We start from the raw sequence: 72,089 nt of genomic DNA, 5'->3' as shown, positions 1-72,089 counted from the left end.
TTAAGAATGCATCAGAATCTCTTGCCGATACTGTATTGAAGCCTATCCCAAGGCATTTCAAGTTAAAACATGGGTGTGATGCTAGCCTCCTCCAAATTCGGGGTATTGACCGGATATTAATTGACTGGGGGGGGGGATTGGAGAAAGACCGTTGGTGGATTATGAAAATTGATTGCATATGCCCCAAAGGCCTCAACGAGGTCCTCAGTTTTGTCCCTTTCTTGTAATGTGCTATTGTGTTTGGGTTTTACTTATGTTTTATGCTGTTTATAACTTCTCACTTTTTTATTTACATGCAGGGTATCCAGTATTTTTGTACACTCTACTGTGAGACAGATGCTGGACCACCACTCACTTGGAGGATCTTCTTCTCCCTTCCCTCCCTCCCTTTTTCTGCCCCCCTCGGGGACCGGGTGCCTGATCGTCCTTGCGGGCCAGCGCTCCACGCGTCTCCCTTTTTATGGATATGTACTCACCTTTCAGCAGCATCCCGCCCTGCTGCTCTCTCTTTTTCGGACCTGTCTATTTCCTGTGCGGTGTGCCACTAATTGATTCCATCCGCTATAAGCATTTTTTATAAAACATTTTACTCACTATTGTTATTCATCGGCTTTTACTCTTTGTTTATTGTTGCTTTAAATCTGTGATTTTGGATGCACAAAAAAGGGCACTTTAAGATGCACTTCCTGTGTCACACTGACACGTCAGTATTCCTATCACTTGTATATTTTTTATTTTATTTTTTCGATTCCTCTTGCCCATTGTGGCTTATAATTTTCTGATTTTTTTATTGTACATTTTCCATTACACTGATGTCAGTAGCTATGTTACTATATAACACATGTCTATGCTCACTCGTATGTGAAGGGCACACATACATTTGTATTGTGACATTAACTATCTCTTCATACTATTGTTATTTATTATATTTATTTTACCTGTGATTGGTCTCACTTGTAGTGATGGGCGAGCGTGGTTTGTTAACCCTTTCAGCGAGCATGCTCGGGTGCTCGCCCAGTATCTTCAGCGTGCTGAGGTGTTATGTTTGAGTTATTGTGTGTGCATGATTTGCGACTGACAGCTTTAATACATGTGAGGAAAGCCTAACAAACAGGCATTCCTCACATGTGTTAAAGCTGTCAAACAGTCGCAAATCATGCACACACAGTGACTCAAACATGATATTCAAGTACACTGAAGATGCTCGGAAAACACCCGAGCATGCTCATAAATCTCGAGTAACGAACGTGCTCGCTCATCACTACTCACTAGTGTAACACTTTCACGTAACATATGTGGTTTTTCACGTTGCTGTGATTCTGGTTGCCATTGGATGCATCCGACATCTGCACCACATGGGCTTGGTCACGAAATAATAATAAAAAATATTCACACAATTCGTGCACTCTCTGTTTATTATTGTTTCCATGTTTTCATTCACTTGTCACATCTTCATTTTTTCTTCCTTTTCCCTTTCCCTTCCCTCCCCTCTTTTTTACCACCATTAGTTTTGCACATTTATGCACAATTTATAACTTTGTTCTGTTGATAGTCATGGTATTCCCATATTCTCTGTACCATATTGAGTACATATTATATTATATTGTCTCATGACTCTCTCTATATATACTCCTTTATATTTAATAATGATACTTTGGGTATTACTTGGTGGACATTATACTTTATACACATATGTTGTACATAATTCTCACAATATGATGTCTATTCCTGATTGTGTGTTTTCATATATTATTTTCCCTCTTTTATCTACATCTTTGTATCTTTGTGTATTTATATATATATATATATATATATATATATATATATATATATATATAGTGGTCCAAAAGTAGGTGGACAGAAAATAATAACATTTATTTTGATTTATATATAAAATTATATTTACTAACACAAGCATAACATTGACAATTACATTTTATTCTGAACAATAACACAAAAGCCCTTAAATGTTATCAATGCAGGGGCTCAAACTGTTTTCCATTACAATTTGCACAGCTTTGAAGTCGCCTCTTGCGCTTCAACAAACTTTTTTGCACAAGTCTCTTTGGGTATTAATTTCTTGAAGTGCATCTCTTATGTCATTTTTCAAGTCACTGACACTTTTTGGTTTTCGACTATAAACTTTGTCCTTGAGTACTCCCCAAAAGAAAAAATCCATTGGGGTCAAGTCTGGTGAACGTACCGGCCAATCAAGTGGGCCTCTTCGGCCAATCCATTTATTAGGAAATGTTTCATCAGGATACTCGCGGATTACTCTTGAATAATGTGGAGGGGCCCCAACTTGTTGAAAATAGACTTTTTTTTTCAAAGAGTCTGTGAGGAATGAAAAGTGGAATCTGATAGGTTGCTAAGGGCAACTGAGCCAGTTTTACTTTACACCATGTTTGATAAATCTCCCCCTTCATAACCTTATTACACTTTCTGTCCACCTACTTTCGGACCACCCTGTATATATATATATATATATATATATATATATATATATATATAATATAACCGGGGATGCATCCCTCTGTCTGAAGCCTCGATAGACTGCGCATGCGCGACGCACAGTCTGGCTTCAGACAGAATCATGCATCCAGCCGTTACAGGTAAGAGGAGGTGTATGGCGCCGGAGATCGCGGTATGCGTAGACACTGAACGCATACCGCGTTCTCCGGCGCCATACTTGCATACTTACCTGACCGGGAGGAGCGTTGCCACGGCACCTCTCTTCTGGCCGGAGACCGGGGGCAGGAGTGAGGCGTCGGATCGGCGCGTGCACATAGCGCTATCCTTTGCCATTTTACTGAAGACACATTTACAGTGTGTCTTCAGCAAAATGGCGCCGGACAGCGCAGTGCCCCGGCGCTGCTCTCCTCCCCTGGCCTCCGGCAGAAGAGGACGCAGCAGCGCTGGAGCACAGAGAACAAAGGTGAGTATAACTCTTTATTTTTTTTTGTATGTGTGTACAGTGTGAAATGGATGAGGGGGCCACACATATCAGGATTGTGGGGTGAGGGGACCATGCATATACCAGGATTGTGGGGTGAGGGGTATCACGCATACCAGGATTGGGGATGAGGGGAGCCACGCATACCGGGATTGGGGATGAGGGGTGCCACGCATACCGGGATTGGGGATGAGGGGTGTCACGCATACCGGGATTGGGGATGAGGGGTGCCACGCATACCAGGATTGGGGATGAGGGTTGCCACGCATACCGGGATTGGGAATGAGGGGTGCCACGCATGCCGGGATTGGGGATGAGGGGTGCCACGCATACCGGGATTCGGATGAGGGGCCATGCATACCAGGATAGGGATGAGGAGTGCCATGCATGCCAGGATAGGATGGTGCGGACAGGATGGGGGCAGCACAAATACCAGGAGGGGGGCAGCACATACCACACATACCAGCATGGGAGACCATATACCAATAAAAATGCTCGCCACCTGGGCATAGAACGGCTTCAATAGCTAGTATATATATATACATAGAAAGTCATGATTAACTTACACCAGGTATGGGCCGGTAATGTTCTCCGCAATTTCTTTCTCTCCCTCTAAGTATGTCTGCATCTCTTGGCATCCTGATGATTGTGCACATTCTGCCAGCCGGCAAGAAGCACCTGGTTGCCATGAATACGTGTCCCTATGACGCGGCACTTCGGGCCCTCCTTACTGACGTGTTAGCGGGAGGCGGGCACCTGCTGCGTTGGACACTGACTCCCTGGCTTCCGGCGCTGGCTTCCGCCACTGGAAGCGCCGCTGTACCCCCGCTACACGTGCCAAAATACTTTGGATATATATACCCCCTGCCTGTCACCCATACACAATCGCCCCCTGGAGAAGCAGGACTTGAAACGCGCGACAGGGCTGCTTTCATGCCATCTACAGGTTGTAACTAGGCTGTACTCTCATTTTATGTGGGACCATAACTTTCTATATGTGTCACAGTGTATTACTCTCACTAGAAGATATACTTATGTTGTGACATCTGTGTCATAGGCATGATTCTTCTCCTTATTTGGATATTAGCAACTTGTACTGTATAACTAGTTCCTGCTGTGCACTCGTACTTTATATGCTTTACTTGTGATCTGGACTCTGATACATTCTTTTCCAGTTGCTCTATGTCTTATCCCTAATTTAATGTATCATTAACCTTTGTGCATGGGATGCAGTAAGTATGTTAATGAATCAATTGAACGTATTTATTGATTTTTCTCTGCCTCCCTTGGGACGAATCATGCCTTAATAACACTTGTTGATTATTCCTTCTTTATAGACACTTAACTGTATGTATATATATATATATATATAAAAAGTTATAGATATATATTTTTACATTATGAAATGGTATTCCTACTTATGGAGGGAATTGGATTGTAATGTATTCCCAATTAAACACCTGAGATTGGGAAGGAGGTGGAGACCTGTTGAAGGTTCCTCCTCTGACCTATTAATCTCACTCCATGGATGAACCTAGGAATAGGGAATTCCATGGAAGGGTGTTTGGGTTATGTAATAAATATTATCCCTCAGTTCATTGAGGCTGGGTGCCCACGTAGTGTTTTTCAAGCGTTTATGCTGCGGAATTTCCGCAGCATAAACGCCTGTTAAACGCTAGGTAATCCGCCCCCCATGGTCCCCAAGGGGATTCCGCATGTTCTATGCACATGCTGCGGATTTTTCCGCAGCGTTTATGCTGCGTACAAAAATCTGCAGCATGTCATTTAATTTTGCGGAAGCGCAGCGGAACTCCCGCCATTGACTTGCATTGAAATGCATAGAAACCGCGACTGTACATTTGTACAAGCGGATTCTATGCGTCTCTATGTGCGGATGGTACCCAGTTCTGGAGGAGAGGAGACTCTCCTCCAGACCTGGGTACCATTGTACCTGTAAAAAAAGAATAAAATAACAAATAAAGTTATATTCACCTGTCCGGCGTCTTCTCTCTGAATGCCGGCATCGCTTGAGGACCTGCGGTGACGTCACAGTCATGTGACCGCAGGCCCTTCACCTCTCTGTCTCGCGATATGCTGGCAGCCGGGAACCAGCCAGGAAGCAGCGCTGCAGCCACACCGGGGCCTCGGGGGTGAGTATAGCTTTATTTGTTTTAATTTTTACGGTTCACACTATATAAATCCATGCTGTTTGCATGGATTTATACAGTGTGACCTAGTTGTCAAGCACTTTCCAAGTGATGCTATCGCCTGGAAAGCGCTCGTCAATCTGCATGCGGAAACGCATGTGAATCCACATGTGGATCCGCATGTATTCTGCAGGAAAAACGCATGCACAATCTGCATGTACAATCCGCATGCGTTTTTTCTGCTAGGGAGATGCAGAAATGCTGCAGAAATTTTCTGCTTCATTTCTGCATCGTGGGCACATAGCCTTATGGACACAGGAATCACTATTTGAATACTGTCATTGCAATGCAAATATATTGGGAAACTGCTAACAGAATGTTGTCCCTAATAATGAGAAATAGTGCGCTTTTATTATAAATAGGGGATAAGAGAAATCATTAAAGCACATACGTTGTTTACATTTGAAGAAAAGCTTTTGGTGGGGCTTGCCAATTTAAAAGATGGCGATCGTAGCATTAGAAGTGTAATGCGCATGCCCGGTGACGTCACGAAGCGGGCGGACCAGGTTTGCCCCGATCATGTGACGAGATAATGGGGATTTCCTGGGAGACATGCGCAGATGGGATTTTGAGACGCCGAGGACAGCGTGGAGGAAGTAAGAAACGTGGTCATGCTTGATTGCTGCAGTGTGAGTCGCAACCTCAAATATATTATGATTTATAATGTACACCTGGCACTGATAAATACTAATCAAAGCACTTATCACTTTATGAGAGTTATGGATACTGTAATTGATGATAATAATATATCTGTCTAAAATTTTATCACTATGTATGTAACTGAATAATATTTTGTGATATGCACTACTGCACTTTTCTTATGTAATCATGGTTTTGTATCAATTAATTATAATTATGGAATCACTGTTTGTAACTATATATATTGCACTATATGCACTTGAACTCTGCTTGAGAAAGATTCTGTGAACCGAAACGTTGCCTTTGGGCTCATTAAAGTCCATTTTTCTATAATATTTTTGGAGTGCTGCCTCTTGATATTCTTTCTTTCTATATATATATATATATATATATATATATATATATACTGTATATATATATATATATATATATATATATATATATATACATAAATGTATACACAGGGTGGGCCATTTATATGGATTCACCTAAATTAAATGGGAATGGTTGGTGACATCAACTTCCTGTTTGTGGCACATTAGTATATGGGAGGGGGAAAACGTTTCCAGATGGATGGTGACCATGGTGGCCATTTTGAAGTCGGCCATTTTGAATCTAACTTTATTTTTTTCAATGGGAAGAGGGTCATGTGACACATCAAACTTATTGACAATTTCATAAGAAAAACAATGGTGTGCTTGGTTTTAACGTAACTTTATTCTTTCATGAGTTTTTTACAAGTTTATGACCACTTATAAAATGTGTTCAAAGTGCTGCCCATTGTGTTGGATTGTCAATGCAACCCTCTTCTCCCACTCTTGACACACTGATAGCAACAACGCAGAAGAAATGCTAGCACAGGCTTCCAGTATCCGTTGTTTCAGATGTTGCACATCTCATATCTTCACAGCATAGACAATTGCCTTCAGATGACCCCAAAGATAAAAGTCTAAGGGAGTCAGATCGGGAGACCTTGGTGGCCATTCAACTAGCCCACGACGACCAATCCACTTTCCAGGAAACAGTTCATGTAGGAATGCTCTGATCTGACACCCATAATGTGATCGTGCACCATCTTGTTGGAAAAACTCAGGGAACGTGCCATCTTCAGTGCATAAAGAGGGCAACACATCAACATGTAGCAGTTTCAGATATCCAGTGGCATTGAGGTTTCCATTGATGAAGAATGGCCCCACTATCTTTGTACTCCATATACCACACCATACCATAAAGATACGAGATGTGCAGCAACTGAAACAATGGATACTGGAAGCCTGTGCTAGCATTTCTTCTGCGGCATTGCTGTCAGTGTGTCAAGAGTGGGAGAAAAGGGTTGCATTGACAATCCAACACAATGGGCAGCACTTTGAACACATTTTATAAGTGATCATAAACTTGTAAAAAACTCATGAAAGAATAAAGTTACGTTAAAACCAAGCACACTATTGTTTTTCTTATGAAGTTCTCAATAAGTTTGATGTTTCACATTACCCTCTTCCCATTGAAAAAAATAAAGTTGGACCCAAAATGGCCGACTTCTAAATGGCCGCTATGGTCACCACCCATCTGGAAAAGTTTTCCCCCTCCCATATACTAATGGACCACAAACAGGAAGTTGATATCACTTAGGTGTATCCATATAAATGGCCCACCCTATATATATATATATATATATATATATATATATATATATATATATATATATATATATACAGTGCTGGCCAAAAGTATTGGCACCCCTGCAATTCTGTCAGATAATACTCAGTTTCTTCCTGAAAATGATTGCAATCACAAATTCTTTGGTATTATTCTCTTCATTTAATTTGTCTTCAATGAAAAAAACACAAAAAGAATTGTCCTAAAGCCAAATTGTATATAATTCCACACCAAACCTAAAAAAGGGGGTGGACAAAAGTATTGGCACCCTTTGAAAAATCATGTGATGCTTCTCTAATTCGTGTAATTAACAGCACCTGTAACTTACCTGTGGCACCTAACAGGTGTTGGCAATAACTAAATCACACTTGCAGCCAGTTAACATGGATTAAAGTTGACTCAACCTCTGTCCTGTGTCCTTGTGTGTACCACATTGAGCATGGAGAAAAGAAAGAAGACCAAAGAACTGTCTGAGGACTTGAGAAACCAAATTGTGAGGAAGAATGAGCAATCTCAAGGCTACAAGTCCATCTCCAAAGACCTGAATGTTCCTGTGTCTTCCGTGCATAGTGTCATCAAGAAGTTTAAAACCCATGGCACTGTGGCTAACTTCCCTAGATGTGGACGGAAAAGAAAAATTGACGAGAGATTTCAACGCAAGATTGTGCGGATGGTGGATAAAGAACCTCGACTAACATCCAAACAAGTTCAAGCTGCCCTGCAGTCCGAGGGTGCAACAGTGTCAACCCGTACTATCCGTCGACATCTGAATGAAAAAGGACTGTATGGTAGGATACCCAGGAAGACCCCGCTTCTTACCCCGAGACATAAAAAAGCCAGGCTGGAGTTTGCCAAAACTTACCTGAGAAAGCCTAAAACGTTTTGGAAGAATGTTCTCTGGTCAGATGAGACAAAAGTAGAGCTTTTTGGGAAAAACCATCAACATAGAGTGTACAGGAAAAAAAAAGAGGCATTCAAAGAAAAGAACACTGTCCCTACAGTCAAACATGGCGGAGGTTCCCTGATGTTTTGGGGTCGCTTTGCTGCCTCTGGCACTGGACTGCTTGACCGTGTGCATGGCATTATGAAGTCTGAAGACTACCAACAAATTTTGCAGCATAATGTAGGGCCCAGTGTGAGAAAGCTGGGTCTCCCTCAGAGGTCATGGGTCTTCCAGCAGGACAATGACCCAAAACACACTTCCAAAAGCACTATAAAATGGTTTGAGAGAAAACACTGGAGACTTCTATGGTGGCCAGCAATGAGTCCAGACCTGAATCCCATAGAACACCTGTGGAGAGATCTCAAAATGGCAGTTTGGAGAAGACACCCTTCAAATATTAGGGACCTGGAGCAGTTTGCCAAAGAAGAATGGTCTACAATTCCAGCAGAGCATTGTAAGAAACTCATTGATGGTTACCAGAAGCGGTTGTTCGCAGTTATTTTGGCTAAAGGTTGTGCAACCAAGTATTAGGCTGAGGATGCCAATACTTTTGTCCGGCCCTTTTTTGGAGTTTTGTGTAAAATGATCAATGATTTGATTTTTGCTTCATTCTCTTTTGTGTTTTTCCTTGCAAGCAAATTAAATGAAGAGAATAATACCAAAGAATTTGTGATTGCAATCATTTTCAGGAAGAAACTGAGTATTATCTGACAGAATTGCAGGGGTGCCAATACTTTTGGCCAGCACTGTATATATACATATATATATATATACATATATATACAGTAGATATATTGTCTCTTGCCTTACATTGGTTTATTCCTGTGGTTCCGTGGCACTTTGTTGTCACCTCTTTCCCTTGGATTTTTTATCTCTTTTGATTATGTCTGATTTTACTTACATTTTTGCAATAAAAATGTAATTGTTATTGGATTTGCTCCTGTTTCCATTTTTCTCTTTTTGGGTTATATAGTTATGGAAGAGCATTTATAGGGGCCGACTCTTTTCTTTTTGGATACTCCCTATAGAGAAGGTAGAGAGGATTTATTACCGTCTCTGCCTTTTCAATTACTGTGTACACAGCTCTGAACAAGTGCTGTGTATTCAGTATGGTAAGCGCAGATAGCGCTTCCTGCTCCAGACCCAGAGATCATGTGATGGCCGGGTGTAGAGAAAGAGCAAGAGCTTCTGGGTCCTAGGAGACCCAGTCAACCCTGCTATATAGGCAGTAGGTTGAATGTCCCCTGTAACTAGGATCAATATACCAGCAGATGTGTTTGGGACACAGGTTTATTAACAATTACTATTATATAAGTATGGCAGGTTCTCCTCCTGCACTTGTTAGTTCAGCTTTCCTCACATACTGCACAGCTCTCCAGTCCATACAATGGTCACTGATGGAGGAGCATGTAACCAGACCACTCCATCAGCCTTGTCCTATTGAGAACCTCCCATGAGAAAGATGCTTTTATAGTGAAGTAGACTGACGGACAGGTCTGGTCACTGCTCCTCCACCAGCAGCCATATTATAGACTAGAGAGCTGGGCAGTCTGTAAGGAAAGCTGCAGTAACAAGAGCAGGAGGAGAATCTGACATACCTACAGTATATCATAGTAAATGCCACAAAATCATGTCCCCAACACATCTGTTAAAGTAAAGATAAAATGGTCAACCTCATTAACTAATTCTGCAGCCAGCAATAGACAGCGCAACACAAAGACTATAGGAGGCAAACGACTCAATTTTATTTTAATGAAACCATATTGCAATTTTTTTTATCCATTCAAGCAAGAAAAAAATCAAATGTTTCAAAAGTTAAGACAACACCTGTGTAAAATCATTGAAATAAAGAGCAAAAAAAACAGGAAAAAATAAATAAAAAAACAATGACTATCCAAATTGCATTTACAAGCCCCATCCCTAACAAAAAACCATGTAACTAATATATAAAAATAACACAAGCACAGAAATCCTTTATTTACTACAGATATTACCAGAAAAAAAATAAAATAATATTAAAATATTGTAAAATTTAGACTCGATGTTTCACAAAAAAATATTTAAATATCCAAACATTACAATTTTTTACAGTTTTTTAAACCATATGTATGAAAATAAGAAAAAAATGTGCCTTGGCAAGAATGGGGAAAAATGGCCTGATCATGTAGGGGTTTAACAAAGTACTGAATATATACATATATATAAATGGACTGGGGAACAGTTCTACAACCCTCCAGCTTCAGATCTTGCTCATGTATCACATCCTCCACCTGTCAGATTTAAAAGATGTGTAACTTGTGTAAAGTGACAACATTGCCCTGATCTGTAAGTGTGGGCATGAGAAGCTACATGTCATGGTGCTCCCTGTGGTAAGCTGATGTATAGTATTACCTGTGCCCTTGGTGGTCTTCTGCCCTTCTTCTTCTTTCTTGATTGAAGAGCTTTCATGTGATGAGCCAAAGATTTGTCTTCTCCTCTTGGCTCCACTTCTTCTAGCTAGGACCTCCTGATGACATTCCTGTTCTTCTTTCTGGCCTTGGTGATCAATCTTCTGAGAGACGATCTCCAACTCTGAGCCATTTCTCTTCTCTCCTCTCCTATGGCTCTTCTTGATGGACGGCTTCTCATCATCCGATGAGTCCAAAACATTTCTTCTCCTTTTCTTCCCTCTCATCCTAAAGTCCTCCTCTTTAATCTCCATAATGTCGCTTTGCTGAAGGCAGCTCCTCCTCATCCGCATGCAAGCCAACCGCAACTCTCCAACTGCCAACCGGCAACATTCCAATGTGCTCACTGGTCATGTGATAGGAATTGACCATAAGCAGTCATATATATGAGTTATCAGATATTGGTGTTTTTCTATTTTATTCTCATCATATCACATAGTATTAGGCCAAGCTCACAGATAGAGGTTTATTTTAGCTTTTCTGCTGCCTTTTTTCCTATAGAAAGACTCAAATATCCAGATCTTTTTCACATTTTCAGGTTAAGACTTGAATATACTTTGCAGCAATCTCGATAGTAATATTTACACGTAATGACAACTATAGGTTTCTAAAGAATAATTTCTAGTTATTATAATGGCTTCTTAGAAAACCCACATGTGTGAGTTTGCTGTTTTGCAGAACGCTCTTTGCCACCATTTTCCTTCTGACGCTGTTTTGCAGCATTTAGGGGATGTGCACACGGTTATTATTTGTAGAGGAAAAGAAATACTAGAGTGTTGGCGGGTAAAATGCTGCCTAAAATATGTGCAAAAACGCTTCAAGAATTGACATGCAGAAGATATGAAACTTCTTCAAATCTGCAAGGAAAAAATAAGCAGAATGTACATGAGATTCCATAAATCTCATTGACTTTGCTAGTACATTAAAACACTGCGTTTTTTCATGCAAAGAACGTGCGGAAATAACTTTTGAAAATACGGCAAAAATGCAACATGTGAACATGCCCTTGGCTTCTAGTCCATCAAAAATAGTGTAAGTCTGAACTTGAGATGCCGCTGTGGATACTCATTCTGGGGTTAATACTATAGGAAATGACAAGGCAATGATCGCGCTTTTTATTAGTGTAAATAGGGAAATACAGCCCTCCTAGACCGGACACAAGGATTTTATTTGCCAATAGTAATAATATTGGTGGGTTATATTTTTTACACTATACTACATACTTTTTTCACATATAACTATTTTCCTGTGATAAATTGTATTATCAATATATGGACTGGAGTTATTTGTAATTTAATTCCATATTTGGTGCACACAGATTGTTCTTTCTGCTGAATTCTAGATTAGTCATTGCTAGTGTCTCGGCATATTAGCATGTTTTTGTAATTTTTTGCTAAACCCTAATGAGGATTATTTGCTTATACTTGATATTCGCTTCTCAATAGTATTCGCTTATTCACTATATTCTAGATTATACATTTTGTCTTAGATGTATATTGGAAGTTCTTCATATTTTTTTCTTATGTCACATTATTATTTTTCACAGTGAATGTTTGATAAAGATCATGTTGACGCTTTTGTATTATACATTTTACTTTGACTTAAAAATAATACTTAGTACAATTTTAATGGAAACAATTTGCTTCAATAACACAGACCCTTATTAAATGACCCAGCATGCCACTTCTGGCCTGAGCTTTCAATGTAGAATTACATATTTGCTGTGTAACTAAATAGCTGTAATGCATAGAATAATTGGGCTTACTACAGAAGGGATAGATGCTCTTCTAGTGAAGCTTCATGATGTCCATTGCTCCAGAGTAGACGACCTTCTCTATGAACACTAAATGCCTGTAAGGCACAGTGTGATTATGGGGTGGGAATGCTTTAGGACATTTCTTTAGGATACAATGACATTGGTGGCAGACTGGTATCTGGTGTCACCACTAAAGGACGGCAGAAGTAATTCAGGCACATACTGGTGACAGTTTAGGATAATGTTACTGAAAAGAGGCAACAAGCTTACTGGTCACAGAGTCTCCGAGACGCCAACATGCTTCATAACTACAAATACTCTTAAATAGGGGAACAGCTTCACCACAGATAGATGACTGGCAAAAACATTTACGCTGGGCTTCCACTTTCCAAACTTTACACCACCTGCTGGAAGGCTCCTCCGCAGTATCTCAAGCTGTCTCGGTGTCCGTCCTCTTACAGAACAGCACTCACACGTTCAAGCAGTTATATGACCAGGTTTCACAAAGCAAACTGTAAAAATACTATTAATCAGATCTCGGACCAGATGGGGCTGATGTACGTACTCTGAAAATTCACATCAGGATGGCTGTGCAATCCTGATGTTAAGAGGAGCGTTTTATCCTTATTTTAATGTGATAAAGGAAAAGTTTCACAAAGAATTATACAGCCATCCTTATGCATATGCTGACAAGTACACCAGCCTCATCTGGGCTAACAGATTTGTATAATAATATATAATAATATAAGCAGTATGTATTGTAAAATCAGTGCTTGGATGTGGCATGAGGCATCGGAGGAGCTCAAGGACCCTGAAGGTGGCTGAATCCAGGTATCTAGACAGCTTCTCAGCAGCACTCACAAGCTCCATGGGAAACAACTTGTAAGCGCTGTCCTCTGTAGCGCCGGCGTCCCTGCCCTCTGCTAGGCAGGGACGCTGTTCCCCTCACCTCCCTGCTCCGTGCCCGGCGTCCTCCTCCCGCTCTGCTGGCAGCGCGCGCTCCTTCCCGGCCACTGTGCTTAGGGCGCGCGCGCTCTCCCTCCCTCTTAAAGGGGCCGCGCGCGCCGTCCTAAGGAGTCCCCGGCCAATGGCCGGAGGACTTCACCATATATAAGGCACCTCCTCCAAAATGGAGGTGCCCGAGCAATGTTGTTGCACTGTTCACTACTCTGCTTCAGCCCTCAGGTCCCGTTGCCAGTTACCTGCCAGTTACCTGCCTGATTTCTGCCAGAGTCCTGCCAGTTTGCTGTCTGTTTCCTGCCTGTTGTTCCTGCTACCTGCTTGCTAGCCTGAGGTCCGACGGTCTGCCTTACAACTCCTTTCAGTCTGTCTAAGGACCAGCTTGCCCGCTCACCTGGGAGCGCTTCTCCGCTACCTGCCTGCTTGCCTACCTGGAGGCTCCGCCGTCACGTGCTGTGACCACCAGCTATTCCAGAGACTCTTGCCCGCTCACCTGGGAGCGCTTCTCCGCTACCTGCCTGCTTGCCTGCCCGGAGGCTCCGCTGTCACGTGCTGTGACCACCAGCTATTCCAGAGACTCTTGCACGCTCACCTGGGAGCGCTTCTCCGCTACCTGCCTGCTTGCCTGCCCGGAGGCTCCGCCGTCACGTGCTGTGACCACCAGCTATTCCAGAGACTCTTGCCCGCTCACCTGGGAGAGCTTCTCCGCTACCTGCCCGCTTGCCTACCTGGAGGCTCCGCCGTCACGTGCTGTGACCACCTGCTATTCCAGAGACTCTTGCCCGCTCACCTGGGAGCACACATCCTCCATCTGCCTTGCTAGCCTACCTGGAGGTTCAGCCATCACAGGTCGTACCTACCCTTTACCTAGAGACTGCCCCGGTCACTTGCCGTGACCTCCAGCCCGTTCTTCCAGAGACTGCCCCGGTCACTTGCCGTGACCTCCAGCCCGTTCTTCCAGAGACTGCCCCGGTCACTTGCCGTGACCTCCAGCCCGTTCTTCCAGAGACTGCCCCGATCACTTGCCGTGACCCCCTGCCCGTACACCCAGAGACTGTCCCGGTCACCTGCTGTGACTGCCTGCCTGGTCGCCACCCGCTCCCTTACAAGGACCGCCCCCTTGTATAGTAGCCCAGAGATTCCGCCTCCCAGACCCGTTACAGTTTGCTCGGGCCATGGAACCCGGTGGCACCCAAGCTCCCTCGCTCTTGGACCTCTGTCATGAACTGTCCCGTCAGAGGTCCCAACAGGAGTCCATCCTGGGTCACCTGCGGAATGTCAATTCTCGCCTGGATACTCTGACTGCTCCACCAGCAACCTCCGCCAGTGCCATGACTCGCAACCCGGCAGCTCCGCTGCCCACCAATACCATGGTATCCTACCCCGGACCCCGGCTTTCTGCACCTCCTCGCTTCGGAGGCGACTCCGCCCAGGATCGGGGCTTCATAAATCAGTGCACCCTGCACTTTGAACTGTTGTCCCACCAGTTTAACTCCGACCGGGCCAAAATTGCCTTCATCATGTCCCATCTCACCGGGGAGGCCCTGGCCTGGCTAAATCCTCTATGGGAGAGAGGAGACCCCCTGGTGTCCGACTTGCCTGCCTTCCTCACGGCTTTCCGGAAAGTCTTCGACGAACCCGGACGGAAGACCTCATCCGTATCATCTCTGCCACGCCTCCGTCAGGGAAGTCTCACCATGGGCCAATATGCCATACGGTTCCGTACCCTTGCCTCGGAGCTGGCCTGGGATAACGACGCTCTGGTATCCGTCTTCTGGGAGGGTCTGTCCGGCCGTATTAAAGATGAACTTGCCGGTCGGGACATTTCTACCACTCTCGATGACCTAATAACTCTTGCCACCCGGATTGACCTACGGTTCCAGGAGCGTGCCAAAGAGGTCACCCGTGAGAGGAGGTTTCCACGTCTAGCTCCTTCTTTTCAGAAACCCGTCACTCCCTCTGTCTCTCCCCAGGTACACTCTCCTGAGTCTATGCAGGTCGACCAGACCAAGATGGTCAAAACACGTCAGGACTTACGCCGTGCCGAGGGGAGCTGCTTCTACTGTGGCAGTAAGGAGCACCGGATCCGTGCCTGCCCAGAGAGGTCGGGAAACGCCTGTGTCTAGGTTCGCTCAGAGAGGTTGACCTAGACAAGAATAAATCCTCTCCATCTCTGCTGCTGTCAGTTTCAATCGTCTGCGGGGAGAACCGTTATTTCGAATTAGCCCAACTGGACTCTGGAGCAGCCGGGAATCTTATTTCACAGTCCCTGGTAGAGAAATACCGCATCCCCACCAAACCTCTGGCTGTACCCTTGTCTGTTGCTGCCGTGGATGGGGGTCTCTTACCACGCCCCATCCAACTCATCACCGAATCCATTACTCTACAGGTGGGAATGCTGCATTCTGAGAGTATCTTCTTTCATGTTCTGCCTGGACTCTCTCACGCCCTCCTGCTAGGTCTACCTTGGCTCCAGAGACATGCACCCGTGCTTGACTGGCAGACCGGAGAACTCCTTCGCTGGGGACAGGACTGCCATAAGACCTGTCTGGTTCCCGTCCATCCCGTCCGTCCTTCTCCTACCCCAGCTAATCTACCTGGACTTCCGATTCCTTATTGGTCTTATGCTGATGTCTTTAATAAAAAGGAAGCAGAGACACTACCCCCTCATAGACCATACGACTGCCCTATCGACCTGTTACCCGGTACTACTCCTCCCCGTGGGCGTATTTATCCATTATCCGCTGCTGAGACCCGGTCGATGTCCGAATATATTGAGGAGAATCTGGCCAGGGGATTCATCCGGAAATCTACCTCCCCGGCGGGAGCAGGCTTCTTCTTCGTAAAAAAAGGACGGCTCTCTCCGTCCCTGTATAGACTATAGAGGCCTAAACCAGATCACGGTGAAGAATAAGTACCCCCTTCCGCTCATTCCGGAGTTATTTGATCGTCTGAGAGGGGCTAGAATCTTCACCAAACTGGACCTCCGTGGGGCGTACAACCTGGTTCGTATCCGTCAGGGGGATGAATGGAAGACGGCATTCAACACCCGGGACGGCCACTATGAATATCTGGTAATGCCCTTTGGTCTCTGTAACGCTCCTGCCGTCTTTCAAGAGTTGGTCAATGACATCTTCCGGGACCTTCTCTACTCCTGCGTAGTGGTGTACCTGGACGACATCTTGGTCTTCTCTCCGGATCTCCAGACTCACCGGAGGGACGTTCGTCAGGTCCTGCTCAGGCTCAGGCAGAATCACCTCTTCGCTAAATACGAGAAGTGCCTCTTTGAGCAGACCTCGCTTCCGTTTTTGGGCTACATTATTTCTCAGACCGGCCTACGAATGGATCCAGAGAAACTGTCTGCCATCGAGAAATGGCCTCGACCGGAGGGGTTGAAGGCCATTCAGCGGTTCCTGGGCTTTGCCAACTACTACCGCCTCTTCATACCACACTTCTCTTCCCGGACTGCCCCAATTTCCGCGCTCACCCGTAAGGGTACTAATCCCAAAGAGTGGCCGCCCGAAGCAGAGGAGGCCTTTCTTTCCTTAAAACAGGCCTTCTCTTCCGCCCCGGTGCTGCATCGCCCGGACGGCAACAAGCAGTTCTTCCTGGAAGTTGACGCCTCCTCCTCTGGAGCCGGAGCGGTACTTACTCAAAAATCATCTTCCGGGAGGATGGTAACTTGCGGCTTCTTCTCTAAACTCTTCTCCTCCACAGAGCGCAATTATTCCATAGGAGACCGAGAGTTATTGGCCATCAAACTGGCATTGGAGGAGTGGCGTTACCTGCTCGAGGGGGCTCTTCACCCGGTAATAATTTACACTGACCACAAGAACTTGGCTTACCTCCAGCATGCCCAGAGACTTAACCCGCGCCAAGCCCGGTGGTCCTTGTTTTTTGCTCGCTTTGATTTTGTTCTTCATTTTCGCCCGGCTGACAAAAACGTCAAGGCAGACGCCTTGTCTCGATCCTTTCTGGTGTCTGATCTCGAGGAAGATCCGAAACACATCATCGATCCCGCCAGAGTAATGCAGGTGGCTCCCGTGAGTCTAAATCGTCTCCCTCCCGGAAAGACGTTCGTATCAGTACCTGATCGGGAGAAGATCCTTCACTGGGGTCACTCGTCTAAACTGGCTGGCCATGCCGGTCAGAAAAAGACCCTCCAGCTTATTACCCGGCACTACTGGTGGCCTACCCTGCACAAGGACGTAATAGACTTTGTTTCTGCCTGTGTGTCCTGCGCCCGCAACAAGGTTCCGAGACATCTGCCAGCCGGTCGCCTCCTTCCGCTCCCAGTACCTGCTGCCCCCTGGCAGCATATAGCAATGGACTTTATAACAGACCTCCCAGTCTCTGCCGGTTGTACGGTCATTTGGGTGGTCGCTGACCGCTTCTCCAAGATGGCTCATTTCGTTCCCCTGCCAGGCCTCCCGTCTGCACCCGAGCTAGCTAAAGACTTTATTCGTCACATCTTCCGTCTTCATGGCCTGCCCCTCCACATCGTGTCGGATCGTGGGGTACAGTTCACCTCACGCTTCTGGAGAGCCACTTGTAAACTGCTAGACGTCACCCTGGACTTCTCTTCCGCTTACCACCCACAGTCCAATGGTCAAGTGGAGCGGATCAATCAGAACCTGACCAGTTACCTCCGGCACTTCGTTAATGCCCATCATTCAGACTGGGTGGATCTCCTACCATGGGCCGAGTTCTCTTATAACAATCACGAGAGTGAATCCTCCTCCAAATCCCCGTTTTTTGTAGTCTTCGGTCAGCATCCTCGGATTCTTTTTCCTGTCTCCACCTCTGTGGACAACCCGGCTGCGGAATCTCTCGTTAGCAAATTTTCCTCCATTTGGGAGAGTACCCGATCCGCACTCCTTCAGTCGTCCGAACGGATGAAAAGACACGCTGACAAAAAACGCCTGGATCCTCCACAATTTCGTCCCGGAGATAAAGTCTGGCTCTCATCTAAATATGTCCGACTCAAGATACCTTCTTACAAGTTAGGGCCTCGGTTCATCGGCCCCCTGGAGGTCATCAGTCAGATCAACCCGGTGGCCTATAAATTGAAACTCCCGGCCAACTTACGGATCCCTAACTCCTTCCATGTATCTCTCCTCAAACCTGTGGTACTTAACTCTTTTTCCAAGTCTACAGGTACGCCTCCTGCTCCGGTTTCTGCTGAGGACGAGTTTGAGGTAGAGAACATTCTTGCCACCAAAAGGGTAAGAGGAAAGACCTTTTTTCTAGTAGATTGGAAGGGGTTTGGTCCTGAGGAGAGAACGTGGGAGCCCCGGGAGAACATCCATGCCCCTCTTATCCTTGCTAAATTTCTGTCTGGCCTAAAAAAGGGGGGGCCTAAAGGGGGGGGTACTGTAGCGCCGGCGTCCCTGCCCTCTGCTAGGCAGGGACGCTGTTCCCCTCACCTCCCTGCTCCGTGCCCGGCGTCCTCCTCCCGCTCTGCTGGCAGCGCGCGCTCCTTCCCGGCCACTGTGCTTAGGGCGCGCGCGCTCTCCCTCCCTCTTAAAGGGGCCGCGCGCGCCGTCCTAAGGAGTCCCCGGCCAATGGCCGGAGGACTTCACCATATATAAGGCACCTCCTCCAAAATGGAGGTGCCCGAGCAATGTTGTTGCACTGTTCACTACTCTTCTTCAGCCCTCAGGTCCCGTTGCCAGTTACCTGCCAGTTACCTGCCTGATTTCTGCCAGAGTCCTGCCAGTTTGCTGTCTGTTTCCTGCCTGTTGTTCCTGCTGCCTGCTTGCTAGCCTGAGGTCCGACGGTCTGCCTTACAACTCCTGTCAGTCTGTCTAAGGACCAGCTTGCCCGCTCACCTGGGAGCGCTTCTCCGCTACCTGCCTGCTTGCCTACCTGGAGGCTCCGCCGTCACGTGCTGTGACCACCAGCTATTCCAGAGACTCTTGCCCGCTCACCTGGGAGCGCTTCTCCGCTACCTGCCTGCTTGCCTGCCCGGAGGCTCCGCTGTCACGTGCTGTGACCACCAGCTATTCCAGAGACTCTTGCCCGCTCACCTGGGAGCGCTTCTCCGCTACCTGCCTGCTTGCCTGCCCGGAGGCTCCGCCGTCACGTGCTGTGACCACCAGCTATTCCAGAGACTCTTGCCCGCTCACCTGGGAGCACTTCTCCGCTACCTGCCCGCTTGCCTACCTGGAGGCTCCGCCGTCACGTGCTGTGACCACCTGCTATTCCAGAGACTCTCGCTTGCTCACCTGGGAGCACACATCCTCCATCTGCCTTGCTAGCCTACCTGGAGGTTCAGCCATCACAGGTCGTACCTACCCTTTACCTAGAGACTGCCCCGGTCACTTGCCGTGACCTCCAGCCCGTTCTTCCAGAGACTGCCCCGGTCACTTGCCGTGACCTCCAGCCCGTTCTTCCAGAGACTGCCCCGGTCACTTGCCGTGACCTCCAGCCCGTTCTTCCAGAGACTGCCCCGATCACTTGCCGTGACCCCCTGCCCGTACACCCAGAGACTGTCCCGGTCACCTGCTGTGACTGCCTGCCTGGTCGCCACCCGCTCCCTTACAAGGACCGCCCCCTTGTATAGTAGCCCAGAGGTTCTGCCTCCCAGACCCGTTACAGTCTCCTTGTTTGGGAGATCAGTCAACTCTGACAGACAGAATGGTGGCTGACCTAGGCAACAAGCAAATTCTAGAATTAAAAATACCTCCTCTCATGAGAAATTAAGAGAATTTTTAAAAAGGGGTTATTTGCAAAGTTCCTTATTTTTACAAGCACTTTGCAATTTTACCCAATTAAGAAATTGCGTATAGCCTTTTAATAATGTAATTAATCTGACTGATGTAAAAAACTATCCTTTTATAGACAGCACATTAAATATAAAATACAGGTGGATACAATTCTGTTACCATATACTGGGAATATAATTAGTGCCATGAACTGCCCATATGGGTAATGCCATTCAACTGTGCCATATAGTTGCCATATGTACAATATAGGAGCTATAAGAAATGTGCACTTTGAACTTCTGAATTCCAGCACCATGCGGAGCCTACACATGTATCGGTATAATGTGCCATAATGACTATTGTCATACCTGGGTTTATAATATTGGTGGTGAATATATTCTTATGGGCTCTGTATGACATTACTGACATGGGCAGCATTTGCCACTAATGATGGAGCACTGCATGACACTTTATGTTGGCGTTTTGTCCTATTATCTTGGGATAATCTTATTTTTCTGATCACTGTATATTACTAATATTCTGGATACTATACTTTTGGAATCATCTTCTAGTTGTAGCTCTGAAACTTGGGATAAAAGTGACTCTGTAAATGTCAGATTGACATTTTCTAGAATTGAAGAGCATTGTGGTAAGTATGAGAATGTACCAGGCAATAGATGTGTGTAATGCAATGCACATACCGCAGCCTCATGCTGAACCCCTCACCGCAGATTCATGAGTGTGAATGGCCCAAAGGCCAGACCGAAATCCCATTGAGGATCTGTGGCAAGACTTGAAATTGCTGCTCACAGACGTCTCCATCCAATCTCACTGAGATAGAGCATTTACAAAGAAGAATGGGAGAAAATGTCACCTCTAGATGCAAAGCTGGTAGAGACATACCTGAAAAGACTTGCAGCAGTAATTGCAGTGAAAGGTGGTCCTACAGACTATTTACTCCGGAGGGATAAATACAAATGCAAGTCACAGTTATCAGATTTATATTTTCTCAATATATAGAAAACCTTGTAGAATTTACTTTACACTTCACACATACAGTGGTGTGAAAAAGTGTTTGCCCCCTTCCTGATTTCTTATTCTTTTGCATCTTTGTCACACTTAAATGTTTCAGGTTAGTAATGGGGGTGTCTTATAGACGCCCATCATTACTAACCTGGGCTTCATGGCAGCTGGCGCTGACATGAAAACCAACCCTATTACCCCCTGCCACCGCACCAGGGCAGCGTGGAAGAGCGAGGCTAAGTGCCAGAATTGGCGCATCCTATGGATGCGCCATTTCTGGGGTGGCTGACGGCTGGTGTTTCTAGCCTGGGAGGGGGCCAATATTCATGGCACCCTTACTGGGCTATTAGTATCAGCCCCCAGCTGTCTGTCCAGCCTTTGCTAGCTATTAAAATAGGGGGGACCCCACGTCATTTTTTTGGGTGGGTCTCCCATTTTAATAGTTAGTAAAGGCTAGGAGGGGGCCAATATTCATGGCTCCCTTCCTGGGCTATTAGTGTCAGCCCCCAGCTGTCTGTCCAGCCTTTGCTAGCTATTAAAATAGGGGGGACCCCACGTCATTTTTTTGGGTGGGTCTCCCATTTTAATAGTTAGAAAAGGCTAGGTATTCAGCTGGGGGCTGATATTAGTAGCCGGGGAAGCTCCATGGGTATTACCCCCTTCCCAGGCTTCAAACATCTGCCCCAGCTGTCTGCTTAACCTCCGATAGAGACTAAAATTATGGGGGATCCCACGTCAATTTTTTTTTAATAAATCCTTTATTTTAACACTAAATGACACTTGAGGGGTTAATAAAGATGCAGTCCCTAAATTAATATTTATTTTTTAATTAATTTTTCCCAAAAATTTTGACGTGGGCTTTGCCATATTTTTGTATGCGAGCCAGGTACAGAATCCAGGAACGGGCTGCCCCCAACTCCCAGCTGCCTATTTGTACCTGGCCGGACACAATATAGGGAAGCCCTTTTTTTTTTATTATTTCATGAATTTCATGAAATAAGTTTAAAAAAGAAAAATACGTGGGGCTTCGCCCTATTTTTGTGTCCAGCCAGGTACAAATAGGCAATTTTTTTTTAATTATTTCAGGAAATTCATGAAATAATTAAAAAAAAATTGATGTAGGGTTTCGCACTATATTTGTGTCCAGCCAGGTACAGCAGACAGGAACGGGCTGACCCCAACCTCCAGCTGCCTATTTGTACCTGGCCGGACACAACAATATAGGGAAGCCCTTTTTTTTTAATTATTTCATGAAATAATTAAAAAAAAATTGACGTGGGGCTTCGCACTATATTTGTGTCCAGCCAGGTACAGCAGCCAGCAACGGGCTGCCCCCAACCACCAGCTGCCTATTTGTACCTGGCCGGACACAACAATATAGGGAAGCCCTTTTTTTCTTAATTATTTCATGAATTTCATGAAAAAATTAAAAAAAAAATACGTGGGGCTTCGCCCTATTTTTGTGTCCAGCCAGGTACAACTAGGCAGCTGGGGACTGGAATCTGCAGCGCAGGGAGGCCCAAGCTTTCTGGGCCCCACCCGCTGCAAATTGCAGTCCACAGCCACCCCGGAAAATGGCGCGTTCATAGAAGCGCCATCTTCTGGCGCTGTACCCAACTCATCCAGGGCCCTGGTGCGGTGGCTCACTGGGTAATAAAGGGGTTAGGGCCAGCTTGGCATTATCAGCTGGCCCTAAGCCCGAAATTCATGGGGTCACGCCAATATTAGACATGACCGCCATGAATTTCTAGTAAAGTATTTAAAAAAAAACACAAACACCCAGAATAAAGTCCTTTAATTGAAATAAAGACACAATTCTTTATTGTTCTAAATTAAATCATACTTACCATCACACCCATTCCAGCTGAAGCCAACGATCTCCTGCAATAAAAGAAAAATAATAAAGCAACATCATTCTTACCTTTCGATGGTTCCCAGGACAGCTTCAGCTCTGCTACATCGAGATGACAGGCTGGACCGCAGGAGAAAGCTGCCATCCAGCCTGTCATCCCGCAGACACTGAGAAGCGCAGGCATGCTTGCGCTCCTCAGTATCAGGCTGTGACGGCATCCCGATGAGCCGAGTCTCTCACGCTCACCGCATGGGCAGGAGAATTCTCCCACGCTATCAGTGACGTGCATGAGGTGAGTTGAGTTCATTGTTGGCTCATCGGGATGCCGTCACAGTCAGACACTGAGGAGCGCAAGCATGCCTCTGCTTCTCAGTGTCTGCGGGATGACATGCTGGATGGCAGCTTTCTGCTGCGATCCAGCCTGTCATCTCCATGTAGCAGAGCTGGAGCTGTCCTGGGAGCCATCGAAAGGTAAGGATGATGTTGCTTTATTATTTTTCTTTTATTGCAGGAGATCGTTGGCTTCAGCTGGAATGGGCGTGATGGTAAGTAAGGTTTAATTTAGAACAATAAAGAATTGTGTCTTTATTTCAATTAAAGGACTTTATTCTGGGTGTTTGTGTTTTTTTTTTAACTTTGACTATGGGGTTAGTAATGGGGGTGTCTTATAGACGCCTCTCCATTACTAACCTGGGCTTGATGTCAGCTGGCATTATAAGCTGACATCAACTCCAACCCTATTACCCCACTGCCACCGCTACAGGGCAGTGGGAAGAGCGAGGCTAAGTGCCAGAATTGGCGCATCCTACGGATGCGCCATTTCTGGGGTGGCTGACGGCTGGTGTTTCTAGCCTGGGAGGGGGCCAATATTCATGGCACCCTTCCTGGGCTATTAATATCAGCCCCCAGCTGTCTGCCTAGCCTTTGCTAGCTATTAAAATAGGGGGGACCCCACGTCATTTTTTGGGGGGGGTCCCCCATCTTAATAGCTAGTAAAGGCTAGGTATTCAGCTGGGGGCTGATATTAGTAGCCTGGGAAGCTCCGTGGGTATTAACCCTCTTCCCAGGCTTCAAACATCTGCCCTAGCTGTCTGCTTAACCTCCGCTAGAGACTAAAATTACGGGGAGCCCCACGCCAATTTTTTTTAAATAAATCCTTTATTTTAACACTAAATGACAAGTACAGTAACCAACACTATCACTGTACTTATTATATATGTGACTGACATGTTTCTATCTATCTAATCTATGTGTGATGCTCTATTATTTCTGTTGTAAATTGTCGGGTACCGCTGCTGAATTGCCGGCCGGCTTTTTTAAAGAGACGGTGCATGAAAACACTAAGATTTTTTTAAATAAATCCTTTACACTAAATGACAAGTACAGTAAGCAACACTGTCACTGCACTTCTTATATATGTGACTGACATGTTTCTATGTATCAAATCTATGTGTGATGCTCTTTCTTTCTGTTATAAATTGTCGGGTACCGCTGCTGAATTGCCGGCCGGCTTTTTTAAAGAGACGGTGCATTAAAACACTAATATTTTTTTAAATAAATCCTTTACACTAAATGACAAGTACAGTAAGCAACACTGTCACTGTACTTCATATATATGTGACTGACATGTTTCTATCTAATCTATGTGTGAAGCTCTATTCTTTCTGTTCTAAATTGTCGGGTACCGGTGTATGCCACTGATGAATTGCCGGCTTTTCATGTTTCACTGTGAGCACTGTTCCCATCGATTTGGGCAACCACCTCCACCAATACATTCTACATTATTGTTAGTTGTTTTCCTTCATGTAGAATTAACCTACAAGGAAAGAAAGGGTTTATTTTCATTCCGATATTTGTGTCCCATTGATTTGCATTGGTTTCCGGTATCGGAATCGGCGATATCCGATACTTTTTGGGTATCGGCCCGATCCAATCCGATCCGATATTTCCTGATATCGGAAGGTATCCCTCAATACTAGTCCTGACCTCAATCCCATTGAAAATCTTAGGGGTGAGCTGAAATCTGCCATTGGGAAAAAGAACCCTGCAAACATTCAAGAGCTTGAACAAACTGCAAAGGAAAAGTGGGAGAAAATTCCAGCTGAGAAGTGCAAGAAGCTTACAGATGGCTACAAGAAATGTCTGGAGGCTGTCAGCAATGACAAAGGGTGTGCAACCAAGTATTAATTAGGGGTGCCATTATTGTGGCACATTCAGTTTTTTCTTTGATATTGCAACATTGAAGTTGAAAAACAATATTGTATTGTTGTATTACTTTGGACCACAAATCCTGAGGATATAACTTTGGTACATTTCCATTTATTTCTGAAGATATTGTACAGTCTACGAAAAAATGAAGGCGTGACAAGAATGGTGAGCAGCACTGTAGTACAATAAATCATTAAAAATGTAAATATATATAGAATATAAAAAATAAAAAAAGATTAAATTAAATTAATAATTAATTTTTTAAAACCTTTTTTTAAAAAGCATTTTCCCTTGCAATTATATACTGTATATATAAAGGATAGAGCTTATGTGTTCAGTAATAATGTTGTCGTGTCAATGGAAGGGTGAAAAAAAATGGTAAGAGGAGGATATATAGATGGAAAACGTCCAATCACTAGCTGCCTCTATCTGTACCAGAAGCTAGGTACCACCCGACCAATTATCCATAGATCATCGCAACCCAGGGAATCATCTATTAACTTTCATAGCTGCAAATCATTATCCGGTAATCTTAAGACAAATTTACATACCAAGAAAGGGGGACATTCAACTCATTTTGGTGAAACATTATTTCTATGTCTGTTATTCCTTTCATTCATCCTGCTCTGTTCAGCCGCTGTTTAGCGTGATAGTATCAATCCTTTATCTAGTAGCCATTCTTCCTTACGGGTTTTCACACAGGACCCGCTAATCTATCAGCAGCTTCCAGCAATACCCACTCCCCTTTTTTCGGCGCTAGTGTTTTAAAGCCTAATTTCTTTCTAGATTCAGCTCCGGACATTTGTGATAGATTATTTCCTCCTATACTCGTATATAGATATAGCCATTTGAATTGCTGTTATGAAATGTTTTGAAATGATTGAAAGTGCATGTTTAACAAAAAAAAATTTCTATTCTTATTAATCTGTTCTCCTCTCCTTTTTTAAGAGGTCTCAGAGTCCTGCCAATATATTGCTTTGAACATGGGCACTGAATTAAATCTATAACTCCTTCACTTTCACACCTTAAAATGCACCCAACAAAAAAATGCAAGTGTATTTCTGCAATTGTCCCATCTTTAATGTAACGGCAGTTCACACATTCATTCCTAGTGCTGTATATGGGAATCACTGACATTTCTACAGTATGTTATATTTTATCTTGATTATCAATATTTCTTGCACGGGGTCCCCATGGTATCATATTACTGATTGTAATTTTTTTATGTGTAATAAATGATTATTAATAGGGGGATTTATATGTGCCTGTAATTATTTTTCTTCAATAAACATAAAGCTAGAATCGCTACAGAATGTGCCTCTGCCATATACTAGTCTGTAGAGTTTGAATACTCGTGCAAGAAGCATTTATCAGGTTTGAATTTTATGAGAAAGTTTGCAGATATATAATGAATATGTGTAAATCAATCTGTACCACTAGGTAAAAATCCTTACATCAAGGAGACCAAGTAGACAAAAGTGAGCACTTCAAGTTAGTGTGTATAAAAAACAAATGATTTTACTGAACAATATCATAGACATTACCAAACACATACATAAAATAAAAACAGATGCCTCTTGTTTGAGGGATGGTAAGAAATGCCAACCCAGTATGCATGAATATTATCTCCTGGTGCACCCCACAAAATAGCATAGAACAACCTAGCAGAGATAGTCACTGCAGAGTAACCTATACCATTACATAATCCAACGATTCCAAGGATTGAAACTATCCAAAGTGCATGTGCATGTCAAAGAAGGAAATTGTTCATTAATTGGGGTGGTCCAGTGGTTAAACAAAAACAAAATAAACCCTGCTTCAAAGTCACCAATCAAGAGATAAATACATAATAAACCCTTAAAGTGCATGTGTATGGAGAATTATAATGCTCAGAATTATAATACACCAATGTCTGGAAATGACAGGGCTACTACAGAGCATGTATATAACTTAGTGTTCACAGAAGCGAAAGAGTCGAGGTGAAAAGCAGTTTATATGCTTGTTAGAAACTCACAACATGTATGGCTATACATGCAATACCGCACGCCTGGAAAACATGGACTGCCTCTGATGTACAAAAGCCCTGCTAGATGCAATCAAAAATAGGTAAAATGCAGTGGTGTACCACTAATGGAGGCAGACCACACGACTGCTATGGGGCCCGTGAGCTGGGGGGCCCCATAGCAGTCCAGGGGCGGACATATCGCTGCTGGTGCAGCTGTGCCGGGGGGCCCGCCGGTGCAGCGTCTCCCTGCTCGTGGCGGGCAGGGAGCGATCCCTGCATCCCCGCTGCTGACAGGACAGAATGGCAGCGGAGCTGCAGAGATCCATCCTCTGCTTCCTGCCCGCCGCTTCCTCCCTTACACAGGCACGCGCTCCTTGATGACATCATCATGCAGCGCGGGCCTGTGTGAGGGAGGAAATTGCAGCGGCCTACGGGGGCAGAGAGGTAAGTGGTTTTTTTTTTGGTTTTTTTACTGAAAGTGAGATCAATAATGGGGCTGATGGAGCTGGAGAGCGCAATAAGGGGGCTGATGGGGCTGGGTAGAGCAATGGTGGGGCTGGTGCGGCTGGGGATAACAATGGTGGGGCTGGGAAGAGCAGTGATGATGCAGCTTGCGGGGGAACGGGCAGAGGGGTAAGTGTTTTTTTTTTTATTTTTACTGAAACGCTGGGGAGAGCAATAATGGTTATGACTGGGCTGGAGAGAGCAAAAGTGGGGCTGATGGGGCTGGTGAGAGCAATGGTAGGGCTGATGAAGCTGGGGAGAGCAATGGTGGGGCTGGGGAGAGCAATGGTGGGGCTGATGGGGCTGGGGAGAGCGCTGATGGGTCTGGGGAGAGCAATGGTGGGGCTGGGAAGAGCAGTGATGGGACTGATGGGGCGGGGAGAGCAATGATGGGGATTAGTAGACCAATGACGGGGATGGGGAGAGCAATGATGGGTTGCTGGGAGAGAGCAATGATGGAGGTGCTGGGAGAGTAATGACGGGGGTTGCTGGGAGAGAACAATGATAGGGGTGCTCGGAGAGAGCAATGACGGGGTGCAGGGAGAGAACAATGACGGGGGTGCTGGGAGAGAGCAATGACGGGGGTGCTGGAAGAGAGCAATGATGGGGGTGCTGGGAGAGAGCAATGATAGTGGTGCTGGGACAGAGCAATAATGGGGGTGCTCGGAGAGCGCAATGACGGGGATGCTGGGAGACAACAATGATGGGGTGCAGGGAGAGAGCAATGACGGGGGTGCAGGGAGAGAGCAATGACGGGGGTGCTGGGAGAGAGCAATTACAAGGGTGCTGGGAGAGCAATGACTGGGGTGCTGGGACAGAGCAATGTTGGGGGTGTTGGGAGAGAGCAATGATGGAGGTGCTGGGACAGAGCAATGATGGGGGCGCTTGTATATTTTCCGTGTGCACATAGCCTTACAGTTAATTGGGGAGAGTCACAGAGACTGAATAATTTATATTATTGGCAGGTGGAGATTATAGTTAATGGGGGGCACAGTGCTGCTTATCACTTTATATTTTGATTACTAAGTGGCTACCCCTAGTATATTAATGGGGGATAACAGACCTGTATTCAGGGGCGCAGTGCAGGAGAGACACATGTATATATACAATATATGTGACCTTGTTATTATCTAGGCTGGAGATCATCATGACAAGACGAATCGTGACTGGGAGATGTCGACATGAAGGTCTGACCAGATGGAGAAGAAGCAGCAGAAACCGACTCTGATCAGGCGAGACGTCAGCGGTAAGTGCCTGGATGTAAATATTATTCTGTATCTGCGCTGTATGACTTGGAGTGATAATGTTACATGTAAAATCCCTTAGGCTGCATTCTCACATTTGTGTAAAATGTCAGATTTTTTTATCGGATGGTCCACGGACTTGTAGAGTTTTATAGATCACGGATCACGGATCTGAGAATGAGATCTGTGAGGATCAGAGAATGTCCTGTTCTGATCCGATTTTGAGGATTACAATAGGACATGCTCAATGCGTCTGTAAAACAGGGTAGCACACTGACACTGCACACAAATGCAGGAATATAGCCGTATTATGTATAGCACAGTCCCTTAGTACATAGTGTAATCACTTATTATGTATAGCATACGCCCTTAGTATATAGTGTACTCGCTTATTATGTATAGCGCCGTCCTTAGTTATATAGTTTCATCTTTTATTATATATAACACCCTCCCTTTTTACCTACCATCCTCTCTAGTTCTAGAGCTCACAATTGGGGGATCATACTGTGTTGGGGTCAGCAAACTTTGCCCTGGTAGTTGAGGTGAGGTACAGTAGGGTCATTATACTGCGCATGTGGAGGAATTCACCATGGGGGTATCATACTGTGTTTGGGGGACACTTTTGTTGGTATCACACTTCATGGGACAATGAAAGAGGGGTCTAGGACGTCAGCAGGAGGAAAATTACTATGTAAAGGCTGAAAGGTTGTGTGATCTGCTCTTCTGTGACACTGACAATTATTTACATTTTTTTTGGGGGGGGGCCCAATTTGAACTTCTGCTATGGGGCCCCATGAATCCTATGTACGCCCCTGGTAAAATGTATTGCTAATAGCATTGTGCCACTTACACAGTGGAGTGTGAGACAGGGTTTGTCCTGCATCCCTCTTCCCCGACGCGCATTTTGTCCACACTTCCTCAGGGCCGTGTCAGAGGAGAGGGACGCTGGACCTTTTAAGTGATCACTGTACCAATGGTTGACGGAGGCTAGATATCACATGATTTAAACCTTCAGGGTTGTGAAGGATATGACGTGGCACATCGTAGGATTTTTTACCTTGTACATTGATTTACAGTTGTCCCTGTGACACTATGTTTGTTTTCAATCATTTTTATTAATATTTTATAACAGTTCAAGGGGTAGGGATATGGTTAGGGAATAGAGGAATATATGGGGGACGGGAGAGTAATGGATAAGTGTGGGAAAATGGATAAGGGGAAGGAGAACTCAAAATTGAATAAACAGTAGAATATATAGTATTACAACAAGTAAATTAAGATGAAAATCAAAATTTGGTTATAGAACAACTTAGTCGTAATATAATAGATATCCAATTAAATCTAATAAGTATATGTATTAATAATTTAAGTAACAATCAGGAATATATTTCAGGCCACTTTGTTCATTTTTTGAAATATTTGTTAAGGTTATTATTAGAGTTTGCAAATCAGTATTCATATAATTTATGTAGAGCCATTTTTTCTTTAATAACTGAAAAGATAGGTACATCCGTTTTTTTCCAGTAAGATGCAATGGCATTTTTAACTACCATATTTTTCGGACTATAAGACGCACCGGACCATAAGACGCACCTAGGTTTTAAAGGAGGAAAATAGGAAGAAAAAATGTAAGCAAAAAATGTGGTCCTGATGCCCTGTTATGGGGGAGGGGGTCTGCTGGTGACACTGGCATTGGGGTAATGTCCCTCAATTCTGTTAATATCCTCTATCCTGGTATGTATGGCCTCTCCTTCCTGGTATAAGTGGCCCCCATCCCATCCTGGTATGCATGGCACCCCTTTATCCCCCATCCTGGTATGCATGGCACCCCTTTATACACCATCCTGGTATGCATGACACCCCTTGAGCCCCCATCCTGGTATGCATGGCAACCCTTGAGCCCCCATCCTGGTATGCATGGCACCCCTTGAGCCCCCATCCTGGTATGCATGGCACCCTCTGAACCCCCATCCTGGTATGCATCTTGCCCCGCTTCAAGTGGACCGGGTGAGAGGCCTGAATCTATGAATGTAAAAGTGAACAGCTCTTCAGAGTGTCCATGTGTGGGATCAGTTGTCTCTGGGCGCTTGGCATGGTGGGAGGAAGGAGGATCAGGGTGAGGAATATGCGGTCCAGACTCACGGCTACTGAGACTTGACCGTGTGGAAGACAGGGTGGTGGTGGCGGCTAAGTGACTGGAAGCATTATCCGCTATCCAACCAACAACCTTTTGACACTGCTCTGGGTTCAATAGTGGTGTGCTGCGGTCCCCTAGCAGTTGGGACAGTAAGGTCGGGCGAGAAGATGTGGGTGTTTGTTGTGGCACAATTTCAGCTTGCCCACGGCCTTGTCCTCGGCCTCTGCATGCACCATCACCATCACGTCCAGTTCCCCGTCCCTTGCCACGTGCCTTGCCCATTTGTCTTGTCCTCGGCAGAGATGAGGGGGTTGGAGGGGGCAGTGGTGGGCAGAGGAAGGAGTTAAAAGTATTAAATAACCATTTGGACTTGAAAAATAAGGACAGGGTCGGACTGGCCTGGCGGAATGCCGGTGAAATGCCAGGTGGGCCCCACAGAAGGAGAGGAAAAAAAACTTTTTTTGTAAGGACATGGGCCTTTTAAAAGTGCGGGTGGCAGGAGAACGCGCATGCAGACCTGACCCGCCGTGATGACCATGGCCGGCGTCACCGCCACTAGGCGCACCCAAGTAAGTGTTGGGGCCCCGGGGTTGAGGGACACCGGCACGCTACTGGGCCTATGAGTCGGGGGAGGGAGAGCCCCCTACGGAGAGGGGGAGCGCCCCCTTCAGGAGGGAGAGCCCCCGCCCCCACCTCTCCTCCTCAAATACTTACCTATCCTCCTCGTTCCCTGCAGCTCCAGTGATGTTAGCGTCTTCTGATTCTGACGTCTCAGGGCAGAGGGCGAGGTGACATCACTACCGCACTCTGCTCTGAGCACTGCAGAGTCAGAAGACGACGTGCTGAGTACACCAAACCTGCAGGGAACGGGAGAGGTATTTGATTTTTTTTATGTATGCAGCATCATGGGGGCCCATATACTGTATGGAGCAGCATCATGTGGGCCCATATACTGTATGGAGCAGCATCATGGAGGCCCATATACTGTATGGAGCAGCATCATGGAGGCCCATATACTGTATGGAGCAGCATCATGGGGGCCCATATACTGTATGTACCAGCATCATGGGGGCCCATATAATGTAAGGAGCAGCATCATGGGGGCCCATATATTGTATGGAGCAGCATCATGGGGGCCAAATACTGTATGGAGCAGCATCATGGGGTCCAATATATTGTATAGAGCAGCATCATGGGGGCCCATATACTGTATGGAGCAGCATCATGGAGGCCCATATACTGTATGGACAACAAAGAAAATGACGGCACTTCCACTACAAAAAATAGGTGTGAACAGGTGCTTACTAAGAGCAGCTACCTCCATATATAATGAACAAATAACACTGAGTATATAGATATGAAATATGAAATATGAATAACATAACTGCTGTAGAAAATAGAAATAAATGAAAAAAATTTTGAAATTTTTTTTTTAGCGCATGTAAATATGAAGTATGAAAAATGAATAGCATTACTGCTGTAAGTAAATGAGAAATCTTAGCACATAAATTGGCCAATTCATGTGTCCCTGATAGCCGCGGTAAGGCGTTTCTCGATGTCAGGACCTACCAATGTGAATACCTCTCTAAGAGGTACACATAATCAGACAGAGGTCTCTTAGAGAGGTATTCACATTGGTAGGTCCTGACATCGAGAAACGCCTTACCGCGGCTGTCGGGTACACATGAATTGGCCAATTTATACGCTAAGATTTCTCATTTATTTACAGCAGTAATGCTATTCATTTTTCATACTTCATATTTACATGCGCTAAAAATAAATTTTCAAAATTTTTTTCATTTATTTCTATTTTCTACAGCAGTTATGTTATTCATATTTCATATTTCATATCTATATACTCAGTGTTACAGTGTGCTACTTTATTTGTTCTTCATATACTGTATGGAGCAGCATCATGTGGGCCAGTATACTGTATGGAACAGCATCATGGGGGCCCACATACAGTATGGAGCAGCATCGTGGGGGCCCACAAACTGTATGGAGCAGCATCGTGGGGGCCGATACAATGTATGGAGCAGCATCATGGGGGTCAATACACTGTATGGAGCAGCATTACATGGGGCCAATATACTGTATGGAGCAGCATCATGTGGGCCAGTATACTGTATGGAACAGCATCATGGGGGCCCACATACAGTATGGAGCAGCATCGTGGGGGCCCACAAACTGTATGGAGCAGCATCATGGGGGCCGATACAATGTATGGAGCAGCATCATGGGGGTCAATACACTGTATGGAGCAGCATTACATGGGGCCAATATACTGTATGGAGCAGCATTATATGGGGTCAATATACTGTATGGAGCAGCATTACATGGGGCCAATATACTGTATGGAGCAGCATCATATGGGGCCAATATACTGTATGGAGCAGCATTACATGGGGCCAATATACTGTATGGAGCAGCATCATATGGGGCCAATATACTGTATGGAGCGGCATCATATGGGGTCAATATACTGTATGGAGCAGCATGATATGGCGCCAATATACTGTATGGACCAGCATCATATGGAGACAATATACTGTATGGAGCAGCATTACATGGGGCCAATATACTGTATGGACCAGCATCATATGGAGACAATATACTGTATGGAGCAGCATTATATGGGGCCAATATACTGTATGGAGCAGCATCATATGGAGACAATATACTGTATGGAGCAGCATTATATGGGGTCAATATACTGTATGGAGCAGCATTACTTGGGGCCAATATACTGTATGGAGCAGCATCATATGGAGACAATATACTGTATGGAGCAGCATCATATGGAGACAATATACTGTATGGAGCAGCATTACATGGGGCCAATATACTGTATGGAGCAGCATTACATGGGGCCAATATACTGTATGGAGCAGCATTATATGGGGCCAATATACTGTATGGAGCAGCATTATATGGGGTCAATATACTGTATGGAGCAGCATTACTTGGGGCCAATATACTGTATGGAGCAGCATCATATGGAGACAATATACTGTATGGAGCAGCATCATATGGAGACAATATACTGTATGGAGCAGCATTACATGGGGCCAATATACTGTATGGAGCAGCATTACATGGGGCCAATATACTGTATGGAGCAGCATTATATGGGGTCAATATACTGTATGGAGCAGCATTACATGGGGCCAATATACTGTATGGAGCAGCATTACATGGGGCCAATATACTGTATGGAGCAGCATTATATGGGGTCAATATACTGTATGGAGCAGCATCATATGGGGCCAATATACTGTATGGAGCAGCATTACATGGAGCCAATATACTGTATGGACCAGCATCATATGGAGACAATATACTGTATGGAGCAGCATTACATGGAGCCAATATACTGTATGGACCAGCATCATATGGAGACAATATACTGTATGGAGCAGCATGACAGGGGGCCAATATACTGTATGGAACAGCATCATATGGGGCCAATATACTGTATGGAGCAGCATGACATGGGGCCAATATACTGTATGGAGCAGCATCATATGGGGCCAATACACTGTATGGAGCAGCATCATATGGGGCCAATATACTGTGTGGAGCAGCATTACATGGGGCCAATATACTGTATGGAGCAGCATTACATGGGGCCAATATACTGTATGGAGCAGCATTATATGGGGTCAATATACTGTATGGAGCAGCATTACATGGGGCCAATATACTGTATGGAGCAGCATTATATGGGGTCAATATACTGTATGGAGCAGCATTACATGGGGCCAATATACTGTATGGAGCAGCATCATATGGGGCCAATATACTGTATGGAGCAGCATTACATGGGGCCAATATACTGTATGGAGCAGCATTACATGGGGCCAATATACTGTATGGAGCAGCATTATATGGGGTCAATATACTGTATGGAGCAGCATCATATGGGGCCAATATACTGTATGGAGCAGCATCATATGGAGACAATATACTGTATGGAGCAGCATTACATGGAGCCAATATACTGTATGGACCAGCATCATATGGAGACAATATACTGTATGGAGCAGCATGACAGGGGGCCAATATACTGTATGGAACAGCATCATATGGGGCCAATATACTGTATGGAGCAGCATGACATGGGGCCAATATACTGTATGGAGCAGCATCATATGGGGCCAATACACTGTATGGAGCAGCATGACAGGGGGCCAATATACTGTATGGAGCAGCATTATATGGGGTCAATATACTGTATGGAGCAGCATTACATGGAGCCAATATACTGTATGGACCAGCATCATATGGAGACAATATACTGTATGGAGCAGCATTACATGGAGCCAATATACTGTATGGACCAGCATCATATGGAGACAATATACTGTATGGAGCAGCATGACAGGGGGCCAATATACTGTATGGAACAGCATCATATGGGGCCAATATACTGTATGGAGCAGCATGACATGGGGCCAATATACTGTATGGAGCAGCATCATATGGGGCCAATACACTGTATGGAGCAGCATGACAGGGGGCCAATATACTGTATGGAGCAGCATTACATGGGGCCAATATACTGTATGGAGCAGCATTACATGGGGCCAATATACTGTATGGAGCATCATCATATGGGGCCAATATACTGTATGGAGCAGCATTACATGGGGCCAATATACTGTATGGAGCAGCATTACATGGGGCCAATATACTGTATGGAGCAGCATTATATGGGGTCAATATACTGTATGGAGCAGCATCATATGGGGCCAATATACTGTATGGAGCAGCATGACAGGGGGCCAATATACTGTATGGAACAGCATCATATGGGGCCAATATACTGTATGGAGCAGCATGACATGGGGCCAATATACTGTATGGAGCAGCATTATATGGGGTCAATATACTGTATGGAGCAGCATTACATGGGGCCAATATACTGTATGGAGCAGCATCATATGGGGCCAATATACTGTATGGAGCAGCATTACATGGGGCCAATATACTGTATGGAGCAGCATGACAGGGGGCCAATATACTGTATGGAGCAGCATTATATGGGGTCAATATACTGTATGGAGCAGCATTACATGGGGCCAATATACTGTATGGAGCAGCATCATATGGGGCCAATATACTGTATGGAGCAGCATTACATGGGGCCAATATACTGTATGGAGCAGCATTACATGGGGCCAATATACTGTATGGAGCAGCATTATATGGGGTCAATATACTGTATGGAGCAGCATCATATGGGGCCAATATACTGTATGGAGCAGCATTACATGGAGCCAATATACTGTATGGACCAGCATCATATGGAGACAATATACTGTATCGAGCAGCATTACATGGAGCCAATATACTGTATGGAGCAGCATTACATGGGGCCAATATACTGTATGGAGCAGCATCATATGGGGCCAATATACTGTATGGACCAGCATCATATGGAGACAATATACTGTATGGAGCAGCATGACAGGGGGCCAATATACTGTATGGAACAGCATCATATGGGGCCAATATACTGTATGGAGCAGCATGACATGGGGCCAATATACTGTATGGAGCAGCATCATATGGGGCCAATACACTGTATGGAGCAGCATCATATGGGGCCAATATACTGTGTGGAGCAGCATTACATGGGGCCAATATACTGTATGGAGCAGCATTACATGGGGCCAATATACTGTATGGAGCAGCATCATATGGGGCCAATATACTGTATGGAGCAGCATGATATGGCGCCAATATACTGTATGGAGCAGCATGACATGTGGCCAATATGCTGTATGGAGCAGCATCATATGGGGCCAATACACTGTATGGAGCAGCATCATATGGCACCAATATACAGTATGGAGCAGCATTACATGGGGCCAATATACTGTATAGAGCAGCATCATATGGGGAAAATATACTGTATGGAGCAGCATTACATTGGGCCAGTATACTCTATGGAGCAGCATTACATGGGGCCCATAATTCTGTATGGAGGTGGTCACTGTATTACCTGTATATTTCTGTATTACAGCATATATAGGTACTCTGTATATGCTGTAATGTCTCTGGTGATCACTGTATTACCTGTACACCGACACTATATACAGAGCTCCTGTGTATTATGTCACCAGTGGTATTATTAATGTTATTAGTATTGTGTTTTTTATTAATGATCAGTATTGTATTATTCGGTCACTGAGGTGGTAATATATGATCTGGTTATGGTGGGGAGGTATTTGTTCCTTGTACAGTATGTGGTATTATTCGGTCACTATGTGGTAGTAATACATGCTCTGGTCATGGTGTGACAGTATTATTCAGTCACTATGTGGAGGTAATATGTGGTCTGGTCATGGTGTGACTGTATTAATTGCCTGTATGTGGTATTTGGTCAATATGTGGTCTGGTCATGGTGTGGCGGTATTTATCTCTTGTATGTGGTGGTATTGGTCTTGGTATAGTGGATTGTGTTGTGTATGGAGGTCACTTGTTCCCTTTGATATCAATAAGGGGAAGATTCTTGATTTCCAATGGAGATTAAATACTTGGATGTTTAACGCCTCCCTGTCCTGTGGCTATTGCACAGTAGCAAATATGCACTTACAGGGGTTCTACGGTGAAAACAAGTAATCACCTCTCCTAAGGCCATGTTCACATGTTCAGCATATGGTCAGTATTTTACATCAGTATTTGTAAGACAAAACCAGGAGTGGGTGAAAAATGCAGAAGTGGTGACATCTTTCTACTTTACTTTTCCTCTGATTGTTCCTCACAAATACTGATGTAAAATACTGACCAAATGCTGATCGTGTGAACGTGGCCAAAGGATAAATAAGTTATTGAATGCTGTGACCTGGAGAATGTGCAACCTTTATCCCCATTAGTATGGAGCGGCAAGTACGACTCGACCACTGATCCATTTATTCCCTAAGGGTCTGCACTTGGCTTTTTCTGGAAGCCCCCAAAGAGGATGAATGGAGCTACGGTCAGACATACCACATGCCGCTCCATTTTAAAATGGGGATAAAAGTGTCCTGTCAGGGATAAAAGTTCCCCATTCTTTCAATCAGTGCGGTTTGCAATGCATAAGGAGAAAGGATTACCAGCTTCATGAATAGTTCAAAAAATAGGTTTCTTTATTGTGACAAAAGCTCTTTAAAAACAGATTCCATAGTCACATAGTGTAGCCAGGGCAACGCGTTTCGAACGCTAAAGATGCGTTCTTTGTCAAGACTACAGTAATTGTACATCCCAGTTATGGTGGCGCACAGTAGATGTGCAGGAGCCGCCTGTGATTTACAGTCGACGCTCCACTATAACAGGGATAACGGCTAACAGGTATGTGCATATAGCTGTAGGGTGGGCCCCTAGGGTCAATTTCCCCTGTGGGCCCCAGACACCCCAGTGTGACCCTGGATAAGGAAGATACGAGGGTTGTGAAGTAAGCCTGTTTAGCAGAGGTAAGGGCTGATTTGAAAGCGAGTGTTGCTTGTTTGAATGCCGAGAAGTCATCTTGCGAATGTGTTTTCTTCCAATGCCGCTCCATGACCCCAGGGCCGCCATCAGGGCATTACTACCCTTACTACTGTATGGGGCCCGGTGAAAAGAAGCAAGAAGGGGGGGCAGGCACGCTGGCAGCCCGGGGCCCCTCTCTTTGCTTCTTCTTACCGGGCCTCAGGGGTAACAGTTAAATGCCCGATGCACCCGGCAGACGGAAATGGGTGCTTTACCTTTAAGCAGCGGCCAGGTGCATCATGGTCCTGACTCCAATCTCCTGACACACTGCATGCTCATCTTCATTCCTGAGCAGAGCAGCATGTCTCGGAGGCGGTGGCTAGTGTGTGAGTAGCAGGAGGAGGAAGCTGCTGCTGAGTTTGGTGGTGAGTGGGGCCTGGTGGTGCTCAGAGGGGCCTGCTGATGGTGATGAGGGGGCCTGCTGATGGTTATGCGGGGCCTGCTGATGGTTGTGGGGGGCCTGGTGATGGCAGGACCTGCTGCTAGTGATGGGCGGCCTGCTGCTGGTGATGCGGGGGCCTGCTGATTGTGGTGGGGGGGCCTGCTGATGACGGTGGGGGGGCCTGCTAATGGTGATGAGGGGAGGCTGCTGCTTCTGGTGGTGAGGGGAGGCTGCTGCTGGTTCTGAGGGGAGGCTGCTGCTGGTGCTGAGGAGAAGCTGCTGCTGGTGCTGAGGGGAGGCTGGTGCTGAGGGGAGGCTGGTGCTATTGCCAAGGGGAGGCTGCTGCTGCTGGTGGTGAGGGGAGGCTGCTGCTGGTTCTGAGGGGAGGCTGCTGCTGGTGCTGAGGAGAAGCTGCTGCTGGTGCTGAGGGGAGGCTGGTGCTGTTGCCAAGGGGAGGCTGCTGCTGGTGCTGAGGAGAGGCTGCTGGTGCTGAGGGGAGGCTTGTGCTGAGGGGAGGCTGGTGCTGGTGCCAAGGGTAGGCTGCTGCTGGTGCTAAGGAGAGGCTGCTGGTGCTGAGGGGAGGCTTGTGCTGAGGGGAGGCTGGTGCTGGTGCTGAGTAGAGGCTGCTGGTGCTGAGGGGAGGCTTGTGTGGAGGTTGCTGCTGGTGCTGAGGGGAGGCTGCTACTGGTGCCAAGGGGAAACTGCTGCTGGGAGGAGGCTGGTGCTGGTGCCGATGGGAGGCTGGTGCTGGTTCCGAGGGGAGGCTGCTGCTTGTGCCGAGGAGAGGCTGGTGCTGGTGCCGAGGGGAGGCTGGTGCTGGTGTCGAGGGGAGGCTGCTGCTGGTACCGAGGAGAGGCTGCTGCTGGTGCAGAGGAGAGGCTGCTGGTGCTGAGGGGAGGCTTGTGGTGAGGCTGATGCTGGTGCTGAGGGGAGGCTGCTGCTGGTGCTGAGGGGAGGCTGTTGCTGGTGGTGAGAGGAGGCTGGAGGTGAGGGAAGGCTGGTGGTGGAGAGGGGAGGTTGCTGCTGGTGATGAGGGGAGGCTGCTGCTGCAGCTGCTGAGGGGAGGCAGCTGCTGGTGCTGAGGAGAGGCTGCTGAGGTGGTGAGGGAAGGCTGCTGATGTTGGTGAGGGGAGACTACTGGTGGTGGTGAGGCGAGGCTGCTGGTGATGAGGGGAGGTTGCTGCTGGTGATGAGGGGAGGCTGCTGCTGGTGATGAGAGGAGGTTGGTGCTGAGTGGTGGCTGGTGCCGAGGAGAGGCTACTGCTGGTGCTGAGGGGAGGCTGATGGGGAGGCTGCTGCTGGTGATGAGGGGAGGCTGGTGATGAGGGGAGGCTGCTGGTGGTTGTGATGAGGGGAGGCTGCTGGTGATGAGGGGAGGCGGCTGGCGGTGGTGAGAGGAGGCTGCAAGTGGTGGTGAGGGGAGTCTGCTGGTGGTGGTGAGGGGAGGCTGCTGCTGGGGGGAGGCTGCTGCTGGTATTGAGGGGAGGCTGCTGGTGGTTCTGAGTTGAGGCTGTTGCTGGTGCTGAGGGGGGCCTGTTTCTGAGGGGAGGCTGCGTCCGGCAGGGTGAGGCTGGTGCTGAGGGAAGGCTGCGACCGGCAGCGAGAGGCTGAGGAGGCGGTGGCGAGGACGACCAGGGCTAGTCGACAAGGATATGCCAATTGCATATCAAGATGATGCCAACCTCTGTGGACAGGTAGGAGGAACAAGAGTAGTTGACAAATAGGGTGATCAATAGACCTTGGAATAATAATAACTTCCACAATTGGATGTGTTTAAATAAAATGTTCCTGTGCTGAGATAATCTTATACATGTGCCCCTGCTGTGTACTGTGTAATGGCTGTGTCTGACCGTGCAGGAACATGGTCTGATCATACCACATCTCCTGGGCAGGGGAGGAAGAAAAAGAATATACAGACATTACAGCAGGGGATCACAGCTGATTCTTTCTGTGAGGTAAAACATTTCACTGCCTGTTTTTAAACAATGTTTTACTTCAAAGAAAGAAACAGTTGGGATCCCATGCAGAAATGTCTGTATACTCTTTTGTTTCCTCCCCTTAGCATGAGATGTGGTTGTGGCACCCCAGGGGTCCGGTTGCCACAGTGGCATTGCCTCCCTCACAAGAGTTGATGCCATGCCTGGAAGCAAGCAGGAGTCCCCTAATCAGGTTTTACTAAGCATGCAACACTTTCCTGGCTCCAGACCAGCAAGGGGAGTCCCTCCCCTTGGCAACTGGGATCTGGGGGCGTGGTTAGTGAGACTTAGTGTGTGAGGAGTTGAAGTCAGGACATCGAGGAGAGAGGAGCTGGGGACTGGAGCTGCGCGGCAGCTCACCCCAGAAGAACCAGCACAGAAGAACCGGACACCGGAGTCCGAGGCTGTGGGGCACCGAAGGCCCAGCAGTAGAAACCGGAGGGCAGGAGACTGCAGGTCTCCTGGCCCCATCAGACGCCCAAAGGCTCAGCAGCACCGCAGGGTTCAGCACCGCCACGTGAGAGCGACGCACCAGCAAGGCCCGAGCTGCCTGCCATACGGGTGAGCACAGAAACGTTGCACTCAGGGACGAGGGCCGCGCACAGCTACAAGCAGCAGGGCCAAAGAGTTTAGTGTAAAGGGAAGGCCTCCAATTTCACCTGGCAAGGAGGATTCTTTACTTGCTTCCAGGATGCCCGGACTTCCACTTCTAGCCAGCACCCTAGTCCCGGCTTGTCTAATCACCACCAGTAAAGATAAGAGGAAACCGCCATTGAGTTGTGGATTATTGCTGCGCCATCAACCCCTGCACTACAACGTCCAGCATGACCCATAACATCTACACTGCCCTGGAGCTAAGTTCTACCTGTGGAGAGCCACACTATCCCTGCTGCAGTAACATCAGCTCCAGAGGACCTGCTCCGCAGCGGCGGCTCCCCTAGCCGCATACCACAGGTGGCGTCACAAACTTTATACAATCACCATAAATCCCCTATCAATAACCCCTGGGTCACGGACCGGGTCACCGCTACTGTGACATCCCCCAGCATTTACCGGCCCGGCACCGGGTACCCCACGGCCCAGAGGGCGCGTCATGGTATGATCAGACCGTGTTCTGTACACGGTCAGACACAGCCATTACATTATTCAAAGATCTATTGATTAAAATTAACTTTTGTTCGTGGGAAAACCCCTTTAAGTTCATGTATTAATTTGTCCACCATCTCAGTACATGATTATATGATACAATCATTCCCTCTGCTCCTGAAAGGGGGGAGGGGAGGGAATGATTGATATAAGTGTATACAGTGCATTGTGAAAGTATTTGGTCCCCTTGAACTTTTCTAACTTTTGCCACATTTCTGGCTTCAAACATAAAGATATAAAATTCTATTTTTGGGGGAAGAATCAAAAACAAGTGGGACACAATCGTGAAGTGGAACGAAATTTATTGGAAATGTTAAACTTTTTTAACAAATTAAAAACTGTGGGACTGCTGGCTTGTGGATTTAGACTGGACAACCCCTTTAAGGCTCCTTCAGCCATCAGTGAATATCGGTCTGTGCTCGGACCGCAATGCATGGACTTGCCGCGGGTCTCCTGACCTCAACTCAGCAGCCTCACAGCATGTATGAGGATGCGGGTCAGCATGATTGGTGCCCAGTCCAAGCACTGCAGACTGAGAGCAGAACGATTTCTCACTTCCAGTATTTACACTGTCATAATAATAAAGATGTTTCCCAATCATATACAGTGCATTGTGAAAGTATTTGGCCCCCTTGAACTTTTCTACCTTTTGCCACATTTCTGGCTTCAAACATAAAGATATAAAATTCAAATTTTTTGGAAAGAATCAACAACAAGTGGGACACAATCGTGAAGTGGAACGAAATTTATTGGAAATGTTAAACTTTTTTAACAAATTAAAAACTGAAAAGTGGGGCATGCAATATTATTCGGCCCTCTTGAGTTAATAATCGCCATCTTTTGCTGCGATTACAGCTGAAAGTCGCTTGGGGTATGTCACTATCAGCTTTGCACATCGAGAGGCTGAAATTCTTGCCCATTCTTCCTTGCAAAACAGTTCGAGCTCATTGAGGTTGGATGGAGGGCGTTTGTGAACAGCAGTTTTCAGCTCTTTCCACAGATTCTCGATTGGATTCAGGTCTGGACTTTGACTTTGCCATTCTAACACCTGGATACGTTTATTTTTGAACCATTTTATTGTAGATTTTGCTTTATGTTTGGGATCATTGTCTTGTTGGAAGATAAATCTTCGTCCCAGTCTCAGGTCTTTTGCAGACTCCAACAGGTTTTCTTCCAGAATGGTCCTGTATTTGGCTCCGTCCATCTTCCCATCAATATTAACCATCTTCCCTGTCCCTGCTGAAGAAAAGCAGGCCCAAACCATGATGCTGCCACCACCATGTTTGACAGTGGGGATAGTGTTTTGAGGGTGATGAGCTGTGTTGCTTTTACGCCAAAGATATCGTTTTGCATTGTGGCCAAAAAGTTTGATAATGGTTTCATCTGACCAGAGCACCTTATTCCACATGTTTGGTGTGTCTCCCAGGTGGCTGGTGGCAAACTTCAAATGAGACTTTTTATGGATATCTTTGAAAAATGGCTTTCTTCTTGCCACTCTTCCATAAAGGCCAGATTTGTGCAGTGTATGACTGATTGTTGTCCTATGGACAGACTCTCCCACCTCAGCTGTAGATCTCTGCAGTTCAACCAGAGTGATCATGGGCCTTTTGGCTGCATCTCTGATCAGTCTTCTCCTTGTTCGAGATGAAAGTTTAGAGGGACGGCTGGGTCTTGATAGATTTGCAGTGGTCTGATAATCCTTCCATTTCAATATGATCGCTTGTACAGTGCTCCTCGAGATGTTAAAAACTTGGGAAATCTTTTTGTATCCAAATCCGGCTTTAAACTTCACCACAACAGCATCTCGGACCTGCCTGGTGTGATCCTTGGTCTTCATGATGCTCTCTGCACTTGAAACAGAACCCTGAGACTATCACAGAGCAGGTGCATTTATACGGAGACTTGATTACACACGTGGATTCTATTTATCATTGCCAGTCATTTAGGACAACATTGGATCATTCAGAGATCCTCACTGAACTTCTGGACTGAGTTTGCTGCACTGAAAGTAAAGGGGCCGAATAATATTGCACGCCCCACTTTTCAGTTTTTAATTTGTTAAAAAAGTTTAAAATATCCAATAAATTTCGTTCCACTTCACGATTGTGTCCCACTTGTTGTTGATTCTTTCCCAAAAAATTGAATTTTATATCTTTATGTTTGAAGCCAGAAATGTGGCAAAAGGTAGAAAAGTTCAAGGGGGCCAAATACTTTCACAATGCACTGTATATGATTGGGAAACATCTTTATTATTATGACAGTGTAAATACTGGAAGTGAGAAATCGTTCTGCTCTCAGTCTGCAGTGCTTGGACTGGGCACCAATCATGCTGACCCGCATGCTCATACATGCTGTGAGGCTGCTGAGTTGAGGTCAGGAGACCCACGGCAAGTCCATGCATTGCGGTCCGAGCACAGACCGATATTCACTGATGGCTGAAGGAGCCTTAAAGGGGTTGTCCAGTCTAAATCCACAAGCCAGCAGTCCCTCTGTGTCACTGACTGAAGACTTGTGAATCCACACATCGTAAGCACTGTGAGGATTCGCTGGTGTCAGAGTCAGGAATGGCAATCACTTGGCTTCAAGGATGTGAAATGCAGACTCCCAGCCAGAAGGGGGGGTGTGGAGATAGAGGGAGAACAAACAGGTGGGCAGGTGAATTTAAAGGGTTGGCTCTGCCGTGAAGTACCGAGTGGTGGGACTTTATTTGAACAGTCATCCTGTGCTGACAGAGTCCCTTTAAACATAAGTCATACTCATCTTCTGGCGTCTTCATCAATTTTCAGCACTGCTTCGGTCTTGCGGCGCCATCTTGTGAACGCAGCTTCTGACTGACTGGAAGTCAGAAGCTATGTCACAATCTCTCAATGCAAGTCTGAAAGCCTGAACGATGCTCTCATAGACTTGATCTGGTCATGGTGTGACAGTATTTGTCTCTTGTATGTGGTATTATTCAGTCACTATGTGGTGGTAATATGTGGTGTGGTCACAGTGTGGCAGAAAGTAGAGTTTTTCCAAGAGTGGTCGGTGGGACTGTGGAAGGTTTGAGGAGTGGAGGCGGAGCTGGGGTGAAGCCTGGGTGCAGTTTCAAGGGGGCCCCAAAATTTTGCCAGTATGGGGCACCGAAATTCCTAGCAGCAGCCCTGCACGACCCTGGACACTTGCCAAAGCTTTTTAGTGATGCTATTGTGCCAGTTTTGTCTATTGATTCGTCACACTCTGTCATGCATGAGAGGGGTAACCGAGTCAATAGCTGGTGCTATGCTAGAGTGGCATTGTAGAAGGCAGTGACACTGTCTGTGTCGTGGAGTGAAGATATGGATGTCAGTGGTAGAATAGAATTAGAGAGTGTGTGAGTGTGGAGACATGCAAGGTTTCTTCAGGGGTGTGCTATTTGCTGACATGGGTGACAGGTGAGGAGGACAGAGATGAGAAAGTGTTGGAATAATACATATTAATCTGTATGTGTATTGCAACAACTACTGTGCTGTTTCATATGTTGTGCATATTGTGAGGTTGTTAACAAAGTTTAGTTAAAAAAAAAAAAAAAAAAACTCCCACAGACAGGATGCCCCCTCCTTCTCTTCCTGTGTTGTTGTTATATATCTGATTTGATTTCCTCATGCTGCAGTAACATCATGCTGTGCCTGTGCTGGATATAAATAAACCTACATTCTGTGTTCTAAACTCTGGATGTCACGCGGATTAATCCTCTGCTAACAGGTTATGGGCCCAGATGTACCAGAGTCCCAGAGTCACAGATCCCCAGAACACAGAGGAAAGAAAAGAAAGAAAGACAGCAAACTGAGAAGAAGCAAAGATGGCCACCAGCAGCAGCTCCATGAAATTTACAGTGCCAAGTCTCACTAACCAGAATTATCAATCCTGGAAATTCAAAGTGAAAATGCTGCTAATAAGAGAAGGTACGTGGAAATACACACAGGAGCCTAAACCTGACCCAGTGCCACAGGAGTGGACAGAGATGGATCAGAAAGCACAAAGTACCATATCACTCAGTATAGATGATGACCAGATTGTGCATGTGTGTAAATGTAATACTGCAAAGGAAATGTGGGAGCAGTTGCAAAAGGTACATGAGAGGATAAATTTAAGCAATAAGCTCTATCTCATGAGAAAGCTGTACCAGTCTAAGCTACAGAAAGGCCAGGATATGCAGGATTACATAAGAAGTGTTCTGGAAGTTGTAGAACGCCTGAGAGTCATTGGGGAAGATCTAAAGGACTTTCATGTGGCCGCATTACTGCTTAGTGGCCTTTCAGAGAGGTATGATACGCTTGTAACCGCACTAGATGCGCGTCCAGATGATGAGCTTACACTGGATTATGTCAGGGGGAAGCTCATAAATGAATATAAGCGAAAGGCAGAAGGTGTAAACAGTAGGACATGCAACACAGAATCTGCTTTACAGACACAAAACCTAACTGATAACAGGAAGCACATAAAAGAAACACGTGAATGTTTTGTTTGCAAGAAATCAGGACATTTGAAAGCTGACTGCAGAGTCTGGAAAGCTAGAATGAATCAGCTGAAAAAGCAAAGCAGTCATCAAAGGGTTAAAAGTGCTGTATCTGGAGAAAATGATTCTGTGAATACTGAAACTGCATTTACTGTCAGTGCAAATACATCAAAGCATGCATGGTGTATAGACTCTGGAGCAGCTAGTCACATGACTAATAACAGAGACTTCTTTTCTAAGCTTAACCAAAGTAAATCAGAGAAATTGATTATGGCTAATGGTCAGTACATGACTTCAGAAGGCATAGGAGATGGTTATATTGATTGTCAAATCTCACCAACACAAAGCAGGAAGATCCCAGTAAAGGATGTGCTGTATGTGCCTAGTCTTGAAAGTAATCTACTATCTGTGAAGAAACTCACAAAACAAGGAAATGAAGTTACATTTAAGCATGATAGCTGCATCATCTCAAAGGAAGGTCACACACTAGTAGAGGGAAACATCACAGATGAACTTTATCAGCTGAAATGCAAAGAGTGTGTGTATACAGCGCAACAAGAAGAGCATAAAAACTGTATTCATGTGTGGCATATGCGTCTGGCACACAGAGACCCAGAAGCAATAAGAAAGTTAGTCCAAAAGCAACTAGCTGAGGATATTACAATTGATCTATGTAACCAGACAATGAAGTGTACTAGCTGCATCAAAGGGAAAATGTCTAGGAAAGCTTTTCCTAAGAGAATTAGTACAACAACAGCACAGCCACTAGATTTAATACACACAGATGTCTGTGGTCCAATGAGCACTCTGACCCCAGGGAAGAAGAGATATTTTCTCACATTTATTGATGATCATTCAAGATATACAGTTGTCCACCTGCTTCACAGCAAGAAGGAAGTTCCAGAGAAACTTGAAATATACCAGCTGAAGTATATAATAAATTTGGAAGAATGTCAAAGATTCTACGTGCAGATAATGGGACTGAATATTCAAGTAATGAGACACAGAGCATTTTAAAGAAAAATGGAATCCTATTTCAGACCACTGTACCGTACAACCCAGAGCAAAATGGTGTCGCGGAAAGAAGGAACCGAACACTATGTGAAAGTGGAAGAAGCATGTTATTTGATGCAAATCTGCCCACAGTATATTGGGGTGAAGCAATCATGACAGCTTGCTATCTTCAGAACAGACTACCAGGTAAAGCTACAGACAAAACTCCATTTGAGCAATGGAATAGCAGAAAGCCAAAACTACATCACATAAGAATATTCGGAAGTAAAGCATTTGTACATGTTCCCAAAGAAAAGCGAACTAAGTGGGAATCTCACGCTAAGGAAGGTATCCTGGTAGGCTACAGCGAAACCCAGAAAGGTTATAGGATTCTACACCCAGATAAAATATGTGCAAAATACAAGGACCTAAAAACACAGATGTACTGTCTGTGATATTAGATAGCCAAAATACTTCCATGTATTGTTGCGTCCAAAGATATTTTCTTCATATTTCTTCATATTTCTTCATATTCCCCTTTTTTTTTTTTTTTTTTCATAATTTCACCTTTATTTCCATTTTTATTTTCATAATAATTTTTTGTTTGGGCTTTAAGTGCCTCTCGACCTGGGCCGTGGCACCACTGTGCGGTTTTGACCTATGAGGTATTTCCAGCTCATGAACCATTGGGGCAGAATATACGCGGTTAGTATATACCGCGGTACATACGGTATGTGCCTGGATGGGTGTCAGCTACTGTATAACTTGGACATTTGCCCTGGCCTGGGGTACTTATGGATGGGAGGGCTTCATGTCACCATCCAACACAAGATGTCAGTTGGTTACCTTGTGTGCCCCTTAATCGTCGCTCCGTAGTGTGCGGTTTTTCCTTGTCTGTGATGCGCACACCGGATGTGACGCTTGCGTGTCACGCCCGGCACCTGCGTTCCACATACCGGATGTCAGCTGACCGGAACCGGAAGTGACACGATCGCGAGTATAGCGCGACTAGGATTTAAAAGAGGACTTATCAGAGTGTCAAATGGCGCTGTCTGGTGAATGAGCTGCGCGATTGTGGGCAGCGTGCATACCGCATGTCTTCTCTTTTTTTCCCCTGATGACTAGCTAAGGCAAAGAAACGCGTCGGGAGCGGTATATTGTGATGGGCTGGTGACCCTATGAGACTTGGTCTGCCCCCATCATATGGAGCTATCTTGAAGTCTGAGAGCAGGAACGGATATCAAAATTGGTGAGGATGTTCCATTTCTATATATAGCAAGGTTAAATGGTTACCATTGATAGGGTTAATGTTTCTGCGTTCTCACATATTGAGACACAATAAGTTGTTATAGTGTCCCGTAGGCTCCATCATTTTCTTTTTGCCACACTTTCTTGGTTGCGTCAGAGATACAATATGCTTATATGACATATATCTATATCTTTGGACGCAACAATACATGGAAGTATTTTGGCTATCTAATATCACAGACAGTACATCTGTGTTTTTAGGTCCTTGTATTTTGCACATATTTTATCTAGTGGTAATAAATGTTAAGTTTTACATTTCTATAGCACTACACCTGCTTGTGTTTACATTTATTTTTTTGTGCATTTATTTCTAAAACCCCTGCTGCTGCATTTTGATTCTACACCCAGAAACAAACTAGATCACAATAAGTAGAGATGTAGTGATTGATGAGAACTTTGTATCACCCAAGTTTTGTGACATCACGCCAGTAGTCCAGCTGAAGTCACAATTACAAGACAGCAACAAGGAGGATGTAGAGGTCTGGCTGGATTCTTCAACTAATGAAGGAACAACAGAAAAATCAGGTGAATCTGAAATCAGGAGATCGTCAAGATCAAGCAAAGGTATACCAGCTAAACGTCTATCCTACATTGTCAAGACACTACCTGAGTCAGAGCCGCAGTCATGGGATGAAATGCAAGCACTACCTGTCCATGAAAGAACAAAGTGGATCGATGCCGCTAATGAGGAAATCAAATCGCTTCATCAACTCCAAACTTGGAAACTCACCAAGCTACCACAGGGCAAAAAGGCAATCAAGTGCAAGTGGGTCTTCAAAACCAAATATGACTCAGAAGGTAAAGTCCACAGATTCAAAGCAAGGTTGGTCGCAAAAGGATATTCTCCAAAGTATGGCGAAGATTACGATGCTACATTTGCTCCAGTCACTAAACAGACCACGTTCAGAGCTTTGTTAGCTGTAGTTGCTGTACAAAAGATGTATGTCAGACATTTGGATATAAAAACTGCCTTTTTAAATGGTGACATTGAGGAGGACTTATACATGACTCAACCTGAAGGTTATGTAAAAAGAGGTCAAGAGAATCTTGTTTGCAAACTACAAAAATCTCTCTATGGTCTTAAGCAATCAGCAAGAGCATGGAACACCAAGATGAATAAAGTCTTGTTGGAAGACAAAATATACAGATGGAAAGTGGATGTATATTCTCTTATATGTGGACGACGTGATTGTTGTTCATCAAGACGACGCAGAAATTGGAAAAATGACTGAAATTCTGAATCAGCACTTTGAATCAAAAGACCTTGGAAGTGTGACATATTATCTAGGAATCCAAATCCAGAGAGAGGAAGATGGAAGTTTTCTTCTAAACCAAATTGCAAAAATTAATTTGATTCTGAATCAGTTTAAAATGTCGGAGGTCAAAGGTATATCAACCCCAATGGAACCATCCTACCTGAAGCTGGAAGGAGAAGATGACCTGTTGCCTAACAATGAGAAATATCGTCAGGCAGTGGGGACACTTCTATACATATCAACTATGACTCGACCGGATATCACAACAACAGTTGGAATCCTTTGCAGATATGTGGAAAAACCGCGCCAAAGAGACTGGAATGCTGTTAAGAGACTTCTCCGATATTTGAAAGAAACGCAAGATGTAAATTTAAAACTATCTGCAGCAGGAGATCTAGAACTTACCGGCTATGTAGATGTGGATAGGGCTGGTGATTCGCGTGATCATAAATCCACAAGTGGATACTTGTTTAAAGTTGGAGAAAGTTCAATCTCCTGGTCTAGTAGGAAACAAGTGTCTGTTGCCTTGTCATCTACAGAAGCGGAGTATGTGTCCGCAGCCTATGCAAGCCAGGAGGTTGTTTGGCTAAGACAATTGATGGACGATCTTGGCAAACCGACAACTCAGCCGACGGTGATTTATGAGGACAACCAAGGATGCATTAAACTTGCATGCAGTGAAAAAATCAGTGCTAGAACCAAGCACATTGACGTCAGACATCATCATCTACGTGATTTGATAGATCGTGGGATAATTCACTTTGTCTATTGTGAAACTGATAAGATGGTAGCTGACATTATGACAAAGCCATTGCCACGAGCTAGGTTAAAAGAATTGAGAACCACAATGGGACTAAGAGGATAAGTAGTTGTTGAGTGGGGGTGTTGGAATAATACATATTAATCTGTATGTGTATTGCAACAACTACTGTGCTGTTTCATATGTTGTGCATATTGTGAGGTTGTTAACAAAGTTTAGTTAAAAAAAAAAAAAAACTCCCACAGACAGGATGCCCCCTCCTTCTCTTCCTGTGTTGTTATATATCTGATTTGATTTCCTCATGCTGCAGTAACACCAGACTCCATGCTGTGCCTATGCTGGATATGAATAAACCTACATTCTGTGTTCTAAACTCTGGATGTCACGCGGATTAATCCTCTGCTAACAGAAAGTGAGTAGATGGTGATGAGGTAGGGGGAGAGGGGAGGTTGTGAAGTTAGATAGGGAGCAGAGACGGGTGAAGATAAGGTCTAATGTATTTCCGTCTGTGTGGGTGGCTGAGGAGGAACATTGAGTAAGTTCAAAAGATAAAGTAAGACACAGGAGTTTGGAGGCTGCTGACTGGAGGGTGTCAGTAGGGATGCTGAAGTCACCCATTATGATAGTGGGAATGTCAGCGGAAAGAAAGTGAAGAAGCCAGGTGGAGAATTAGTCAATATAGGTAGTGGCCGGGCCCGGAGGTCGGTATATGACGGCCACTTGGAGGTAGAATAGATGCGGACAGAGTGGACTTCAAAAGAGAAGATAAGGGAGGTTAGAGGTGGGATTGGATTAAAGGTGCAGTTGGTAGAAAGAAGAAGACCCACTCCTCCGCCATGTATGTTGCCAAGGAGAAGAGTGTGGGCAAAGTGGAGGCCATCATAACACAGCGGAGCAAGGGAGGCAGTGTTGGAGGGTGTCAGCCATGTTTCGGTGAGGCCCAGGAAGGAGAAATTGTGAGAGGTAAGGAGGTCATGAATCACATGGAGCTTATTACAGACAGAGTGGGCATTTCAGAGTGCTCCAGAGAGAGGGAGCAGAGGGGTGGTCGTCAAGGACACAGGTTTTACATAGGAGAGATTGCGGTAATTCATATTAGGATGAGAGCGATAAGAGGGGGAATAAATGGGAAGTATCAGATGTGGGCAGGCTGACATTATGGGGAGGCAAACAAAGCAAATGCCTGGGGCCCCCACTCCCTCAGGGGCCCCCAGTGGGGGCATAATGGTTGCGGTCACACTGGGGGCTGTGTTGGGGGCTCCTTTCCAATTATCAATGAGACAGGAGCTACGTCGTTCCTGCACTCTCAATAGAAACGGCCAGGCAGCGCTCCATCCCCTCCAGCCCCTGCCAGTGACTTTGGTCTGAGACTGAGCTAGTTTTTTCTGCGCATGTGACAGGATGCTGAAGGAATCAGGTGAGGCGCTGACACGTACAAGTGTGTGAGGCAAAACCTGTGCCTCGTCCCAGCACTGCAGCCTCTGTCTGTTCCCTCTGACTCCCAGCTCATGGTCCGTGACTTGAAGCTTATCTTTTAATGTTCCATGCTATTATGGACAACAGCAAGAAATCTTACTGAAAAGTGCAGCCGGCATTCCAGGCTGTGCGGTGGGCTGCCTTTTCTGCAATATATCTTAGTGGAAACTGTCAGACTGATGTCAGCTGAGCTCACCAAGCAGAAAACACTTTGGTAACTAGTAGCTGATGGAGCGGGGATGAGGGAGGCTGGGAGATAGGAGAGTGGGGGGTTGTCAGCAGGCTCGGACAGGCCTGGCGGGGTGCCAGGAAATTTCCCGGTGGGCCCCGGCCCCCTGCAGAGAAGGCAGAGGAGAATTTAAAAAAAAAAAAAGGAAAAAAAAAGTGGTCGCGGGCCCTTTAAGGGCGCGCGCACACACTCTCACCGCCGCCGCGATGCCCAGAACAGTAGCGGGAGTGGCCTGGGAGCAGGAGAGCCGAAGAGCAGAGCAGGGGCTGTACTGCAGCGTCACATTTAGCAGACAGGGCCGCACGTCTGCTGAAAGTGACGTCACAGCGCGCCCTGCACTGCAGTCTCCCGCCTTAGGAGCGCTTCTGTAGAGAATGACACCAAAATTATATTTTCACATGATCTGCTGGCCTCTGGTTTTTATTAGTGTTTGTCTGATGTTTATATCACATACAGAAATATAATTGCAATCATATTATGAGTACAAATAGGTTATATTGACAGTTAGAATGAGTTAATGCAGCAAGTCAATATTTGCAGTGTTGCCCCTTCTTCTTCAAGACCTCTGTAATTCTCCCTGGCATGCTCTCAATCAACTTTTGGACCAAATCCTGACTGATAGCAGTCCATTCTTGCAAAATCAATGCTTGCATTTTGCCAGAATTTGTTGGTTTTTGTTTGTCCACCCGTCTCTTGATGATTGACCACAAGTTCTCAATGGGATTAAGATCTGGGGAGTTTCCAGGCCATGGACCCAAAATCTCTATGTTTTGTTCCATAAGCCATTTTGTTATCACCTTTGCTTTATGGCAAGGTGCTCCATCATGCTGGAAAAGGCATTTTTGGGCGCCAAACTGCTCTTGGACGGTTGGGAGAAGTTGCTCTTGGAGGACATTCTGGTACCATTCTTTATTCATGGCTGTCTTTTTAGGCAAGACTGTGAGTGAGCCGATTCCCTTGGCTGAGAAGCAACCCCACACATGAATGGTTTCAGGATGCTTTACAGTTGGCATGAGACAAGACTGGTGGTAGCGCTCACCTCTTCTTCTCCGAATAAGCTGTTTTCCAGATGTCCCAAACAATCGAAAAGGGGATTCATCAGAGAAAATGACTTTGCCCCAGTCCTCAGCAGTCCACTCCCTGTACCTTTTGCAGAATATCAGTCGGTCCCTGATGTTTTTTCTGGAGAGAAGTGGCTTCTTTGCTGCCCTCCTTGGAACCAGCCCTTGCTCAAAGAGTCTCCGCCTCACAGTGCGTGCAGAAGCACTCACATCAGCCTGCTGCCATTCCTGAGCAAGCTCGGCACTGCTGGTAGTCCGATCCCGCAGCTGAAACAGTTTTAAGATACGGTCCTGGTGCTTGCTGGTCTTTCTTGGGTGCCCTGGAGCCTTTTTGACATGCTTCTCCTTGAAGTTCTTGATGATGCGATAGATTGTTGACTGAGGTGCAATCTTTGTAGCTGCGATACTCTTCCCTGTTAGGCCATTTTTGGGCATTGCAATGATGGCTGCACATGTTTCTTTAGAGATAACCATGGTTAACTGAAGAGAAACAATGATACCAAGAACCAGCCTCCTTTTAAAGTGTCCAGTGATGTCATTCTTACTTAATCATGACTGATTGATCGCCAGCCCTGTCCTCATCAACACCCACACCTGAGTTAATGGATCAATCACTAAAACGATGTTAGCTGCTCCTTTTAAGGCAGGACTGCAATGATGTTAAAATGTGTTTTGGGGGTTAAAGTTCATTTTCTGGGCAAATATTGACTTTGCAAGTACAGTAATTGCTGTTAAGCTGATCAATCTTTGACATTCAGGAGTATATGCAAATTGCCATTACAAAAAATGAAGCAGTAAACTTTGGAAAAATTACTATTTGTCTCATTCTCAATACTTTTGGCCATGACTGTATGTGTATATGCCTGCGTGTGTGTATATTCCTGTGTGTGTGTATATGCCTGCATTTGTGTGTGTATATGCCTGTGTGTGTACAGTGTGTGTATATGCCTGCCTTCATGTGTGTGTGTGTATGCCTGCATGTGTGTACAGTGTGTGTGTATATGCCTGCATGTGTGTGTGTATATATACCTGCATGTGTGTGTATATGCCTGCATGTGTGTGTGTGTATGCCTGCATGTGTGTGTGTGTATATGCCTGCTTGTGTGTGTGTATGTATGCCTGCATGTGTGTGTGTGTATATATGCCTGCATGTGTGTGTGTGTGTATATGCCTGCATGTATGTGTGTTTGTGTATGCCTGCATGTGTGTGTGTGTATATGCCTGCATATGTGTGTGTGTGTGTGTGTATATGCCTGCTTGTGTGTGTGTGTATGTATGCCTGCATGTGTGTGTGTGTATATGCCTGCATGTGTGTGTGTATATGCCTGCGTGTGTGTGTGTGTATATGCCAGCATGTGTATGTATTTGAGTGCCTGCATGCCTACGTGTATATGTGTCTTCACACGTTTGTGCGTGCTTCCCTGCTTGTCTGCATTTTTGTGTGTGATTGTCTGAGTGTGTCTGTGCATGATTGCGTGTGCATTTCTGTGTGTGCTTGCCTGCGTGTGTACGTGTCCCCATTTCTGTGGGTATGTGTATCTGCGTGTGTATATTAGGGCTCTTTCACATGTCCTGATATTTACGGGACTGGAGATATGTGTCCACCTGTGTGTCATCCGTGTGACACATACCAGTGCTTGGGAATCAGTGTACAGTTAACGCTGTTCCCAAGAGCCGGGTGCTGAGCGCTTGCCCTCATCATGGATGCCTGCCGGCACTGCGATCAGCAGCAGCAGGGTCAATGATGAGAGTAGTAGTCAACTCCCGCCGTGTCCAACTGTAAAAATAGGAATAAAATTAAAAAATCCTTGTACTCACCTCTCCTAAGTGTCACCCGCTGTAATCTGTGCGAGCGCTCACGCCGAAGAGAATGACTTCTGCAGCGAGCGGGCCTCGGAGCTGCACTCAGTGATTGACAGGGCACCGCTTGTTGAGTGCAGCTCCGGGGTCCACTCGCTGCAGGAGTCATTCTCCTCAGCGTGAGTGCTCGCACGGATTACAGCGGGTGACTCTTAGGAGAGGTGAGTATAAGGATTTTTTTTATTTTATTCCTATTTTTACAGTTGGACACTGCTGGAGTAGACTACTACTCTCATCATTGACCCTGCTGCTGCTGATCGCAGCGCCAGCAGGGATCTATGATGAGGGCAGCGCTCAGCACCCAGTGCTTGGGAAGAGCACTAACTGTCATCAGTGTGCGGGACGTTTTGCGGCCTGTGCAGCAGGTAAAAAACAGACATGTCAACGTGTTTTGCCCATGGACACCACATGGTCTGTGGAAAGTGGAAACACACTGACGTGTGCACATTCATTTGAATGGGTCTACGTGTACCAGTGTCTGTGGTACATGAGGAAACTGTCACCGCATGTACTGACGTGTGAAAGAGCCCTTAGTATGTGTCTGTGTGCGCTTGTTTTCGTGTGTGTAAGCGCGCTTCTGCATGTCTGTGTGGTCTTCTGATGATTTATTATATTTGGGGAGAGAAATTTTAGGAGACAAAATGGGGAGATGTGTGAAGAAACGGTATGGTGAACTAGAGGAGGGGTGGGAATGAGTGCAGGAACAGAATGGGGAAGGGGGATGTATAAGGAAACAGTATGGAGAGTGGGGGAATAGTGTGAGGAGACAGTATGGAGAGAGAAAAGTGTGATGTGACACAGCACAGAGACTAGGTAGTGAGGGGGAAGGTATAGAGATGCGGCAGTATGGGGGAAACAGTGTGAGGGCACAGAAAGGAGGTAACAGTATGCTGAGGAGGTGGAGTGTGATGAAGGGGCACAGTATAGAGACTGGGTAGTATAGGGGGGACACAGTGTGAGAGGACAGTGTGAAGAGGGGGCCCAGTATGGTAAGGAGAGGACAGTGTGGAGAGCATGTACCCTAACAGTGGTAGAGTGTATGTCATATTTTGTGCAGGGAGCATTGTAAGAGTTAGGTTTATTTAGGGGCTCAGTGTAGATATTTTTATTCAGGAGCATCATAATGACACTGCTATCTTTAAGGGCATCATGTGGGGATGTGCTGCAGAAGACCGGAGAAGATGGAAGTCTGCAGAGACGAGCTGTGGAACTCATCATGGAGTCTGGACAAGAGGAAGAACAGAAAGAGAACGACTCTAATCAGAGAAGCCATTTCAGGTAAGATACCTGCATGTAAATGTTCATTTGTGATCCTGCCTGTGTCTCATCAGTAATGTGGTTCCTGTATGGTCTGCAGTCTGATGATGACTGATAACTCCCAGTATCTCTATTGTTAATTACATACTGGGAGTTGTAGGTTTATGCGATACAAAGATATATGGGTCTGACCTGACATTACAATTGATGGTGGTTCAGATGATGTATTCGTGTACTGATGTGTTTGTGCTCGTCTGCGTGTTTGTGCGCGTCTGCGTATCTGGAATAATATGTATTTTTGTAAGATGCGTGTATGTAACTGTGCATTGTGGTGTGTAATAACATTCATATGCTTGAGGCACCTTTACTAAATCTGTTAGGACTCACTCACATGTGTTAGGGAATTCCATTTGTCTTTCCACATTTAGGAACAGACAAGTGAAATATGCTAACCCTGACAAAACTGTCACCATAGGGATGTGCTTGTATGGACACGGGTTCAGGAGCTGAGCCTGCTCCATACTGGGCAGATGTCGGCTGTGTTACATAGCCGGCGTCTGCCTGTAACAGCAGTGATCAGAGCTCGCCTTGATTGCTGCTGTTTTGAGTATTTAAGTGCCCTTGTCAATCACTGACAGCGGCATTTAGATAGCACAATGGCCGGTGCATGCAGTCACCTGTTCCCTTCAGCCCCTGTGACGCAGTTGCAGGTTGCTGATGGGTTGCCAGTAGTGCTGAGTGCGCGTGGTCGGATAAGAGACATTACAGTCACCGCGAGCTACAAAGTGCTGCAATAACGTCAGGCACCTTAATTGTGACACTTCCATGGAGCCCAACCTCAGGCTGAGCGTTATTGAATGACTAACATGGCAGCAACACCTGGCAACTAGTGCTGAGTGAGTGTGGTTGGATAAGGTGTGATCCCAGCATGCTCAGGTGTTATCTGAGTATCTTGTAGTGCTCTGCTAATATGCTCGAGTCCCCGGGGTAGCATGTTTTGCGGCGGTAGACAGAAGCAACACATGCAGGGATTACCTAACAAACAGGCAATTCCTGCATGTGTTGCGTCTGTCTACTGCCGCAAAACATGCTACCCCGGGGACTCGAGCATATTAGCAGAGCACTACAAGATACTCAGATAACACCTGAACATGCTGGGATCACACCTTATCCGACCACACTCACTCAGCACTAGTTGCCTGGTGTTGCTTCCATGTTAGTCATTCAATGAAGCTCAGCCTGAGGTTGGGCTCCATAGAAGATGTCACAATCAAGGTGCCGGACGTTATTGCAGCACCCTCACTTTGTAGTTCGTGGTGACTGTAATGTCTCCCTCCTTGCACCGACCCAATAACAGGAAGCGAGTGGCGGCAGGGAGAATAAAATGTAATTTTCTCTGTGTAGCCAATGCTTTTCCAATAAGCCGTCTAACCAGGCTTTACACCCTATTTACCTGCAGATTACCCTTTTATCTGCAGATAAATAGCGTTTTTCAAGGTGGCAAGTTACCATTAAAGGGACTCTGGCAGTACGGAATGACTGTTCGAATATAGTCCTGCAACTTGGTGCTCCACAGCGCGGCCAGTCATGTAATTATAGAACATTATAGAAAAGCATAACAAGTAATAAAACCGTTTATGGTGGGCTGTAGTGTGGGCCCCTAGAGTCAGTTCCCCTGGTGGGCCCTAGCCACCCCAGTCCGACCCTGGTTGTCAGCCTGCAGAATCACATCAAGTGTGTGATGACAGGGGGAGCATCTGGAGCAGTTCAAATTTGTTGAAGAGGTCCTGTTTACTGTGCTTATTACACAATAAGAAGATTTGATAAGTCCTGGGCGGGAGCTTTAAAGGGAACCTGTCACCAGAAAAAGCACTATTAACCTGCAGATATGGGGTCAATCATCAGGGTAATAGCGTTACTAACCTGCCTGGTGCCTGCACTTAGCTGAACGCTGCGAGGAGAAAATGAACTTCATTCCTTCCAGCAGTGTTCCAGTTTCAGTCACGGGGCGGTGCCGGCGCGGTTTCAGTCACCGGTCTGAAAATACAGAGCAGTGGCTGTAACTGCGCCCCCGGCCCTGACTGACAGTCGCTCTGCATTGGGGCCGGCTGTCAGTCAAGGCCAGGGGCACGGTACTGTAAACTCAGATCGGTGACTGATCCTGTGCCCCCATGACTGAAACTGAACGTTGCTGGAGTGAATAAAGGACATTTTCTCCCCATAGCGTTCTGATATGTGTGGGCACCGGGCAGGTTAGTAACGCTATTAACCTGCAGATTAAGCCTATATCTGCAGATTAATAGCGTTTTTTTCTGGTGACAGGCTCTCTTTACAATACCCAGCTGACTTGACTTGAGCAACCAATAGTTGCTGTAGAGGGTGAGGGGAGGAGCGCAGAACCACTGTGCAGAAAGGAGACCAGCCATTGGCAGCATTTCTCAAAGGTGCACAAAGAAAAGTTTAGTATTTTGTTGTGTCATATTCAACCTCAGGTAATGGATTTAAAGGGGTTGTCAACTACTAGGGAACCCCCTCTCAAAGGGTTTATCTAGAATTATATTAATTTTTTACTATGGGCATAAGTGCTGACAGGCAGGTGGTTACTAACTACCTGCCTATTCTACCCAGCGCAGATCTCTCCTAGCACAGAGTGGTCACAGACCATTCCTGACGATCATTCTGAGACTTCCGCTGACGTCACATTGTCGCAACAGCTTCTCTTCCGCTCTGTAGCCAGGGTGTAACTGCTGATGTCATGCTGACAGCCAGCTCCTCGCTGCCTCATTGCGGGGAGCCGTCTCTCAATTAGCATGATGTTGACAGTCACATCCTGGCAACAGAGCAGCCCAAGTTACACCACTGACACCAAACATCTACCGCAAAAACTACATAATAGCTCTGCGTTATCAATACAGTTGTTGGGACTGCTTAAGGATCTTTGATGACACCACAGTCGTAACCATGATATCATCACAGGTCCTGTACTGTGCAGGAGTTTAGAAGAAGTGAAGAGGAAGAGACAGACTGGTAAGTATTGTGCATATATACAGTACAGACCAAAAGTTTGGACACACCTTCTCATTTAAAGATTTTTCTGTATTTTCATGACTATGAAAATTGTACATTCACACTGAAGGCATCAAAACTATGAATTAACACATATGGAATTATATACTTAACAAAAAAGTGTGAAACAACTGAAAATATGTCTTATATTCTAGGTTCTTCAAAGCAGCCACCTTTTGCTTTGATGACTGCTTTGCACACTCTTGGCATTCTCTTGATGAGCTTCAAGAGGTAGTCACCGGAAATGGTCTTCCAACAATCTTGAAGGAGTTCCCAGAGATGCTTAGCACTTGTTGGCCCTTTTGCCTTCACTCTGCGGTCCAGCTCACCCTAAACAATCTCGATTGGGTTCAGGTCTAGTGACTGTGGAGGCTAGGTTATCTGGCGTAGCACCCCATCACTCTCCATCTTGGTCAAATAGCCCTTACACAGCCTGGAGGTGTGTTTGGGGTCATTGTCCTGTTGAAAAATAAGTGATGGTCCAACTAAACGCAAACCGGATGAAATAGCATGCCGCTGCAAGATGCTGTGGTAGCCATACTGGTTCAGTATGCCTTCAATTTTGAATAAATCCCCAACAGTGTCATCAGCAAAGCACCCCCACACCATCACACCTCCTCCTCCATGCTTCACGGTGGAAACCAGGCATGTAGAGTCCATCCGTTCACCTTTTCTGCGTCGCACAAAGACACGGTGGTTGGAACCAAAGATCTTAAATTTGGACTCATCAGAGCAAAGCACAGATTTCCACTGGTCTAATGTCCATTTCGTCTGTTCTTTAGCCCAAACAAGTCTATTCTGCTTGTTGCCTGTCCTTAGCAGTGGTTTCCTAGCAGCTATTTTACCATGAAGGCCTGCTGCACAAAGTCTCCTCTTAATAGTTGTGGAAACGATGTGTCTGCTGCTAGAACTGTGTGTGGCACTGACCTGGTCTCTAATCTGAGCTGCTGTTAACCTGCGATTTCTGAGGCTGGTGACTCGGATAAACTTATCCTCAGAAGCAGAGGTGACTCTTGGTCTTCCTTTCCTGGGGCGGTCCTCATGTGAGCCAGTTTCTTTGTAGCACTTGATGGTTTTTGCAACTGCACTTGGGGACACTTTCAAAGTTTTCCCAATTTTTCGCACTGACTGACCTTCATCTCTTAAAGTAATGATGGCAACTCGTTTTTCTTTACTTAGCTGCTTTTTTCTTGCCATAATACAAATTCTAACAGTCTATTCAGTAGGATTATCAGCTGTGTATCCACCAGACTTCTGCACAACACAACTGATGGTCCCAACCACAATCATAAGGCAAGAAATCCCACTTATTAAACCTGACAGGGCACACCTGTGAAGTGAAAACCATTGTTGGAAGACCATTTCCAGTGATAACCTCTTGAAGCTCATCAAGAGAATGCCAAGAGTGTGTAAAGCAGTCATCAAAGCAAAAGGTGGCTACTTTGAAGAACCTGGAATATAAGACATATTTTCAGTTGTTTCACACTTTTTGTTAAGTATATAATTCCACATGTGTTAATTCATAGTTTTGATGCCTTCAGTGTGAATGGACAATTTTCATAGTCATGAAAATACAGAAAAATCTTTAAATGAGAAGGTGTTTCCAAACTTTTGGTCTGTACTGTATATATATGTGCTTAATAAATATATATATATATATAAACACAAGTCTATATCTATGTGCTCATATATACAGTGGGGAAAATAAGTATTTGATACATTGCTGATTTTGCAAGTTTTCCCACCTACAAAGAATGAAGAGGTCTGTAATTTTTATCGCGGGTACACTTCAACTGTGAGAGACAGAATATAAAAAGTAATCTAGAAAATCAGACTGTATGATTTTTACATTTTTACATAATTAATTTGTATATTATTGCTTGAAATAAGTATTTGATATAATAGAAAAACTGAACTATGTGTATGTAGCATCCACAGTTATAAATCCCGGCAGCACAGACAAAAGTTAATAAGTGTAAAGATTGGCAATTGCCCAATGAATGAGCAAAATGCTGCTCATTCATCGGGTGATTGGATTGTTTATGGCAGAACCAAAATCATTATTCTCAGCAGCACATCACTAGTAATTGTTCATCACTGTTCATCATGCGCTCATCATTGTTAGTCAGCCTGTCTAAAGACGCCAATATCAAGCACAGAACGACTTGACAATTGCACTCGCTTAACGGCCTGAACTCTGTGCATGTAAATGCAACTGAAATGTTTCTGTGTGATGGTACAATATATGAGCGTTTGGTGCCCCACTTTAAACTTTTGCCCAGGGCCCCACTTTGGCTAAAACCGGCCCTGGATGTGGGGGGAACAGGATTGGAAGATATGTCGCCTGCAGTGAGGAGAAGCAGAGAGAGGTAGAGCAGGTGGGAGAAGGAGAGTGACTGTTTTTTCATGTTTTAGTAGGATAGATCTGAGGTTGAAGAGCAGTATGGCAGATGAGGACAGGTGTGGAGATAAGAGGGAAGGAGAGATAATTATTTGGTTAGAGGGTGCTGAGGTTTGGGGATAGCGAAGGATACTGAGGATTAGTGGAGCCAAAACTGTGAGCATATGTAAGCATGTTGAAGGAGTAGGAGTAGGTTAAAAGAAAAGCTAGGTACATGTAATAAGCAGTGCTTACTGTTCCCTTCTGGTTTATTCCTGGTATACAGTGGGTACGGAAAGTATTCAGACCCCTTTAAATTTTTCACTCTTTGTTTCATTGCAGCCATTTGGTAAATTCTAAATAGTTCATATTTTACTCATTAGAGTACACTCTGCACCCCATCTTGACTGAAAAAAAAACAGAAATATAGAAATTTTTGCAAATTTATTAAAAAGAAAAATTTAAATATCACATGGTCATAAGTATTCAGACCCTTTGCTCAGACACTCATATTAAAGTCACATGCTGTCCATTTCCTTGTAATCCTCCTTGAGATGGTTCTACTCCTTCATTGGAGTCCAGCTGTGTTTAATTAACTGATAAGACTTGATTTGTAAAGGCACACCCCTGTCTATATAAGACCTAACAGCTCACAGTGCTTGTCAGACCAAATGAGAATCAAAGGAACTGCCCAAGGAGCTCAGAGACAAAATTGTGGCAAGGCACAGATCTGGCCAAGGTTACAAAAGAATTTCTGTATTACTCAATGTTCCTAAGGGCACAGTGGCCTCCATAATCCTTAAATGGAAGAAGTTTGGGACCACCAGAAGTCTTCCTAGACCTGGCCATCCAGCCAAACTGAGCAATCATGGGAGAAGAGACTTGGTGAGAGAGGTAAAGAAGAACCCCAAGATCACTGTGGCTGAGCTCCAGAGATGCAGTAGGGAGATGGGAGAAAGTTCCATAAAGTCAACTATCACTGCAGTCCTCCACCAGTCAAGGACTCCCAGACTATGAGAAATAAGATTCTCTGGTTTGATGAGATGAAGATAGAACTTTTTGGTGATAATTCTAAGCAGTATTTGTGGAGAAAACCAGGCACTGCTCATTACCTGCCCAATACAATCCCAACAGTGAAACATGGTGGTGGCAGCATTGCTATGGGGGTGTTTTTCAGCTGCAGGGACAGGATGACTGGTTGCAATTGAAGGAAACATGAATGTGGCCAAGTACAGAGATATCCTGGATGAAAACCTCTTCCAGAGTGCTCTTGACCTCAGACTTGGCCAAAGGTTCACCTTCCAACAAGACAATGACCCTAAGCACACAGCTAAAATAACAAAGGAGGGGTTTGAGAACCACTCTGTGACCATTCTTGACTAGCCCAGTCAGAGCCCTAACCTAAACCCAATTGAGCGTCTCTGGAAAGACCTGAAAATGGCTGTCCACCAATGTTCAGCATCCAACCTGACGGAACTTGAGAGGATCTGCAAGGAAGAATGGCAGAGGATCCCCAAATCCAGGAGTGAAAAACTTGTTGCACCATTCCGAAGAAGACTCATGGCTGTACTAATTCAAAAGGGTGCTTCTACTCAGTACTGAGCAAAGATTCTGAATACTTATGACCATGTGATATTTCAGTTTTTCTTTTTTAATAAACTTGCAAAAATGTCTACATTTCTGTTTTTTTCAGTCAAGATGGTGTGCAGAGTGTACTTTAATGAGTAAAATATGAACTATTTAGAATTTACCAAATGGCTGCAATGAAACAAAGAGTGAAAAATGTAAAGGGGTCTGAATACTTTCCGTACCCACTGTATTACTGCAGCACACTTACAGAGCAACACAGAATTCGTCACCAGACCTGTATCTACACATGTAAACCTACATAAGAGATATCACTAAAGAGAAGTGTGTTGTACCCCTAAGAAGATATCAAAACCAAAAAGAAGGGAATCCTAGTCAAGTACCGCTCAATATATATAATGTTAATAAATATGGAGGAGACGGAGACCCAAACGAAAACAAAGGTTTGTTAAATATATAAACCATTTTATTGTACATCAATTATAAATATAATACCAATAATACAACAATACAAGGTAAGGGGGAGAAGTGCAATTAAAAAACAGGGAGGATGGAAACAATCCCTGAATATAAGGATAGAACCAGATAATGAGGAGCTCCTGTGAGATGAAAAATGCTCTAGAGTTCTAGGGGCAAACACAATTAGGGTGGGCTAGTAATTACTGCAAACTGCGAGACTAAGAAATATGATGAATAGTCTATAAAAAACAGGAAAAAATATGAATATACCTGCAAAAGAAGTATACTAACAAGTAGAATATGCAAGCATATAATCCGGTATAATTAAATAAATTAAATACTAAAACCTCACAGCTAACTGACAATTATATAAGGTATAAATATCAGAGAGTTTAGCTGATCAATTGTGAGTGGCCGTAGTTTTAATAAGAACCCGGAAAAAAGGCTCGATGTTTATAATACGTTTTAACAGTACGCAAAATATAGGTGAAGCAACCCTGATGTTCTACAGCACTAGTGTCTTATAAGTGGCGTGCATTGCAGTCAGTTAAATAAATACATAGTAGAGAGCAGGAAGGCAAAACTTTAAACTTTGCCTGTATAATACCCCTGCAATATCTATATAATAATCAGAAGTTGGTCAAAAGACGAGATGGCCGCAGTAGATGCTAATCCCCAATATGGGGTGCAGGTGAAAATAATGAAGCCAATTAACCCTGGTAGATATAATCATAACAAGAGCATAAAGAGATAAACATATGATGGTATCAGGAGAGCCCGAAGATAATCAGTCATAAAGTATGTGCACCAGTACCATGTCTCACGAGAAGCACAGGAGCATCCAGATGGTGTGTGTGAGCCTCGACATGCATTTCACCAACTGCGGCCTCGTCAGGCTCTCCGGACACCGTCATATGTTTATGTCCTTATGCTTTTGTTATGATTATATCTAGCAGTGTTGCTAGATATAATGCTATGATTTAACAAAAAAAAAAACCTGGCCTCCTCCACCCCTTAATAGCCAGCCATCACACACCTTATTTCCCCCGTCGCCCAGTACAGCTCAATGAGTTGTTATGGAGGAGGGGGAAAAGTGTAACTATAGTCACAGGTAAATGTAATTATTTTACATAGCAAAGCAATACAGCTTTAAATGCTATGATTTAAAAAAAAAAATCTGGCCTTCTTCCACCCCTTAATAGCCAGCCATCACACACCTTATTTCTCCGTCGCCCAGGACAGCTCAATGAGTTGATATAGAGGAGGGGGAAAAGTGTAACTATAGTCACCAGTAGTCACCGGTAAATATAATTTTTTTTACATAGCAATGCAATATAGCTTTAAATGCTATGATTTAAAAAAAAAAAAAAACTGGCCTCCTTCCACCCCTTAATAGCCAGCCATCACACACCTTATTTCCCCGTCGCCCAGGACAGCTCAATGAGTTGTTATAGAGGAGGGGGAAAAGTGTAACTATAGTCACCGGTAGCCACCGGTAAATATAATTATTTCACACAGCAAAGCAATATAGCTTTAAATGCTATGATTTAAAAAAAAAAAAAAACTGGCCTCCTTCCACCCCTTAATAGCCAGCCATCTCACACCTTATTTCCCCGTCGCCCAGGACAGCTCAATGAGTTGTTATGGAGGAAGGGGAAAATTGTAATTATAGTCACCGGTAGTCACCGGTAAATATAATTATTTTACATAGCAAAGCAATATAGCTTTAAATGCAATGATTAAAAAAAAAAAAAAAAAAAAAAAACTGGCCTCCTTCCACCCCTTAATAGCCAGCCATCTCACACCTTATTTCCCCGTCGCCCTGGACAGCTCAATGAGTTGTTATGGAGGAGGGGGAAAAGTGTAACTATAGTCACCGGTAGTCACCGGTAAATATAATTATTTTACATAGCAAAGCAATATAGCTTTCAATGCTATGATTTAAAAAAACAAACCAAAAAAAAAAACTGGCCTCCTTCCACCCCTTAATAGCCAGCCATCTCACACCTTATTTCCCCGTCGCCCAGGACAGCTCAATGAGTTGTTATGGAGGAGGGGGAAAAGTGTAACTATAGTCACCGGTAGTCACCGGTAAATATAATTATTTTACATAGCAAAGCAATATAGCTTTAAATGCTATGATTTATAAAAAAAAAAAAACTGGCCTCCTTCCACCCCTTAATAGCCAGCCATCTCACACCTTATTTCCCCGTCGCCCAGGACAGCTCAATGAGTTGTTATGGAGGAAGGGGAAAATTGTAATTATAGTCACCGGTAGTCACCGGTAAATATAACTAGAATATTTTTTCTCTTATGTACTATATACATAGCGTAACACTATACATATAGTATCATAAGGCTCTTATTGTCAGGGGCATGTAGTGTGCATGGTATTCCCAGGCACACCATAATGCCACACATAAAAGTCCCTACTGGGCACTTACCTCCCTTGCCTCATCCATCTTTATGGCCATCCTTTTGAACAGGAATATCTTCTGTGTTCTTCTGGGGTCCTGATCCTGGCTTGAGTCCTGACACGCTTATTTCTTGCTTGTCCAGGTCCTGCTTGCCCTTCCGGATCTTCTTATTTTGATGTTCTTCTTGGGGTTTAGGAAGACAGCTTGCTCTGATGATATTAAAGAGCCGGTGGATGGTTTGGGGTTTTCCAGCTGATGTTGGTAAATGAAAACCCCGTGAACAAGGCCTGGTGGTCTGCTGAGATGGCTGAGTTGTTAGCCTCTGCTGCTTCCAGAATTTGAAGATTGAATGGTCTGGAGCCGCGCTGGATGTTACTTGGCTATAAGAGAAAAAGAAAACACAAGAAGGTGATTACATAAGAACAGTATATAGTAAAGTTCAGGAAAGCTAGAGGCTCTCTACATATGTCAACCAATGATCGGCAGATTTTGTCACTATCTGCTGATCATTTAACATGTATGGGGGCTTACAATCTCACCACTGACAAATCAGCGACCTTCACTGTTATTAGTAATCTGACGAATTTGGAAAAAGTGATTAAAGCTATGTGAAACTATTCATAAATGAGTCTGTATAAAACATCTCCTCTAATACTTACTGGCACAGGAACATGTGGGGGACACATTCTAAGGGCTTCCACCGAGTCCCAGTCAATACGCTGGAAAAACCTATGGGCTCTGATGTTACCATGGACTCCGAGGCGCCTGGCAGGATCTTCCCGGAGGAGCTACAAAAGAAGAAAAAAAAATGTTTATATTTATATAACAGCTTCATAAATAAAATTTAACTAAAATAAATAAATATTATATATATTTATGAAAAAAAAAAGCCTAATATTAGTGTTTTTTTTCTGACATCTTCAATAATACATGACAGGTAATATATACCATCACGTCACCCCTACAAGTGTTTACGTGTTATATTGAACACGTAAACACTTGACCTAACATGAGATTCCACTCCCACCAATGGAGCTGAATATAATAGTAAATTACCGCTAACATCACAATAAATCACACAATAATATAAAAGTAATACAACTTATATCATGTACTGACCTTTTTAATGATGTTCTTCGCCTCCTTGCTGGAAGCGTTGAATAGTCCTCGATGGTATTTGGACCTGCTGGTAATCATGATGTTCAAAATGATGCCAAATGCATACCAGTCTACCCCAGCATTGTACTCCTCCGCAGCCAGTGTAGCACCCTGAGGATTCGGCTGCTACAGGAGTATTGCACCTCAACCCAGAGGTGTGATATTCCACTCCCAGGTAAGGATGGAGTGTGGAACTGAGCTCGGTAGGCTGCATGCACTACATACATCCCATTTCCGAGGAACAGGCCGACGGTACTCCCACTTAGAAATGTGCAGGTACGACCGAGTCTGTTCCTGGCTGGAGTGGGAGGGGGGTGGTACATCCCAAGTAGTGTAGGGGCAGATAGGGGGAGCAGCCTGGGTAAAGATAGGAGCTCATTAGGTGCTGGTCACCTGAGCTCACACATAGAGGGTGTATATAAGGTGGGCACCAACTAAGATCAGGGTCAGTCTGTCAGCCTTTGCAGAGGAGTCACAGGAAGAGGAGCAAAGCAGATCCAGAGAGAGAGAGAGAGGAGAAGCAAGAGAGACCCAGAGGGGGAAGCAGAAGAGAGGACTCTAAGAACCCAAATCTAATCCACGGGTGAAGAGTCGGCATCAGGGTACCGGAACCCAAGCTGGTGGGGGCAAAAACACACCCCAGCCAGAGACCGGAGGCCGTGGGCAGCGTCTGCCACGGCCACCCACCACATCCACCACGAAGGCATACCACGTGGAGGGTCAGGGAACCCAAGGCCAAGGGTCACCCAACAGAAGGCCCGAGGGAGCTGGACCTGGGTGGATCACTAGTGGGGACGGCCAGAGGAAAGGACAGAAGGAGAGCTCAGGGTCACGCTCCGGACTCGCTTGGGGGTTGGCTGGATCCAGGACCTGGTGGACGCAGCACGGCTCGGGTGGTCACTAGCAGCTGGATTGACCGGAACATCAGCAGTGAGTAAATACCCTAAAACTGCACAACCCGACTCTGTCTTCCTTTAACACCTATGCTGCACCACCACAACCCCCATCCTCTGCACCTGACCCCCTGAGGCTATACCCCACCCGTTGGGGGTTATATCACCAAAAGCTGCACCTACACCATCAGCCTCAGCGGACCCTGCTGCAGCGGCGGCCATAGTGACCGCAATACAACGGGTGGCGTAGTCGACACAAAAGAACTCTTAATAACATCTGTAGGACTGCCACATAACACTGAGCTTGACGCCCTGGGCACGGGCCGGGTCACAGCCGCTCGGAGACTACAAACCCCCCCCCCCATCTGATCCGGTGCCGGGTATTCCCCTCAAAAAGGAATATGTCCCAGGGGGCGCGTCAACTTTGGCGTAGTCGGCAGGATTACGTGCCCGCAACACCCGGGTACTGCGTGCCTGAAGAAAAGTGCAAGTTTACCTCAGAAAGAAGTCTCCCGCCGGTTCCGGAGGGTCCACGCCATCGGACTCCATCACCAGTCGTTTCCCGCCGATTGTCCGCCATTTCCAACTTGTTCCCGCCATCTGCAGAGTTTCCCGCCACTGGGTGACGCTTCCCGCCAAAACCGCAGATTTCCCGCCTTGGAAGAGCAGCGGACGCCATTATGGGCGTGCCAAAGGAGGGCAAGAGGCCACCTCCCATCGTGGGCCAGGACAGAAAATGGCGCCAAAAGTGGAAACCGCCCCCACCAACAGAGACTGTGATGCTGGAGGTGTCTGTCAGCGTGAAAGAACTACCCCTGGAGCTGACAGTCACCGAGTTGCCCCGGGACCGCCCTCGAAGTGGGAGGAGACGAAAGAAAAGAACGAAAATGGGTGCCGCCTGGAGCAGTCTGGAGCGAGCGCACCCGGAGACAAGAAGTCTGGAGAGGAGTAGCAGAGAAGCTCACCTGGAGATGTCCAGAGAGCAGAGCAGCACCGGCCCGCTGGCCAGGAGCCTGCTGGAAGAAGAGCAGAGCAGCACCGACCCGTTGGTCAGGAGCCTGCTGGACACCACGACCCCACTAGGCCTAGTGGAGGTCCTTGCACAGCTCCCCCGAGACCGGGAGTGTGCGCAGACTGCCCTGGAGGGCCTCGCACGGAGGATGGCCCGGGTACAGCGCGAGATATTGGCGGAATGGAGCCGGGAGATAGCCCAGCAAGCTGAAACCAAGACGCAAGCTGAAACCAAGACCCGGAGCACGCCAGCCGAGATGAGGAAGGAGACCGCCTCTGAGGATGGCGCGGGAGGACCCAAGGCCGGAGACGGCGCCGAGGAGGGAGCCGAACGCATGGAGGCAGGTAAAGGGGACGCCTATACCCCAAGCCGTGACACCGCTTACCTGCCCCAGCTCCCCGTCGCAGAGCCCGAAAGTCCCCCTGCTGTGCCCGAAAACGCCATGTCACCGACGCAGACTAGGCCCCAACCGGAAGCCGCCGCCGCGACCCCTGTGACGTCACACGCCTCGACCCCGAGCGTGACCAAGCAGGAAGTACCACCAGCCTGGTCGCAGGGCCTAGAATTCCCGGGCGCCGCAACACCAACAGCGCCCCCTACCTCTGCGGAGCCTCCGGCCTGGTCGCAAGGCCAGGTAGCCCAGGGCGCCGCCGTATTAACGGTGCCCTTCACCTTCCAGGTGCCCCAGGCCTGGCCGCAAGGCCTGGGCAACCCGGGCGCCACCACCACCGCGCCCGCACCCGTAAAACCAAGGGTGCCGCGTCTGGGAGAGGACTTGTTTGCCCAGCACACGTGGCCGGACGGGCAGCCTTTCGTCTGGCCCCAGAAGTATTACGAACTGGAGCACCAGAGGAGGGTTGGGGCCATGTGTGCACCCCTGATTCCGGCTCCGAAGCCCGTAATAAGGATCTCGCCCCCGCTAGCGGAAGCACAGTTTGAGTGGGACCCCACCGGAGAAGATCTAATGGGGTTCACTCAGGAAACTAGGGCAGCTGCAGCAGAGCGTGCGGAGTGCTGCCGCCAACAGCTCGAGGAGTTTGCGAGGGAGCGGAGAGAGAGGCGGGTCCGGGAACAACAGGCCCAAATAAGGAGCGCCGAGCAAAAGAGCCGGACCAGGAGGGACCCCCGTGCAGCGCACAGTCCCCGTACCACCGGGACTGTAATCAAGTTTAACCAGCAGCACGGGTGGGGCTTCATCAGAGACAACAACACCCCCGGCGACGTCTTTGTCACGCGCAGAGACGTGGAGTCCCATCTGCCGGAGGAGCACAGAGGTCGTGACCTCTACATCGGAGACGAGGTCACCTTCACCCGGCACAAGTGTGCCAAAGGACCTTACGCCCTCCACGTACACCGCCTGACGGAGGAGGAGTTGCGGTGCGAGGAGGAGGAGCAAGAGGACCCGGACGGGTCTGAAGTAACAACCAGCTGTAAGCAAAGAGCAGGAGGAAGACGCCGTTGAGTGCGGCAGAGCAAGTGATGTAAATAGTTACCCGACCGGGTACCAAAGAAACTGTTGATACATATATATATAGTCCCTGTTGGGACCAGCTGAGTGAACTGTTTACCCGTTAACCCCTTAATCCCACAGGCTGAGGACTGTGAGCAGCCATTCCCTTCCCTCTACCTGGCCGAGGACTGAGAGCGGCCAACTTCCCCTGTATATAGTTGCGCTTCCTAAAGCGCCCCCTACCGGTTTTATAGGAAAACCAGTTTTTCTAAGAGACTGTTGCACTTTTCCCGGACACACGTTGCACAGTGTCCGGAGGAGGAACCTGAAACAAGAAACGACTACGAGAATGTTTATATGAAAAGTTTTATATGATGTTTTATATGTTTATGTTTATAAAAAAAAAAAATGTATGTTTGGTGTTTTATGTCTTACAGCCCGAGGACGTGCTGTGATTTACCAGGGGGGAATGTAGCACCCTGAGGATTCGGCTGCTACAGGAGTATTGCACCTCAACCCAGAGGTGTGATATTCCACTCCCGGGTAAGGATGGAGTGTGGAACTGAGCTCGGTAGGCTGCATGCACTACATACATCCCATTTCCGAGGAACAGGCCGACGGTACTCCCACTTAGAAATGTGCAGGTACGACCGAGTCTGTTCCTGGCTGGAGTGGGAGGGGGGTGGTACATCCCAAGTAGTGTAGGGGCAGATAGGGGGAGCAGCCTGGGTAA

This window comes from Phyllobates terribilis, unplaced genomic scaffold (genome assembly GCF_046119375.1).
Source record: "Phyllobates terribilis strain yellow unplaced genomic scaffold, ASM4611937v1 Scaffold_140__1_contigs__length_4765195, whole genome shotgun sequence".
Taxonomy (NCBI): domain Eukaryota; kingdom Metazoa; phylum Chordata; class Amphibia; order Anura; family Dendrobatidae; genus Phyllobates; species Phyllobates terribilis.
Note: the sequence above shows the minus strand (reverse complement) of the source record.